This window comes from Amphiprion ocellaris, chromosome 8, assembly GCF_022539595.1.
Source record: "Amphiprion ocellaris isolate individual 3 ecotype Okinawa chromosome 8, ASM2253959v1, whole genome shotgun sequence".
Lineage (NCBI taxonomy): Eukaryota > Metazoa > Chordata > Actinopteri > Pomacentridae > Amphiprion > Amphiprion ocellaris.
The window spans coordinates 4,096,281-4,158,215 of NC_072773.1; the positions used below are offsets into that span (position 1 = coordinate 4,096,281).

At 39.4% G+C, this 61,935-nt stretch overlaps 1 protein-coding gene across 6 annotated transcripts; it reads left to right on the forward strand.

Moving 5' to 3' along the window:
* Positions 1-573: 573 nt before the first annotated feature.
* usp19 (ubiquitin specific peptidase 19) lies at positions 574-43,448 on the forward strand. Of its 6 annotated transcripts, none has more exons than XM_055013137.1 (27): positions 574-913; positions 3,563-3,957; positions 12,033-12,161; positions 13,336-13,472; positions 13,595-14,119; positions 19,089-19,467; positions 20,529-20,685; positions 20,782-20,853; positions 21,347-21,462; positions 22,387-22,619; positions 22,707-22,899; positions 23,524-23,657; positions 23,805-23,963; positions 25,473-25,583; positions 25,693-25,803; positions 26,774-26,875; positions 28,494-28,634; positions 28,715-28,833; positions 29,917-30,060; positions 32,899-33,290; positions 33,387-33,497; positions 34,602-34,818; positions 35,156-35,308; positions 35,455-35,621; positions 36,193-36,368; positions 37,906-38,498; positions 42,434-42,548. In XM_055013137.1, exons 2-26 carry the CDS (start codon positions 3,732-3,734, stop codon positions 38,182-38,184), a joined length of 4,683 nt encoding a protein of 1,560 aa, XP_054869112.1. In that variant the 5' UTR covers positions 574-913; positions 3,563-3,731; the 3' UTR covers positions 38,185-38,498; positions 42,434-42,548. The 6 variants fall into 6 exon arrangements, with proteins under 6 accessions (XP_054869112.1, XP_054869111.1, XP_054869110.1 ...); XM_055013136.1 differs by having other exon boundaries at positions 19,092-19,467; positions 22,381-22,619; positions 42,434-42,547; XM_055013135.1 differs by having other exon boundaries at positions 575-913; positions 22,381-22,619; positions 42,434-42,547.
* The last annotated feature ends 18,487 nt before the right edge of the window (positions 43,449-61,935 follow it).

Below are 61,935 nucleotides of genomic sequence, written 5' to 3' on the forward strand. Positions count from 1 at the left end.
TTCTTTAGTGCTGCTTATTATTATTATTATTTTTTAATTTCTACATTCTTTTGTTAATTTAGCTTTCTTTAGTGCTGTTTTTTAAATTTTTATTATTTTTGCCATCTGTTAAATGCACTTCCTTTCGTTTTATTTTTTGTACTTTTCTTCTGTTAAATTGCCTTTCTTTAGTGTTGTTTATTTGTTTATTAATATTTATTTCTCGTGTTCTGTTGAATTACCTTTCTTTAGTGTTGTTTATTTATATATTTATATTTTTGCAGCTTTTCTTATCTTCTGTTAAATTATTTTTCTTTGGTGTTCATTTATTAATTTTTTTTCTACTTTTCTTCTGTTAAATTACCATTCTTTCGTGTTGTTTATTTATTATTAGTTTTTTCTACTTTTCTTCTGTTAAATTGCCTTTGTTTAATGTTGTTTATTTATTAATATTTTTTCTGCTTATGTTCTGTTAAACTACCTTTGTTATTTATTAATTTATTTACGCATTTACTAATTTATCGTCCTTTGGAGACAAACGGAGGGGAAGCGGAAGGCGGGGCTTCAAGTCACGTGAACGGACCATCCAGGAAGTAGCCTATCGGCGGACTCATCCCGGGTTTGGCCGGGCAGCAGCAGCGTCGGAGCATTTTGTTCTAAACAAAGTAGGACTCTCCCCGCAGAGGCCGAATGACACTAATGGACTGAACGGCTCTTCGTTTTTGTGTGTTTTCTCTGGATTTCTAAAACATCTAGTGTAAAGCTCGCAGAAATGGCTCCTGGATAAAGGACGGAATATTCTAGAAACACCGTGGACTGCGGGGTTTCGAGTGCGGCCAGGAGCGCAGCGGCCCGCGGCCGTGGAGGAGCTTAGCAGCTGGGCGAAGCAGAAGGAATCACCCGCTATTGTGTGTTAAGACGGATTTACCGCCCCGTAAGTCTCCCGTTTTAATGTCACCGTGAGTTTGGCGGTTTAGCGACAGACAAGGGTGAGGTGTCGGGAGATGTCATATTGTTTGTGTAAAGCAGGTAGCCATATCAACCGATGGAGCTGCCGTTAGCATGTGGCTAATGACATTAGCGGCTCGAAGACCGTAGGTGCGTTTCATTACCTCACCTGCCCTGCGCTCTACGGGGAGACACGGAATTATGGACCAGGTGTAGCAGTTACACCGATAGTCTGATAATTGTGGCATCATTCACTAGTAATAGGGTTGATCAGCAAAGTCAGTGCAGCTGGTTTTGGTGATATATATATTTATTTATTTCGGAAGGTGAAATCCAGGTGAGCCGCCCAGGGATTGTGTTGTCCCACATTTCCCACGCTGTAAACCAGGTGTGTTGTAGTGGCATTTGACTGTTTATAGGTGAAGTTTGTTGTTAATTCTACAAAATGGAGTTTAAAAGGTAGAATCTCGGCACATTAGTGTTCCTCTTATCGACGGACACATGACAGCCGCAAACACATGTGGCTCATAATGAACGAACCTTTGCAGGCGGCTGGCTAACTCGCCAAGCTAACTAAATCTGCCGCTCCGTTAAGCTTGTTGTGAAGCCCGTCCAGGTTTTTAGTGATTGTGTTGTGTTCAAAACCAAGTAAAATGGCTGATTTAGCTGTTGTCCTTTGTTTGTCATTTGGCTGTACGAGCTAGCAGCCTGCTGTTGCTATGCTAAGGAAACGAGGCAAGGCGCAGCGTCCGTCTGCTTCGGCTCACCTTTGTATGCGGCCACATGATTTCTTTTGTCAGACTTACCGGTCAGTGGATCTCTTTCGGCTTTGTTTCCGTCATTTAAAATCCTAATTAATTTGTTTGTGTGTCTCATGTGTTCTTAAACTCGGGGCAGTCAGACTAGCACGATGCCTGAGTTGTTTGAACTGCACTGTTAGATCTTGCTACTAGCATGTAGCATCTATTAATGCACAAATAATTAGTGGGCATTAACCGTCTGAATTCGAAGCAGTTTCCAGGCATTTTTGCTCATTTTTCAGCGCAGTATAAAGTCCTGCACCTCCTATTACAACAGCACAACCATGTCCAGAAGTAGAAATGACATAGAATTTCTGACAACGTTTTAAAAGTACAGGCACAAATGTGCAAATATAAAGTCTAAACATCTCCTGGGGTAAAAATAAATAGTATGTGCAAGTGTATCTATACAAACTGGAATCGCTTATTCTTTTAAAGATAGCTTATAACTGTAAAAGCACCACATTTCTGAACATATACGAGAAAATGTGTCTTTAAGTTGTGCAAAAAGTGCATACAAAGTTCAGTTGTACGTACAAGTGAGAAAGAAATTTAAAAGTATCATGAGGAATAAAGTGAAGGAGGAGTGTCAGTGTTATTCCTGAGAGGTCACTGTCCTTGAATAGCTGTCAATCTGTTTTACTGCTTATTTGTGTCTAGTTTATATGACTTCTAAATTGTGTATGGCTGCCAGCTTGTAAAAGAGACCTTTAGTCTCAGTGGGACTTTCTGGTTAAATAAAGATACGCTATTGTTCAAAAGTTTGGGGTCACCCAGACAATTTCATGTTTTCCATGAAAACTCACACTTTTATCCATGTGCTAACATAATTGCACAAGGGTTTTCTAATCATCAATGAGCCTTTCAACACCATTAGCTAACACAATGTAGCATTAGAACACAGGAGTGATGGTTGCTGGAAATGTTCCTCTGTACCTCTATGGAGATATTCCATTAAAAATCAGCTGTTTCCAGTTAGAATAGTCATTTACCACATTAACAGTGTCTGTACTGTATTTCTGAGTCATTTAATGTTATCTTCATTGAAAAAACTGCTTTTCTTTAAAAAATAAGGACATTTCTAAGTGACCTCAAATTTTTGAATGATCGTGTATGCTGTGAATCTGCGCTATATAAATAAAACTGAATTGAATTGAACCAGGCTTAAACTTTTAAATAAAGTTCACACCTGACGTCTCGTGTTTTTGAGATTGTTTTTCTGTGCGTTAACAAATAAAACATGTAAAATCTGACCTCATCGTAACATTAATTTATGGGTTAAATATCCTTAAAGAAGGTGGGTCATGACAATTTTTGCATCGTTTTCTTTGCAGCAATCAGTGGATAAAAGCTTGAAGTGCCACAACTTGAGAAATAATGTAGCTGGAGTCTTGAAATTTTGCAGATTTATTGACATGGACATGTAGTCTTCACTAGCTTTGATAGACTAATACAAACCAGTTATATGGTGGTGCAAATTTGGTCCAAAAATTGTCCACATTTCTGTCTACTCTGATATTCCACCAATCATTAAACCTTTATTTTTCACCCTAAGAGGCTGAGGCTTTTTCCTGCGATTGACACCAGTATGAGCTTTCTGAACAGTAGAGTATGGTTCCAGTCAGCAGCTGGAAAAAAAAATGCTTTTCTTTCAAAAATAAGGACATTTCTAAGTGACCCCAGTTTTTTTGAATGGTGGTGTATAGTGGGTTAAATGAAACCTTGAGTCATTTTAGTAAGCAAATTACTTGAGGAATTGTTTCAGCCCTAGTTTTGAGGTTCACAGGGTTAATGGTACCTTCTCATCTTGATTATTGAATTTCTCTGTGTTTTAGGTCCCCATCCCTTACTTACTCGCCTTCCTGATTCTGTTCTGGGAGAGTTCAGACCAGTATCATCGCCAAGATAGCCGGGCCAGGCAGGAAGAGACACACCTCAGATCCAGACCCCAGCAGCGGTAGTGATTCCGGCGACGGGCGGCCTGTTAGTGCCAAGTGCCTGAAGATGGCCAGCAGTGGTGGAGGAGGTGGCGTGGCTGGTAGTGAGACTGTGGGCCGTCGCGGCGGGGCTCAGCAGAGGGGAGGCGGCGGCGGCAGGGAAAACGGCTCCGACCAGTCCTCCAGTAAGAAGAAGCAGAAGGACAGGGCCAATCAGGAGAGTCGAGAGGCCAAAAGGGCGGCAGCAGCAGCTGCTGCTGCTGTGGACGGAGTTATAGCAGAGGTCAAGAAAGGTAAGAAGTGTTGCAACTAACAAAACAGTCATTTTTAATCTGTAAACTGTTGAAAGCAATGAATTATACCTTATACACACACCTTACTACACTGCCAAGGAACACAGCAGAGTTATGTGACGATTGGCGTACGTTTGTCCGTCTGTCTGTCTGTTAGCAACATTACTCAAAAGCAGAGTAACGGATTTACATGAAATATTCTGGTAAGATCAGAAATGAGACAAGGAGCAAGTGATTAGATTTTGGCAGTGATGCAGCTTATAGTCTGGATCCACAGATTTCTGTTTAAGATTTCTCTATCATTGCGAGATAGTGGCACAGCATCACTGTAACTATGACAACAAGTGAACACTACGATCACATGATTGTGATCCTGCTACAAATCTACCGCTGAGGACTTATCAGGACTTATCTGTCGAAAATGATACAAGGAACAATTGATTAAATTGTGGGGGTGTTTCTAAGTCCCATTAATTCCCGCCACCCGCTACATATTTAGGTCACGCAATTTGGTATCTGTACATAACGTACACATGCATAACACATGCCTGTGCTCAGCGCAAGGTCATTTTGTTTGTGGGTACATCTATGTTAAATGGCCACATTCTGTGTTGTTGTGATTTCTGATCATTAATAACTAATAAACAAATGCAGCATTTCTAAAAAACAAATCCTGCATTTCTGACCATGCCATATGGAGGAATGAACAGACTTGGCGGAGTACTGTGCTCTCTGAGTGCTTTTCTAGTTTTCAATTTGCTAACTGTTGAAAATAAATGAAACACACCTTATTGTAAATTAGGTACATAGTATAAATGTTATGAATCAACCTATATGGGTTTTCCAGGGCTAATGTCGATTATTGGTGATCAAGAAAGGAAGATAACCAATATTTTGACCCAGTATGCACTGCATGTACAGCGCCTTGCAAAAGTATTCACCCCTCTTGGCATTTTTCATGTTTTGTTGCCTCACAACCTGGAATTAAAATGGATTGTTTGAAGGTTTGCATCATTTAATTTACAGAACATGCCTACAAATAAGAAGATGTGATCATTTTTTTATTGTGGAGCAAGCAAAAAAATAGGACAAAATTACAGAAAACAAAAAACTATTCAGCCCCCCTGAAGTCAATACTTTGTAGAGCCACCTTTTGCGGCAATCACAGTTGCAAGTCGCCTTTGATAAGTCTCTATGAGCTTGCCACATCTTGTCATTCCTCAAGGGAAAACTGCTCCAGCTCCTTCAGGTTTGATGGTTTGCGCTTGTGAACAGCAGTCTTTAAGTCTGATCACAGATTCTCAGTTGGATTGTGGTCTGGGCTTTGACTAGGCCATTCCAACACATTTATACGTTTCTTCTTAAGCCACTGAAGTGTTGCTTTAGCAGGATGCTTGGGGTCATTGTCCTGCTGGAAGGTGAACCTCCGTCCTAGTCTCAAGTCTCTAACAGACTGGGACAGGTTTTGCTCAAGAATATCCCTGTATTTAGCGCCATCCATCTTTCCCTCGACTCGGACCAGTTTCCCAGTCCCTGCTGCTGAAAAACATCCCCACAGCATGATGCTGCCACCACCATGCTTCACTGTGGAGATGGTGTTTTTGGGGTGATGAGATGTGTCGGGTGTGCGCCAGACATAGCGTTTTCCTTGATGACCAAAAAGTTCAATTTTAGTCTCATCTGACCAGAGCACCTTCCTCAATACTTTTTGGGAATCTCCCACATGCCTTTTTGCAAACTCAAAACGTGCTTTCTTATTTTTAGCTGAAAGTAATGGCTTTCTTCTGGCCACACTTCCATAAAGCCCATCTCTATGGAGTGTACGGCTTATTGTGGTCCTGTGGACAGATACTCCAGCCTCTGCTGTGGAACTCTACAGCTCCTCCAGGGTTACCTTTGGTCTTTGTGCTGCCTCTCTGGTTAATGCTGTACTCACTCGGTCTGTGAGTTTTGGTGGGCGGCCCTCTCTTGGCAGGTTTGTTGTGATGCCATGGTCTTTCCATTTGATTATAATGGATTTGATGGTGCTCCTGGGGATCATCAAAGATGTGGATATTTTTTTATAACCCAACCCTGACTTGTACTTCTCTACAACTTTGTCCCTGACTTGTTTGGAGAGTTCCTTGGTCTTCATGGTGGTGTTTGTTTAGTGTTGCCTCTTACTTCAGTGTTGCAGCCTCTGGGGCCTTTCAGAAAAGGTGTGTATATGCTGACAGATCATATGACACGCAGGTGGACTTCATTTCACTAATTAAGTGACTTCTGAAGGTAATTGGTTGCACCACAGCTTTTTAGGGACTTCATAACAAAGGGGGTGAATACATATGCACATACCAATGTTCAGTTTTTTATTTTTAAAAATTATTTTTTTATATGTAAATTTCTCATTTCACTTCAAAACCGACCATTTTGTGCAGATTCATCAAATAAAACTCAGATTTGTAAAAAAATATTTAAATTAGAGGTTGTAATGTGACAAAATAGATAAAAAGTCAACGGGGGGTGAATACTTTTGCAAGGCACTGTAGTGTTCTACCCGCGTGTGATATCAGAAAACCTGTCATTCATAAGTAGATTTCTTCATTAAAAAGGGTGACTGTAACTGAATATGTAAAATAGAAAAAGGAGTGGTTAAATTATCTCCTCTGTTTATGTGACTGAGATTAATGAATTTGTCTCCTGCTGTTCTTCTCTATTTTCTTAATATTTCTCTATTCTGTCACTTTTGTTGTCCACTAAGATCTTAAATCATTTTAAAATATTATTTTCCAGATTCTGTTTCAGTATAATCTGTTGCTCCTGTCTAACTTAACCGCTAGCCGTTAGCATAGCCTTAGTCACTGTGAGAGAGGCTAACTTTCTGGTTTGTGTCTCTTCTTCAGTTTTTGCTGTTTGAGAGGCTGCATCAGACCTGAAATAGTGCATTTAATTTAACATTAATCAGCTAATTAAAATGTAGAAAATCGAGAAACGCCAAGTGTCCACCACAGTAATCCGCTAGCCGTTAGCGTAGCCTTCGCCACCATGAAAGCAGCTGATTTCCTGGTTTGTGTTTCTTGTTCAGATATTTCTGAGACCACAGACAGACAGAGGAGGTTGATCAAACCTGAAGTAGAGCATTTTATTTATTAATAACTGGCCAATAAAGATAATGACACCGATAATTGTAAAAATGCCAAATATCGGCCACAATAATTTGTCATGCTGATAATTGGTCTATTCTTATTAAATATAGTAATGCACTTCTAAAAGTGTAACTTCTGGCCCTGCAGTTTTGCATCATTAACAGGCGAACACATCTAGATAAAGATCATTGTTGTGGGTGTGTTAAGGCTACAAAGGACCGACGTTATTGTGTTGGTCATTTTAACATTTATGGTCTGACTTTCTTGACATGTTGATACAGCAGCATCGGCACACTTTGATCTGTCAGAAGCACATTTTACATTTTACATTTCTGTTATTCATCATATTCATCTTCCCATCTAATAGCCATACAAACACATTTTTGTATTGAAAAAGACAAGAAGCCTCCTTTTGTTCTGTTTTTTTTCAGTACTACCTCTTTGCTGTTAATTGCATCGACCTAATTGCAATTCATGCTGCAGCTTGAATTCTTTTTGTTCGAGTGGATTCCTTTGTACATTCTGTTCTTTTCACTTATTGTGCAGTTAGTGTGTGTGTGGTTAATTGGAAGTATTTTTTCAGAGTTTTGCATGTGTGGCTGTGGATTACGGCTCTCCTTTAGATGCCTTTCGTTGAAGCGCTCGTGGTTGAATGGACGTTTCGGTCTAACAGGAGGAGGTTTCAGCGGTGGAGTTGTTTTTCTTTCGACGCCCGCACACCAGCGTTTGACAATAACAACATGTCAACTATTCCTAGATTCTACTTCTAGTGGTAGAGCTCAGAAAATCCTGCTTTGTGCATTTAAAAGTGCAGGAAATGTAGGACAAATCAGTTTAAAAAAATCTTGTATAAAAAGAAAGGAACTGTGGGCTGTCTTGTATGAAGACTGAAGGGTTTTGTATGGATATTATAGTTTTCTGCATAATCTCTCACACACACACACACACACACACACACACACACACACACACACACACACACACACACACACACACACACACGCAGAGAGAGAGACAACTCGCAAGTTGGATTTAAATTAAATTATTATAAATTATTATGAATTAAAGTAAGTTCTGTAAGGAGCTGTCCTTGTATTTCATCCCTGAATGCTTTGTGGATTTTTTAATTTGAAAAAAATCCATAGCCGGATCCTGTAGGTCACGTTTTACCGGTCCTACTTTTTAATCAGTTATAGGTGGATAAATAAACACTTTGTTGATGCACAAACTGCATGCAAGAATATAATAATTAAGAATAAAAACACAGCAGTGGAGTGATTCTGTATATCTACAACTGATTACAACAGGCAAAATTAGAACAAAAATATGATGGAAAAAATACAATCAGTGCAAGAAAAATGATTGCTATCGATAATATACAGGTTAAAATAAAGATAAATATATGCAGTATTCAGTAAATTTTGATTAATTTATGACCAGTTTTAGTCATTTTGATCAAATTTCATTTCATTTATGAGAAATATTTTGAATTATTTTGGTCAATTTTAGATATCTTGACCAGTCCTGAACAATTTTCAATTCATTTTGGACCAGTTTTAGTCATTTTTAGCAGTTTTTGATTGATTTACAACCAGTTTTACAACCAATTTTTGATTTATTTTGTACTAGTTTTAGTAATTTTCATCAAAGTTTGATTGACTTATGATCAGTTTTCCAATTTTTAGATTAATTTGTGACCAGTTTTAGTCATTTTGAACCATTTTTAATTCATTTATGACCAGTTTTATGATTTTTTTTAAACTTTTGATTTCTTTATGATCTTTTTTAGTCATTCTTAGGACATTTGGAGTCATTTTGGACAAATCTGAGCCAGCAACTCATCTGTGTATTCTAAACATTTACAATATAAACAGATACACAGACTGTACATGAGGCTAACGTCGCCAGTAACTGACAGTCCAACAGTTGTACATTTGCACAAGAATCATTGCAGTGTTGATAAAGCAACTTTATTGACCAAATCACCAGCAATTATTTATTTCAGTTTGATCCCTGTGGGTGTAAATATTGATGCAAGTCTTACCTTATTCTTGATAAACCTTTGATCAAACAGCCTAAAGTCTAAGTTCTTGTAAACCACACAAAACCACTTAAATAATTTATTTTCCTTACCACAAATGTAGTTAAATGTAGTTGATGACTGAAATAAGTCTAAGACAAGGGAAACAAGTGCATCTTTAATTAAATCCACCATTTTTGAACAGGTGTAATATAAAGAATGCACACAGAACCTTGATTTTTAGACACGACATGAGCCTCATCTCTTATAGTGAAGTGAAAGACTTACCACTTAAAAACAGGCAAACATCTCCAGCTAGATTTATTCATTTTGAGGTAATTTTAAGGATATCTATGGTGGCCGTCTGTACCATATGTGTCTTTACATGGACAAAATGGCTGGTTTTAACTTAAAGTTATATCATTACTGTTCATCTTGAAATGGCAAATCCACTGACACTTACTCTGGTTAGAGAGCAACACTCGGAGTCATATTCCTCCACACATGAAGAATGGAAGTGAATATAAGACGTCTATTACAATTACCAAGTAATCTGATAAGCAGGCTAAAAATACTGATTCTAACATCTCGTTGATATTGATTACTGTGCAAATTTGTAATAAAACAATTGAACTAGCAAGAAAATAAAGCCGTAGTGTTGGATCTTATGCAGATGTGGCCCTTAATTTACCAGTTATAACACAAAACAGGTTTATACTCCCATCCTGCTGGACTCTGTTTATCTGTGTCTGTTACCTGAATATCATCAAACTGGCTGGATTTTGATAATACATGAAATGTCAGTCATTGCACTTTACTTTTAGTTTTGTTTTGATGTTTTTGTTGTTTATCACCCACTGTTGCAGTAATTGTGCTCTTATGCTCTAATTCTAACAGAATTAGTGTCACGCCCTGATCTAGAATGGTTGGTTTTGACCGCATGAACTGTGTTTCTCAGTTTCTATCTTCTTCAACATGTGCCTGTGTTTACTGATGGTTCTCTTTCAATAGATATTATGGAAAAGATGATTAAAAACAGCATCAGAAATGGTTAAAGTAAATCTGACGTACGGTGATTATTGTTATTCAGAGCTACGCAGCTGTTGTGTTTTTAAATTTAGTTTGTGGTATGTGTTAATGTAATAGTAAAAATAGAAATCACTTGTACATTTTAGCTGTAAAAATGGTACTACAGCACTTGAAATGCTGCGTATTTATCGTGGTGCAGTGATATATACTGTTGTTATTCAGTGTTAGTTTTTTCTTTGATATAAAGCTGATGTGGGTTTTCTGGGGGAGATGGCGATTACTAGTAATCAGGAAAGACAGATGAATGATATTTGACTCCCCAAATGTTGTATTTTAATAGTATGTAATAGCAGGAAACCTGGAATTCATAACTATGCTTCAGTATTAATAAGGATTTTAATAGTTGAATATGTACACTACCATTCAGAAGTGTGGGTAACTTCTGGTTAAATGTCCTTATTTTTGAAAGAAAAGCAGTTTGTTTTCAAGGAAGATAACATTAAATGAATGAGAAATACAGTCCAGACATTGTTATTGTGGTAAATGACTATTCTAGCTGGAAATGGCTGGTACATGGTGTTGAAAGGCTAATTGATGATTATAAAACCCTTTTGTAATTATGTTATCACATGAATAAAAATGTGAGTTTCCATGGAAACATGAAATTGTCTGGGTGACCACAAACTTTCCAACAGTAGTGTATATGCTAGCAATAGGAGTGATGATGTCAGACAGTCGCCAGATATCGTGAGTGTAGCGTGACATCAACTGTTTTGTTAATCTTTCTTTGATATCTTTTCATTTTTTGGCCCAGTAATCTTAAAGCATCATTAGTTATTGATTTTCCAGAAGCTGTTTTCATGTTTCATATGAATTCATATGAAATATTTCATATTTCCGTCTATTGCTGTCTAACATAGACGTTCATTAATGTGCACTGTCCCTATCAAATAAATAAATTCAGTAAATAAATAAAATCCATGCATCAATAGCTAAAAGTACAGTTTTCAGTAGTGTGAGAATGCACAGGATTATGTACTTTTGGTGGCCGAGAAGATCTGCGTGTTTCTATGCTAAAACGTGTCCATGTCACGAATGCTAACGCGCCATTTAACACAGTCATGAGAGCTCGCTGTGACGTCGCTCCTCTGGGAATACGACTGCGACCAGCTGAAAGGGATTGAGTGTTGCCTCTGACCTTTCTGGGGTGATTAGGTTGGAGAGAGAGAGCGAGGCTGAGAGAAGAAGTCAGTGTGGGAAAGTAGAAGCTCTCCAGTTGCCGTTGAGGACCGCATGGTCGATCCATATGTGTTTTTTTTTTGTTTTTTTTTTTAACCGGCGGAGAATCCAGAACCTGCTGTTCTTGTTCTTGCAATGAGAGTTTCTCTTCAGTCGCTGCCACAACTCTGAGGTCACTATGAAAAATGGTACTTTTGTCTTTTTGCTTTCGTTCTTCATGTTGGGATATTTTCTCTTGTGTGTGTGTGTGGTAGCAAGGTTTCTGAAATTCTGCTTGCTTTTCATGCGATTGTTTACTTGGAATAGAGTCCGTGTGGCGCAGATAAATTTAGCCGTCCCGTCTGTGATTGCTGAGTTCACTGGTTCAGTCTGTCCGTGAGTTTTCTGGACTGACCCACTTGAGCGCAGCGATATATGAGTTTGTGTGCAGGTGTATTTCAGTATGTGTTTGCCTATAATCTCTCAGGTTGGTCGTACAGGTAGAGATTAAGCCTCTTCTGTTTTTGTGTGTTTCATTTTCCAGAGAAATTCTTTCTTTTTTTTTTTTTAATCTTTTAAACTTCAGCAGTCGCGCGGGGCTGTGACTAACAATGGAATGAGGAAGAGGTTTATTTTCAACTTCAGTCTCTGGTTTCACTTTAATGTTGCTTTGTTCTCCTCAGATCTGTTTGTGGATTGGAGGCAGAATGTCAATGAAGTGACGGTGAGGCTGCGCTGTGGGGAAGGAGTGCAGAGGATAGAGGACATCAACACCACCTTCACTGACACACACTGCAACGTGTCCTTCCCAGGTGAGTGAAAACTAGAAAATAGTTAGTAAAATGTATTTATATAGCACCTTTCACAGGCACAAGATCTCAAAGTGCTTTACAGCGACAAAAAAACCAGGATAAAACAAAAATGATTAAGGTCTTAAATTGTTAAAACAGAGGGGACCAGTTTAAATACAGTGCATCAAAAACAATAAATAAAATAAAGCAGCTACAGGTAAACGAAAAGCCTGTCTGAATAAAAACATTTTCAGCTGCCTCATTAAAGCTTCACAGGAGTCGACTGATCTCAGCTGTAGAGGAAGAGCATTCCACAGTTTTGGTGTGAGAGCTTGGAAAGCAGCCACCAGGGGTTTTGTACTTGGTTAGAAGGACAAGTCATTTTGTTGGCCTGACCTGAGAGCTCTATTTGGGCCGTCATTGTGAAGGAGGCTGACAATATACCGCAGTGTTTGGCCAGACAGAACCTTAAAAATTAGCACCAGTATTTTAAAATGAGCACGAGAATTGATTGGGAGCCAGTGAAGAGAGGATAAGATGTATCCTAAATAGGGTGAAAGCTTCAGTCTCAAGAGTTTAGATATTTACACTGTTTTGAAATCTTTGTCTGACTTGTACACTACAGGCCAAATGTTTGGAAAAAAGATCAAATTTGTGCGCTTTGAAACAAAATAGTGATTATTATATACAGAGTCGCTCATCAGAATACATTTTTACTGTAATTATCAGGTGTTTGTATCTGGACTCTTGTTTCTTTCTCTGGTAGTTATAGAGATATGGGTGCAGCTGAGATTTATCGGGATTTTTGTCTGTAAACTCTCCAAAACCAAAGAGCTAAAGTGAACAATGCAGACTGTGGTTTGTTTTTTTATTTTTACACTGAAGTGACTCTTGTAAATCTTCTCAACTATAAAACTAAAGCCTTCTTTTCTTTTGTTAACATTTATTCAGCAATTGTCTGGTAACTTCAGTGTACACCCAGAGGTAAATTGAGAAAAATGGTGCATATCATTGAAAACAAAGTCTGATCATGCAGTAAATACATCCCAGAATCTGTAGAATTCACACTGTTTTTTAAGAAGGGCAATGTGAACAGAAACTTGAAGTTGCTTCCAAACGTTTGGCCTGTATTGTATATCTTATCGTTGATGTTGAAGGCTAGTTCTGCTCTAAACGTGAGTTTTAATTCTCTCAGATGGACGGCAATGGAGCTGCCAGTTGCAGGAGGAAATTGAGGCCTCATGTAGTCGAGTCCAGTACAAGGAAAAGGGTGGATTCCTGCATCTCATCATGCACAAGAAGATTCCCTTTCACATCTGGCCTTCTCTTAAGGTGCATTTTTTTTTTACTTTAGTTTAATGATTTTATCTGCAGTAATAAATGCTTTTAGTAATGAGTGGGATTCAAACTGTAAACAGGTTTCTTAACTCAGTCTGACTTTGCTTCTGCTGCAGTCCAACAAGAAGGAGAAGGAGGCGGCACCCACAGAGACTAAAAACGACTCAAAGCCCATTGCCTTGGAATCATCTGAGAAACCCAAACTATCCTCACCTCAGCCTCCATCTTCACCTGCACACAGCACAGAGTCCAGACGCAGCGGTGGCAAAGCTGAGCGAGGCGTGAAGCGCTGCCTGAAGAACAAACCAGCGTCCGACAAGACCACTACGGACTCCGTCGGGGTGAAAACCGGAGCCGGAGACGCCTCAGCAGCCGCCACCAGCAAGCCTGTTAACGTCGCGGGAGGCGAGCAGCAGCAGCAGCCTCAGGAACCCAGCGCCAAGCGCCCCATCGTACGGCCGCCCAAGACCACCAAGGAGGCGGCATCACCAGCCGACAGGGATGCCGCCTCTGTCAAGTCTACAGCAACTAACGATAAAGCGCCCGCTGGTCGGAGCCCTCAGACGCAACGCAGGGATGGAGACAACCGAGCAGAAAAAGGTCCAGGAGTAGCTGCTGCAGGCAACACCAACAGAACACAGGTGAGACGAGCTGTGACCTCAAGGTTGCTACTTTAAATGCAATACCTAATTAGCTTTCATGTAGGATTTTAAAGTGTGTTTAGGTTTTGCTAAATTTCAGTTTATTTGTTGCAGACACTGAATTATAGTGACCAGTATAGACCAGACGAGACATGTACCAAAAAAAACCCTGAAATAATCAAATCTTCTTTAATCTGAATTGACATACTGGAGCTGATACCAAATAATTTCACCAGCTATAAAAAAAGACCACCGCTGCTGGTAAATTTACTCAGCTGTAATTGATTAATTTTAAAGACATACTGCACATTTCAGATAATATAAGCCTTTACTGATCCCCCAGTGGGGGAATTTCCAACATTATAGCAGTAGAGATGGTGCAAACATTAAAGGAATGTAGAACAAAAATTAAAATAAACCAAAATATACGTATGAAATAACAGCATTGCACACATCAGTGATATTTTATGCAAATTCTTTCAGGAGTGGAATAGAAATACTGAATTAATTCGTGAGGGGAAGATTCGGTTGTTACAGCAGAAAAGGTGAAGCTACCGCCGCCATTAATACAGATGAATAAGCAAAAATATGCAGCAAGAAAAGGAAACAAGAAGGAAAATGCAAAATGCACAATAAGTGTAATATACACTTCAAGTTAAAATGTCCTATGTGGCAGAAAAATGTACCAAAATATGAATATTACACATATTTTTTACACACATTTTCTGACCTGTGTGTGCCAAAGAATGCTGGTGTTAATATCTAAATTCCTTTCAAAATCTATGCCATCGACAAATTTAAATTATTTAAATGATTCTGAATTTTGGCCAATGCTAGCATCCATCTGGGACTTATTAATACCATGATATTTATATAAAAACTAGAACGCTAATGCTCTTTAATCAGAGGTTGGCCCTTGAGTTGAAATCTGTGATTTCATTTCCAGAGACGTGCTGATCAAGACTCATGATTTGAAGGAGTTTACGCCTATTTTCTGCTCACCATTTTATCAGATTTGGCACAGAGGCTCATGCTTGTGCTTTTGATGAGTGTAGAAACACAACTTGAATGCATTTTTAACATCAGACCCTTGAGCTTCAGACATTACTGCGGTTTAGACCAGTAGTTTGAAACCGCTCAGGAAGTCCACAATTCTCCACAGTAACGTCCACATTAGAGGATTCTGGAGGACAAAAGTCACAAAAAAGAGCCCTCATTGGCCTTGTGATTCTGTGCTGCTTTTATTTTTTTCTTCTGTCCAGCTTTACAAAACCTAGAGAAGCACAGCAGCACTTCATCATTCACTGTGTTTACATGTGCTTAAGTAACTGGGTTACAGTCATCTTGCTCCAGTGCCCTGATTTTCGTGTAAACAAGAAACCTGGTTACTGTAATCTGGGCTGGAGATAAGGAAAGCCTGGTTTGCCCTAGTAGATCTCTCCTGGAAGCCAAAATACACTGCCTGTCCAAAAAATAGTCAGAACCTGGATTTAACTAATCAAATAGGTAAGAGCCTCCATTGGATAATTACTGCAGTGATGGATTTCGTTTCAGCTGCAACAACTTATTTAACCGTAGCTGATGCAGTGAGGAGCTCCTCATTTCTTAAACAACCATGTTGGAAGACAGATCCTGTGGTCATGGAAAGGATGTTGATCTGTCTCAGAAGAGTCAAGTTACTGGCCTGCATCAAGCAAAGAAAACAACTAAGGAGATGAAACTACTAAAATCAGGTTAAGAACCGTCCAACGCATTATTAAAACCTGAAGGATAGTGGAGAACTTGTGCTGAACAAATGTGGTCAGAACAAACTCTTAGATGATCGTAAGAAATCAACAGTAGAACTCACAGCTATGTTTAATAGTGAAAGTAAGAACATTTCCACACACAATGTGAAGGGAACTCAAAGGATTGGGACTAAACAGCTGTAGCTCTAAGAAAACCACTGATCAGTGAGACTGATTACAAAAAAGGCTTCAGTTTGCTAGCTAGCATAAAGATTGGACTCATTAGAGCAATGAAAGAAGGTCATGTGGTCTGATGAGTCCAGATTTACCCTGTTCCAAAGTGATGGGGGCATCAGGGTAAGAAGAGAGGCAGATGAAGTGATGAACTCATCATGTCTAGTGTCTACCAGCCTGTGGGGGTTAGAGTTATGATCTGGGGTTGGTCAGGTTCAGCAACATTATGTTCCCAAAGAATGAGGTCAGCTGATACCTGAAGATACTGAATGACCAGGTCTTTCCATCAATGGAGTTTTTCTTCCCTGATGACATGGACATGTTCCAAGATGATGATGCCAGGATTCATGGGGCTCACATTGAGAATGCAGGCATGGCAATTTTCCGCCGTTCCGCGGAAATCCACCATTTTAATTTTCAAATTGATCATTTCTGTGAATCGTCCAAATCCGTTGAGAAAATTTTAGGGGGGGTGAGGTATGTTTTTGTTACTCTTGCTCCCGGTTTTTGAGAAGCGCTCGGCGTTTCTCCCGCAGCGTAACAGACAAAGAGAACCAGTCTAGCTCCTGCTGCATTGTAAAATGCCTTGCGATTGGTCAAAATTGGTTAGCTGCCAACAATTGGACCAATCAAATTGCTCGATGCATTCTTTTGTTACAATTCATGGCGGCATGTTCGTGTTGGAATTTTGAGCTATTGGGATCGTTTTCGGTGGAATCATGAGGTTTTTATCGAAAGATCAAGAGTCATCGGTGCTAGAAATAGATAAAAGTGACAAAAACAAGTTCCGATGGAATTGGCTTGAGAGAAAAGTCATTTGAGTCATTTAACAAAACACTGGGTATTTGACTCATGACTCAGGGCAAAATGAATCCCTGATAGCGTTTAAAGAATGTTCTGGAAATGTAAAGAAAACTGACACAGCTGACTCCATAGAGGAAACTGTGACATTGGAAGTGACTTTGTGACCAGTGTAGAACTCCAGTGTAAATAGTGTTAAAAGACCTATAGAACTGTAAAGATTGTAGGACTAAATGCAGTGAGACAACATTGAAGAAAAAGTAAGTTAACTTTTCATTAAATTAACTTATTCATTACAATCTAGTCTTCTGTAATTCTATGCATGTTTTTCATTCTAAATCACCTCTATTTTACTGAAAACCTCTCGGCTTCAGGGCGGCTGTGCCCCCCTGGACCCCCCCTGAAGATTGTATACCGAACATTTTCAGCTGAAATCAAAATTTGTCATTGCCATGCCTGAGAATGAGTGGATCAGGGAGCATGAGATGGATTAACCTCTACAGAGTCCAGACCTCAGCCCCACTGACAATCTTTGGGATGTTCTGGAGAAGACTTTGCCCGACTCTCCCATCATCAATATAAGATCTTGGCAGAAAATAAATGCAACTTTGGACAGAAATAAATGCTGTGACATTGCAGAAGCTTATCGAAACGATGCCACAGTTAATGTGTGTCGTTCTAAGAGCTAAAGACGGTCCAAGGAAATATTAGGGTGTGACTTTTTTTTTGGACGGGCAGTGCATAATCCCTTATTTGTTTGTGATAATTGTAATTGACTAAATTAGAATAATTTTAATTAAACCACAAATTTAACACCTTGCTACAAAATGCAGGCTTAATTTTTCTATTTGACAAACTAGAAATAGAAGTAAACTTTTCTAACTGAACTCTGAGAACATCCAAGAAGTCACTACAGTCACTGAATTTAATTTTTAAAAAACTATACTTGGATTATTTCCTTAAATCGCTCATCACTGTGATTTATTAAGATGACAGCCAGTAACACCATCTGGCATGTGTGGGCTCTGCCTTTTCAAGTTTCTCCAGAGCTTGGATGACATTTGTTATTTTATCAATTAATTTAATTTTTTAACTCACGGCAGACGCCCCACATAATTACAAGTCTCTGCAAACGAGCTCAATGTGTGTGTGTTGTCACCTAACTGTCACCGGTTTTACAGTTTGTTCACAAAACAGATTGAATAATGAAGAGGAGTGAGTCTTACAGGACATTACTGCCTGTTTGTAGCATACTGAGGTGTCTTCGGGGCATCTAGTGCGGGGATAGACTGATTATCGTGGCCGATATTTGGCTTTTTACCAATTATTGTTACATTTGCAGATTATCGATAAATTCTATGCTCTACTTCAGGTCTGATCAGCCTCCTCTCTTTGTCTGTCGTCACTCTGTGGGCTCAGAAATGTCTGAAAGAGAAACACAGACCAGGAAGTTAGCATCTAGCACAGTGGCTAATGCTATGCTAACAGCTAGTGGCTAAGTTGGAAGGCAGCCACAGATTAACCTGAAACAGAATCTGGGAAACAAGAATTAATTTAAGATCTGGCCCTTAGTGGGCAATAAAAAAAGAGTCAATCCAGATAAATAGAGGAGATAATTGAATGTCACCTGTTTCTATTTTACATATTCAGGTACAGTCACCCTTATGAGTAAAGAAGTCTAGTTATGAATGACAGGTTCTCTGATATCACATGCTGTTACAACATTATGTTTAACATTTATCGGTCCCAAATGTTAGTCATCTGCTTTTCTTGATCACCAATAATCAGCATCAGATTTCTAATCTAACGTCACAAAAGTCAGCTTTGCAGATACTTTAGCTCAGCGGTCTCCAACCTTTATTGCACCACGTACCAGTTTTAAGCCAGACTATTTTCTATGGTGCCCTAATAACCAATTGCTGCATTTCTAAAAAAAATAAAGTAATTCTGTATTTCTGATAATGCCATATGTTGGAATGGACAGCCTTGTTGAAGTACCAAGCTCTGAGTGCTTTTCTAGTTCTTTCTGTGTGGGTTTAGATGTCATTAAAGAAGTCACTAGTATTGGGCTCTACATGGTTTTGGTCAGAACTGAATCAAGCTTCTTGTTTTCTTCTTGAAAACTACTGTGTACTACTATTAGAGTTCCTCGATATTGTCTCCTCTTAAGGTTTTTAAGTAAAATTCCTTTTCTTTTTCTGATTCAGCAGGAAGAGAAGCGAGACCAGTGTGCGGACACATCTGGAGCTACAGTCAGCGATGCCCAGCCTGAAGCTCCCCTCAGCACCAGCGACTGCCTCAAACCCGTCGGCTTCAACAAGGAAGTGGACTCTGATTCTCCCCAGAAACCGGGGGACCGAACGGACTCTGAGCCAGAGAAGAAGCCTGTTGAGCAGGAATCGGAGCAGGATACTCTGATCCTCCAGCAGTCTGGATCACTGGAGGCGGCACCGGTACCGGCTGCCGGCGTGACTGAAAAACAAAACCAGTCAGCCAGTCTAACGCAGAACCAGAGCAGCTGCGACGAGGAGGAGAAACGGGACCAGTCGAAGGAAGAACCGTCGCTGGAGATGAAGCAGCAGGAAGGTCAGCTGAGAAGTTCTGAGAATGCAGAAGGCTTTGTTGGAGATAAATCTAAATTAATTTCACCTAACGTAGAAGAATGCTGTAAGGCAGGACCTGTAGTTGATTGTTTTGTGTTTGTTTTGGTTCGGTGAGTTCTGAAGCATAATTTTATTACAATTTTAAATAATGAAAACCAGAGAGTCAGTTCAACTTTCTCTTGACTCAACCCTCCAATAGGTTCGTTTCTCAGGAACAGCAATGACGTTCCTGAGTCTGTTTGACCTGGGCCTTGTTTAATTAGGCAAAAGAAACCCAAAAATCCCAATAAACGTTGTTTTCATCTCATTATTAACTCTATTACCAAACATTTCAATTTTTAGTGCAGTGGTGTTCTTTACCTCTCACAGATCGTGGTTCAGTAAGAATAATTTTTTAAAAAAAAATGCATTTTAAAACTGTTTTAAAGGTACATTTTAAAGAACTACAAATAAAATAGTTTTACTTGACATTGATTTTTTTTAAATTTTATTTTCCATTTTGACTTTCTTCTTTTTATCTATTGCTGTTGATAAATTAACACACATCTGTTCAGAGTGGGTTTGCAAATATGCAAAATGAACCTTTTTCATCTTATAAGTTGATTACACAATAAATCAAGCAGAAGAAGCTTTGTACAAAAAAAATACCTTTTTTTACTTTAAAATGGCTCAATTTGACCTGCAACATAACAGGAGGGTTAACAAAAATCTCACACTGCTATAAAATTCAGGAGTAAATATACCTGGTTTGGTGTTTTGTTTGTTTTAAAGTCTTGATGGTTGAATTTAAAATTGACTCTTTAACTTTTATTACGACTTTGAGAACTTTTCCTCTATCTTGGCCCTCGTTTTAATTCAAGAACAGATGCAAGTTAACACCACATTTCAGATTTTTGCTCTTCTTTTCATTTGTTTTCTGATTGTTGCACTTCCACACAAACACAAAATCCGTGCATATACAGTGGATGTAGATAAATATGTGGGTGTGTTGTGCTTAAAGCAGATAAATGTGAGTTCATTAATACCTGTATTAACTTCCTGCAGCCCCAGAGCCGATGGTGAACCTGCAGTTTGTCAAGAACGACTCGTACGAGAAGGGAACGGACCTGATGGTGGTCAATGTTTACATGAAGGGCATCTGCAGGGACACGGCCAGAGTCATCTTCAGGGAACAAGACTTCACCCTCATCTTTCAGACGAGGTAGTAAATTTGATTAAACTACTGGTACTACTCGGTGATTCCATTTTTAATCTCTTCAAACGACCACCACTGACTCCTGTGTTGTCCTTTTTACAGCGACGCGAACTTCCTGCGGCTCCATTCGGACTGTGGACCAAACACAGTCTTCAAGTGGCAAGTCAAACTCAGGTGAGGGTCGGAATCACAGTTTAGATTTAAAAACAACACGGCGTTTTAAAAAAGAGCAGCTGGAGAGGGGCAGCGTTAGCATGTTGTTCCTCTTCTGAAGCGTGGGCTCACTGCAGAAGTACACTGAATTGATTTGTTCCAGGAAACCCTGCCAGCTAATCGGAGCCGTTATTTGAGCCTCATGAGCCATGAATAAACAAAACAAGTGCCAAACGCTGGTGCTGCATCGGGTCAAACACATAAAACTAATAAAGTAGTAGTGTTCAGTGGACAAAAAACACTCTTCACCATGTGCCAGAGTTTTTTTTTTTCGCCAATACTTGGCCTAAAAGCAAGGACAGTGCAGGTATAAAGATGATTCTGCTTCTGAGAGTCGATGTTGTTTGTCTATAAACGTCTCCAAAACATCAGTTGTCAAATAGTGTCACACTCTATTGATGCTCATATGTTAACCCGTGTGTTATTTGTACATTTTTTTCCTGCTGTTCTTCAGGAACCTGATCCAGCCTGAACAGTGCAGCTACTCCTTCACCCCGTCCCGCCTGGACATCACCCTGAAGAAGAGGCACAGTCAGCGCTGGGGAGGTCTGGAGGCTCCGGCCACACAAGGTCTGCTGCCAGGCTTCTACTTGTCAACAATTTAACTTATCCAGCAGACTGTGGGTCGCAGTCTGAGCTTGTATGAGCATATAGATCATGGATATTGCATGAAAAAGGGGAAAATCACAGCTTATAGAAGGCTAAATGCTCTTTGTACATCAGTTTAATGTACAGCTCTTGTGTTTAGTGTAGTTTATCTGTCTCATTCAGGAAGATCTCAGGAACAGGAACTTGAACTGTGTAACTTGACTAGTAAGTTAATATGGGTGCTAATCTATATGTAACCCAGAGATGGTGTGACCCCTGAGGTGTGGTGCTCTTGGAAAATGGGACTGGAGATGTTTCGGGTTGAACAGGTTTAATTTATCAATTAACTGAAGCTACATCGGTAGCTTCAGTTAATTGGGCCGATGTGCTACGTAACGTTAGCAGGCCATCAGTATTTTGCGAATGTCTATTTAACTTGTAAAATCTATTATGAGTTATCTTAAGCTAATAAGTTTACCTTTTCTCTGGTAAGTCGCTGCCCTGTTTTCCAAGTCGACGCTCCTCTGACTCTCTGACCTGCTGCCTGGGTGCTTGACGTGACGTCGCTTTCAAGACCGCGCTCTCGCAAGTAATTAACGTTGTATTAACCCGACGTATGAAAGAGTAGATACTGAACAAGATAGTTATCAGTAGTTTACCTTGGTACTCGCGAGTACCCGACACAGTGCAGGACTCTGCTATGAAGGTGGAGACATGCGGCGGTGTTATATTTCCGACAAGAAAAAAATAAAAAAGAAATTTGAAGGAGCGATGGCTAGGATTTAGGAATGGCGGCCCGCCACTCCTAAATGAATGTAGAGGAAACACAGACAGTGTTCTCCACTCTGTCACGGTTGACCTTAGTCTTCTAACCACAAGCTCCATCCTCCTCTGTTTAAGGTGCAGTGGGTGGCGCCAAGGTTGCCGTGCCCTCCAGTCCTGCCTGCATGGAGAAAAGTCAGCCGGGCAGCAGCCAGCACAGCCTCCCGGCCAAAGAGGAGCCTCCGAGGGTTGGGGAGGAGAAACCCAAGGCCCCCAAGGCTTCACCCAGAGTGGAGGACGGGGGTCTGGACACCGTGGCTCCTCGTACCGTCTCCGAGCACGTCGCCATCACCAAGCCAGAGCCCGCTGTTACCGCGGTGAGTCTTGTTGTTTGTTTCCTGACAGCTACTTATTAAAGTTGTTGCACCAGAAGATCAATAAATGGTTGTGTGATGTCTCTCCAGCTGAAACCTACCTGCATGGTCCAGCCCATGACCCACGCACCTCCCGCCAGCAACGAGCGCCACGAGGAAGAGGAAGAGAAGAAGGTGTGCCTGCCTGGTTTTACAGGATTGGTCAACCTGGGCAACACCTGCTTCATGAACAGCGTCATCCAGTCCCTGTCCAACACCAGAGAACTCAGGGATTACTTTCACGGTAAATACTGATTTCCACCTCTTCCTCAGCTCCTAAACCTAATGAAACCATGTATATCCCACTACCACTCTGGTGAAAAGCTCATAAAGCCAACCAAAGGTGTAGTAAATGTTACTGTTTTAATACAGCAGCCATAAACAGCCGCCCATTTTGTTGCTAAGAAGTTTTTCATTACAGCTTGGCTACACAGATTTGGCCCATGGGGGGCTGGTTTAATTAGGACTCAGTAACTTCCACTGGATTTATCCGCATAAGCCAGAAATACTGTAGTTTCTGCAGTTTAAGCGTTTAAAAAACACCGAAATAATTGCTGGAAAATCTGGGTCACCTAGTTCTTTAAACACGATGGCCTAAGGTTGATAGAAAATTAATTTTGAGGGGGAATAGACAGTAGCTTAATCACACAAAAACACAAAAGGCTTAAGTGTGTATATATATATATATATATATATATATATATATATATATATATATATATATATATATATATATATATATATGGCCGTGACCAGCCACTAAAAGGACAATTACATTTATAGTGCTCACCTGTTTCAATCACATGAAGATCAGTTTGGTCAAGTTTTACTGCAGTGATTTGAGGGTGTTTCTGTTATCTCTGGCCAGATCGAGCATTTGAGGCAGAGATCAATTGCAATAATCCACTGGGAACAGGAGGTAGGCTCGCCATCGGCTTTGCTGTGTTGCTCAGGGCCCTTTGGAAGGGAACACATCATGCCTTCCAACCCTCCAAACTCAAGGTACACCAGCAGAACTCAGATATTTTTTTCTGTGTATTAAACATCTGCAAACGTTGTTCCTCTTCTGTAGCTGCATACTTCATATATTTATCACTTCATAATCTGTGTATTCATTTCCTCTTTCTCTCATTTCCTGTTTCTTTACAGGCGATCGTGGCCAGTAAAGCAAGTCAGTTTACAGGCTACGCCCAGCACGACGCCCAGGAGTTCATGGCGTTCCTGCTGGATGGACTCCACGAGGACTTGAACCGCATCCAGAATAAACCGTACACGGAGACGGTCGATTCCGACGGACGGCTCGATGAAGTAGGTGTTTTTGCTCACCTGCCGGGTGTCTAGAAATGGGACTATGAAGCGAGATGAGCAGGTTAGGGAGGTGTGCTGAGCCTATGCCGATGCTGTGGAGCTAGATCTCCATGGTTACTGATGCTGTGGAGCTAGATCTCCATGGTAACCGATGTCGTGGAGCTAGATCTCCATGGTAACTGATGCTGTGGAGCTACGTCTCCGTGGTAACTGATGCTGTGGAGCTAGATCTCTGTGGTAACCGATGCTGTGGAGCTAGATCTCCATGGTAACCGATGCTGTGGAGCTAGATCTCCATGGTAACCGATGTCGTGGAGCTAGATCTCCATGGTAACTGATGCTGTGGAGCTACGTCTCCGTGGTAACTGATGCTGTGGAGCTAGATCTCTGTGGTAACCGATGCTGTGGAGCTAGATCTCCATGGTAACCGATGTCGTGGAGCTAGATCTCCATGGTAACCGATGTCGTGGAGCTAGATCTCCATGGTAACTGATGCTGTGGAGCTAGATCTCTGTGGTAACTGATGCTGTGGAGCTAGATCTCTGTGGTAACCGATGCTGTGGAGCTAGATCTCCGTGGTAACCGATGTCGTGGAGCTAGATCTCCATGGTAACTGATGCTGTGGAGCTAGATCTCTGTGGTAACCGATGCTGTGGAGCTAGATCTCCATGGTAACTGATGCTGTGGAGCTAGATCTCCATGGTAACTGATGCTGTGGAGCTAGATCTCCATGGTAACCGATGTCGTGGAGCTAGATCTCCATAGTAACTGATGTTGTGGAGCTAGATCTCCATGGTAACTGATGCTGTGGAGCTAGATCTCCGTGGTAGCCGATGCTGTAGAGCTAGATCTCCGTGGTAACCGATGCTGTGGAGCTAGATCTCCATGGTAACCGATGCTGTAGAGCTAGATCTCCATGGTAACTGATGCTGTGGAGCTACATCTCTGTGGTAACTGATGCTGTGGAGCTAGATCTCCATGGTAACCGATGCTGTGGAGCTAGATCTCCATGGTAACCGATGCTGTGGAGCTAGATCTCCGTGGTAACCGATGCTGTGGAGCTAGATCTCCGTGGTAACTGATGCTGTGGAGCTATGTCTCCGTGGTAACCGATGCTGTGGAGCTAGATCTCTGTGGTACCTGATGATTCTGAGCAGGTTGTGTTCAGAGTCTGGGATTTAAATCGTCTAGAGAAACTTTAACCAAACCATTTCCTGATGATTCTTTATGAGTGATACAGATTTATAGCTGAGAGAAAATGTTTCATCTGCAAACCTATTGATCTGTAAAATCACTGAATGAAGCTGTGTGGTTACAGTATTGCGCACCGTATGTATCACGTAGCCATGGGAACCCAACATGTATTCAGCTGGTGATGCAGAAATCACATAAATGTGTTTTTCTGTTTACATGATGGTGCTGCAGCTGAGAGAACACAGATTAGAAGATGAGTTCCTTCTTGCTAGACTCTTCTCAAGCATTGTCCTGATGTTTTGTCTGTTGGTGCAGGTTGTGGCTGAGGAGGCCTGGCAGAGGCACAAGATGAGGAACGACTCCTTCATAGTGGACCTCTTCCAAGGCCAGTTTAAATCCAAGCTTGTTTGCCCCACATGCTCCAAGGTAACACTCAGAACTTCACAAAATGTTTTATTTGTCTGAAGTAAATGCTGTTGATTTCTTTTATAGTATGATGACAACACTATCCTAACTTCTCTGTCTTCGTTTTCAGGTGTCTATCACCTTTGACCCCTTCCTCTACCTGCCCGTCCCGTTGCCCCAGAAACAAAAGGTGCTCTCAGTTTTCTACTTTGCGAAGGAACCTCATAAAAAACCCATCAAGGTAAGATAATATAAGTGGTTTCTAGTCTTGTGGTAACAGTGGTAACCCTCTGAGCCCCAAAGCAATTTCAGGCTGTTTTTATTTGCTTCTTTCACATTTTCACACACTATGGGTTCATTTTTCTCTGCAATATAAACTTCTGCACCTCAGTGGAGACAGTTGTTAGAAATAGAAATAACACAAACATGTTTTTGTGCAGAATAAAAAAGTTATAATTCCATAAATCCTACAAGAATAAAAAAATTAACTGGAATTTCTTTGATGAATTATTTTACAAAAATGTCCTGATTCAGAATGAAAACAACTTCAAGCATTTTTCCAATTCCCTAAAGGTGTTATAAATACTGGCAAAATATGGCTCTACACGCTATACATAATTAGCTTTTTACTTTTTTAATTTGCATCCAAACCTTTCTCTGATCTCTGTTTAAAAACTGCCCGCAGTTCTGTCAAAAAGTCGCTGAATTTTTGTTAAATGTCTGTTGGTCACGGCTACTCAGTTGTGCCAAGAAGTGCAGAAATTTTTTTCTTTTACAGAATCTGGTGCAGCTGTTATATTTTTGGCTAATTTTTAATATCAATCAAAGTCATTTCAGTGAAAAATCATGATTTTAAGTTTGGATTTTGTATAGCTTTCTGATGGAACAGCATGTCACAGGAAAGTAGTTCAGAAAGGAAAGTCTTTAAAGTTTCTGGCTCTAACAGATTGATTTTAAATGGTGTTTTGGATTTTAATTTTAAGATAACATGCCTCTCATGCCTTTTGTTTTTGAAGGTTTTTGTAATTCGGGGAGTTAATTCCCAATATAGTGCAAAAATTTTACTGTGATTGTGAAAGTGTGAAGTTTTTTATTTATATATATATATATATATATATATATATATATATATATATATATATATATATATATATATATATATATATTTTGACTGCTTCTCTGATGTGCATTTGTTTGCATGTGTGTCTCAGTTTTTGGTGAGCGTGAGCAAGGAGAACTCCAGCACCACTGAAGTCCTCGAATCCATCTCCAGGAGTGTGAGGGTCAAACCAGAGAACCTCAGACTGGCAGAGGTCAGATATTTTTTTTTTTTTAGTTAGTTAGTTTCTTTTTATTTCATTCAATAACAAAATAAAAAAAAATCAATTCAATACAGAAGCAAATTTCTCACTTCTAAATGAAAGGGAGGAGAAAGAAAAATAAACTTACACTACCATTGAAAAGTTTGGGGTCACCCAGACAATTTCCTGTTTTCCATGAAAACTCCCACTTTTATCCATGTGCTAACATAACTACACAAGGGTTTTCTAGTCATCAATGAGCCTTTCAACACCATTAGCTAACACAATGTAGCATTAGAACACAGGAGTGATGGTTGCTGGAAATGTTCCTCTGTACCTCTATGGAGATATTCCATTAAAAATCAGCTGTTTCCAGCTACAATAGTCATTTACCACATTAACAATGTCTAGGCTGGATTTATCATTCATCTAATGTTATCTTCATTGAAAAAAACAGCAAGGACAACAAGGACATTTCTAAGTGACCCCAAACAGTTGAAGGATAGTGTATGTAATCTGCCGCTTTATATCAAACAATCAGTTTACAATTAGCATTAAATCGTATCATATGACCTTAATATGTAGCGGATGACGGGATGTGATGGGACTCGGGAACACCCCCACCGTTTAATCAGTTGTTTTTTGTATCATTTGCGATGGATAAGTCCCGATAAGTTCGCAGCGTTGGATTTGTAGCAGGATCACAATCAGCTGATCGTCAGCAGGCAGCTGATGTAGTGTTCACTTGTTGTCATAGTTACAGTGACGCCGTGCTGCTATCTGGCAATGATACAGAAATCTTGAACAAATCTATGGATCCAGACTATAAGCCGCATCACTGCCAAAATCTAATCACTTGGTCCTTGTATCATTTCTGACCTTCCCTGAAAATTTCATCCAGGTCTGTTTGTCAGTTTTTGTGTAATGTTGCTAACAGACAGATGGACAGACAGACAAACCAACACCAATCATCGCATAACGCCACCGTATTCCTTGGCAGAGTTATGACAATAAAGTCTGAGAGTCCTGCACAGCCACTCTCACTCCTATCAGAGTTTTCTCTCATAACAAACACTATGAAACTCTTACTTCATTTCTTAGTGTTTTAGTAATATTCTGGTTTGAATTCCGTTTTTAAATCTTGCGTGTGATTTAAATTCTTTTGATTCCTCTTCTAGATTGTTCCATAAAGTGACCCCTTTCGCAGAAATGCAACGTTCCATTAATTTGGTCCTAAATCTTGTTTTTATGAAGATCTCTGTTCCTTTTAAGTTCTGCTTACTTTCTCTTTTTGCAAATCTGTTCTGGACATTGACTGATAAAGTTTCTTGGTGAGCTTTATACACAATTTGCAGATTACTACAATTTAATATGTCGTGAAATTTCAACAACTTTAAGTGAAGGAATAATGGGTTTGTTGGATCTCAATAGGTTTTTTCAACTGATTATTCTTATGGCTCAAAATAATCTATGATTCACTACATGTTTGACTCTTTACGATACAAACCAGTGTTAGTAACTGGATTCTGTTAGCTTTCATACAACAGAAATGAAAGTCATTAGTAGTGACTTGCCAAAGGACACCAGAGGACAAAACCTGACTTGTTTTTTTAATTATTTCTTTCCTCAGGTGGGAAAGAACCGCTTCCAGCGTATGTTCCTGCCGTCCCATTCTCTGGACACAGTGTCCTCCTCTGACATGTTGTTCTGCTTTGAGGTGCTTTCCAAAGACCTGGCCAAAGAGAGAGTGGTCTTACTCAGAGTGCAGCAGGTAAAAAACATCCTAATTTTATATTTCTGAAACATGTTAAATACACCAGATATTAAATGACCCCCCCGTTTGCTTTTCAGAAACTCCAGGTTCCCAACATCCCCATCTCAAAATGTGCCGCCTGCCTGAAGCCTCCAGTGTCTGAGGAGGACAAGCTGAAGAGGTGCACTCGGTGCTATCGCGTGGGCTACTGCAATCAGTGAGTTTTCTACACTTTCATGTAGCTTCTATCCAAAGCGACGTACATCTGAGAGTAGATACAACACCAGCAAGGAACTAGCCAGGAGAAAACAACCTGGATAAGAGCCATAAAACATACTTCCTTCAACATGTTGGTTTAACCCTACAGAGCCCAGCGTAGTGTGGGCGCTATGACTGCATTTTCATTTTTGATTGGTGGTAGATTTGAAACCAGATAAGACAGATTGATCATTCTTTTTGCATATAAAATCTGGGGAGTTAGACTAACATTTCACACATTCACCAGGTCTCAGAGAGCTTTTTCTTTGCAGTGATGGGTTTGTAAAAATATACAATAAAATGCACATGACAAAAATCTTTATAAACGAGACTAAGGGATATTGTGGAACTTTTTTATAAATTTGAGGGATACAGTTATGCTATTTCTGTGTTTTCAAATATAAGTAAAAAACAAAAACAATTTTCATTTTTTTTAGGTTTATTGCAAATAAAAATACTCCAAAAAATTGCCCTGCAGTATGTGCAAATGTAAGAATATGTCCTGGTAGACTTGTACAATGGTAGGTCTTAAAGGGCTGGTAATGCCATAGAGGGATATATAGGAGCAAATCCAGTAAACTTTGATTTTTTTATTTTAAATTTTTTATTATAGAAGTTATTTAACCTTTTTTTTTTACCAGGTAAGTTAGTTGAGAACTGATTCTCATTTTCGACATCGACCTGGTTAAGAGGTGGCATACAACAAGATCGTAGTTCGTTAGTAGGTGCAGCTGCAAAATCTTTTGAATCCAGGCCAACATACTGTTAGTTTGAAGCTAAGATGCCACCAAATTGAAGGTAACATGCTGCTGGTTTTTGGCTAAACTGATGTTGATTGGAAGCAAACATGTTACCGGTTTGATGGTAGGTTGCCAGAGGTTTGAGGTTTATATTCTTCTAGTTTGGAACTAAGATAACATGCTGCTGGTTTGAGGCTAAATGCTGCCAGTTTGAAGCTAACATGTCACTGGTTAGGACCATCAAACTAATCTTGATTTCTAATATAAACTGATTTTTTATTCATTTGCTTTGCTCTCCCCAGAGTGTGTCAGAGGAACCACTGGCCCAATCATAAAGGTCTTTGTCGACCCAACACAGAGAACGTTGGTTTGCCTTTCCTGGTCAGCGTACCAGAGTCTCGACTCTCCTACTCCCGCCTCAGCCAGCTACTAGAGGGATACTCCAGGTGATTAGTCTTTGCTTTCAATTGTAGCTTAGCTCACACATTAGTTAGCATTTTGGCTGTACCTTGTCTGAATATTGACTGTCTTAGACATGCACATGTTCCAGCTGATTTAAATGTTTGAGTCATGACAGCAATATTGTTCAGATGGACTTTGCAAAAAAAAAAAAAGGCCTATTGTGGGACCCTGATTGGTTTGGATTTAAGACGCAAATCATCATTTGACATTTGCATCTAACTAGGGATCTCTGTTGCAATACATTTCCATTTTTTCCCTTTTTCCCTCCGTTTCCTCACTTTGTAGAGATTTCAAAACACCACATTGAAAGGAAAGATTAAGTAAAACAGTAGCTGTTGTTGTGGGAAGTCTGTTTGTAGCTTGTTTCCACTGTCTTGAATTCTGTACGGTGTGCATTTTGACCATGTTTCTGTCATTTAGATTCAACTTTATTGAGCAAAAGCAGTTTAACATCTAACCAGACATGCAAAAGCAGCAGTAAAGTGCATTATTTACAGCATGTTACAGTAATGGTGTTTATACTGTAAGTAACACACTAATATATGCATGTATAGAGAAAAACAATATAAAATAGATAATTTATATCAGTTTTAGATAGATATATGTGCATTTAGGACACATTAGGAAGATTTCTTCAACAACAGACAGCCACTAGTCTTTAGTTGGGGTCCCAATGTTTTCTTCTGGCCTTCTTACTTATTTTAAACATTATTTTATTTGTACAAAACGTACACATGCATAACACACGCCTGTGCTCAGCGTAAGGTCATTTTGTTTGTGGGTGCATCTATATTACATGGACACATTCTGTGTTGCCGTGATTTCTGATCATCAATAACCAATAAACAAATGCTCCATTTCTCAAAAAAAATGCTGAATTTCTCACAATGCCATATGGGGGAATTTATTTATGTTATTGAACTTTTATTTTACCAGGTAAATTAACTGAGAACTAGAAAGTAATGTTTCAAATAAGTAAGAAGGCCGTTAGAAGACATTGGGACTCCAACAAAAGACTAATGGCTGCCAGTTGTTAAAGAAATCGTCCTAATGTGTCCTAAATGCACATATATCTATCTAAAACTGATATAGGTTATCTACTTTATATTGGTTTTCCTTTATACATTCATATATTAGTGTGTTACTTACAGTATCTTACAGTATAGACAGCATTACTGTAACATGCAGTAAATAATGCACTTTACTGCTGCTGCTTTTGCATATCTGGTTAGATGTTAAACTGCTTTTCCTCGTTGAGAACTAATTTTCTTTTTCGGAATGAGCAGCCTTGGTGGAGTTCTGCACTCTATTTGGAGTTTTATTGGTGTAAAACAACAACGAGAGCCAAAACCAAATGTAAACAGTAAAGTTGTGCAGTAAATCAGCTAGACATTGAGCTAAAACTCACTATGAAACTCCATAAAGCTGAGAAGACAACAGTTGGGCAATAGTTATTTGTTGTTGCTTCTTTTCAAGTAAACTTTCATCACCTAACTTGTACAACTGCATTAATAATCAGACCAGTACTCTCTGTATTTAGGGTTTTTTCATCCATGCCAGCAGCACAGATGGATGAATGAGACTCCAGAAAAATGTTAGTGATTAAATCAGAGCCTAATGCCTCATTTTTATATGTTTGTTAGACATAAAACCGTAAGCAGACTTTACTATCTCATGGCATTAAATGATTAAACTGATGAGAAGTGACGGTGAGCAGCACTTATGCTCACTGCTGCTGTTATTTAAAGCTTCAAATCCATCACTGATGCCACCTGTAAGAACAGAAAACACCCTCCTCCTTCATATTATTACTTCTGACACCACTCCATCTCGCATTGGTGCCAAATATTATGCAAGCGTTGTTTCTCTTTCCAGAACGTGCTTTAATAAAGCCATGAGAACATGCACAAAAATAAAACACTACACAAATACACACCGGGTTATTTGTTCTTGTTGTGTTTGCTTTAAATCTCAAATGGGGCCGGACCAGTAATATCATAGCATCATAATCTATAAATAACTCCAAATTTTCCCTTTGTTTTAATGCAAAAAAAGTACAATTCTGAAAATGTTAACATTAAATTAACTATATTTACAAAACATTATGAACAAACTGAAATTTCTTAAGAAACTTAAGTTCAGTTTCAACAACATTATGCCTCAGTTTATCATTTACACATTACAACTTCCAGATCAGAGTGTCTACAAAGGAACAAAACATTTAGTCACAGGTATCTGGAACTGAATGATATAGTATTTTACTTTATGATCAAAACGACAAAAGTCAGACAAAAAAACAACAAAAATAAGACACAATATTACAAAAATGAGACACAAAATGACAAAAAAGAGACAAAAAATTACACAAAAGTTACAAAGTGACAAAAAATGACAATACAAGAAAATGACAAAAAAAATAGACAAAATTCATCAAAACAACTTCTCAAGATCTAGAAATAATTTTAGATTTACATTCATTTCCACATCTGCTGTAGTAGTCCTGACCACCACATTATACAAACTAAAGTAGGAACTATTATGAAGAAGGTTAAGTTGTCTCCCTGCCTTGTAAATTTATTAAATTTATACATTAAAAAATACATAGAAATTGTGGCAAATTTTACAATAGCAGTTACTTTTATTGAAAAATTACAGTTAATGTCGTCTACACTCTACAAAGTTGTCCCGCGGGCCGGATTGGACCCTATGGCGGGTCGGTTTTGGCCCCCTGTGCCGTATGTTTGACACCCCTGCAAGAAAATGACCAAACCAAACTCACCGTTACACCCCTAATGATCTCTCTTATGCTTTTCTCTGTACAGGTTTTCCGTCAACGTGTTCCAGCCTCCTTTCCAGTCAGGCAGGACGTCCCCTGAAACCCCCCAGTCCAGGGTCGACCTCCCTCCGATGCCGGCAGGTTCTCCAGAGGGTCCCGGGTCGGGCGATGAGGCCGTGGGCGGCAGCAGTACCGCAGGGGGAAGCGATCCGGAGCTTGAGAGCCCCTCTCAGCCGGCCGAATCCAAGGCAGAGTACGCTCAGGCCTCGGCAGTCCACTCTGGAGAGCCGGACTCACTCTCCTCCTCCCAGGCGTCCATCTCCACCACCCGGACTTCTGACTCAGGATTCTCTGAGCCCATCTCCTCCACTTCCTGCTGCTCTCTGGACCCTCATGCTGAAAAGGAGACTTCCTGTGAGAAGGCAGTGCGACCTGAAGGTAACAACACAACACACAGATGCTCCAGCATTGATGCAGTTGTTGTTTTTTTTGCAGAAGCATCCTCTTATTTCTGCCCCTTGTCTCATTTTGCAGCTGCAGTAACGGGGTACCAACACCCCAGTGAGTCAGCGTCAGGCCACGCCAGCCAGTTCTACATCGCTCTGCTGGACTCCAACAACAAGGAGCAACGGCTGGATGAGAAGGGTACAAACAGGATTTTCTTCAGCACTGCATTTAGTGGGATTGCTTGTCATACTATTGTCCAGTTTATTTGGGGGCTGCACAGTGGCTCAGTGGTTAGCACTGTCACCTCACAGCTAGAAGATCCCCGGTTTGTGTCATGGCCTGGGGTCTTTCTGCATGTTCTCCCTGTGCATGCATGGGTTTTGTCCAGGTTCTCAAGCTTCTTCCCACAGTCCAAAAACATGCTGAAGTTAATTGAGAACTCTAAATTGTCCATAGGTGTGAATGTGAGTGTGATTGTTAGTCTCTATTACCTCTTTTCCAGCAAGCTGGTTCCAGTGCTAGGTCAGAGCCAGAGCCTGACTTAGCACCAGTTCTTTGTGTTTCCACCACCTAAACCCCGACTCCAGGTTCCAAAACGTGGTGCTTAGCAAGCACCAACTCTTTGCTGGGCCAGACCTAAGAACCGAGTATGTCAGGGGCTGGGGGCGGGGTTATGATGACCAACAATCACCGATGGAAATGCAGAACTGCCATTTTTAAAACAACAGCGTGTAGTCGTAGTGTTTAGTGTTAGTGTTTAGAAAAGCTAAAATATGGATTGCAAATGCAAGCTGCAGTGGTTGGACGAGGAGACCCAGTGCTTCCTGCCACTGTGGTCTTCATCTGAAATAAACGGCAAGTTAGAGGGACGTTTTACCAGCGTTTTACGGTGATGCAATAACATAGCTCTAACTCGACTCCTTGCCAATGGAAAACCAAACCGGTTCTTAGGAGGTGTGAGGTTTGAACCAACTAAGCACCAGCACTGAACAAACACCTGGTTCTTCTTGGTGGAAAAGGGGTATATGTGTAGCCCTGTGATAGACCGTTACCTGTCCAGGTGTCCCCTGACTTCACCGTAAGTCAGCTGGGATAGACTCCAGCCCTCCAAGACCCTAATGAGGATTCACTGGTGTGTAGATAATGGATGGATGGATGGATGTTGTTAAAACTAAACTTGGTGATGTTTTAGTGTCTTATATTGCAGCGTATAGCTTTATTTGCTGTGTCTAAACCTGACAGAGGAGATAAAGTTCAGCACACAAACGTTGTTTTTTCCCTCCCCTACCAACCGCCCTGCAGAGGATGCTCTGGCTGACCTCCCCGAAGACGCAACGCTGGAGCTGGTCTGGAAAAACAACGAGCGTCTGAAGGAATATGTTCTGGTGAGCTCCAAGGAGCTGGAGTACGAGGAGGATCCCGGATCTCTGAGTGAGACCGCCAGGGCCGGACACTTCACCCTGGAGCAGTGCCTCAACCTCTTCACCAAGCCAGAGGTCCTGGCACCAGAGGAGGCCTGGTAGGAACCTTTATTTGTTTTTTATTGTTTGTTTATTGTGTAACTGCAGCATAGCAAACCACCCTTCAAGGCACAAATAATAAAGTTGAAGTTTATTTGTGATTGGATTCTCTAAAATTATACAAAATTGTTCATATTTCCTACTGTCCAAAATTGCTAAAGTCTTGTAAAGTGGAGATGAAAAGGTTTTTTTCCTTCTTTTTAATTTCAAAGATTCAAAATAAGAAACTGTGAACCTGACATGTAGTTACAGGTCTGATTAGATGTGTTATTGGTCCCCCTTCTTGTCTGGAGAACAGATCACTGTAGATCTAAATCCGTGTTTTGTTTTGTTCAGGTACTGTCCAAAGTGCCAGCAGCACCGCGAAGCCTCCAAGCAACTGTTGCTGTGGCGTTTACCAAACGTTTTGATCATCCAGCTGAAACGCTTCTCCTTCAGGAGCTTCATCTGGAGGGACAAGATCAACGACATGGTCGACTTCCCCGTCAGGTAAACGCAAGCGGCCTTTCACGACACTTTTGTGCTTGTATTTGAAGTTGATCGTAAAAAAAGGTGTGAAATTTTCCAGTCACAACGTGCTGTAGATGATTGAAATGTCCAACGTCGATTGACCTGGTTATTTGTTGTCCTTTCAGGAATCTGGATCTGAGTAAGTTCTGTATCGGCCAGAAGGACGAGATGCAGCAGCCTCCGATCTATGACCTGTACGCGGTCATCAACCATTATGGGGGGATGATCGGAGGCCACTACACCGCCTACGCTCGCCTGCCGAGTGACAAGAACAGCCAGCGCAGTGACGTCGGTGAGTACGGCCCGATGATCATCGGATTCCACGCTTGGCTGCACATTACAGCATCAAATCAGGAAGTGAGCGCGCTGTGCAACAGAAAAAAACGTCCTGATGGAACACGGGCGGAACATCTGCGGTGTAGTGTACATATATAGTACAGGTGTATTGTACATATATAGTATAATACAGGGGTATTGTACATATATAGTATAGTACAGGTATATTGTACATATATAGTATAGTACAGGTGTATTGTACATATATAGTATAGTACAGGTGTATTGTACATATATAGAATAGTATAGGTGTATTGTACATATATAGTATAGTATAGGTGTATTGTACATATATATAGTGTAGCACAGGGGTATTGTACATACATAGTATAATACAGGGGTACTGTCCATATATAGTATAGTACAGGGGTATTCAACTAAAACAATGCCGTTTTTGCCAAATCTACAGTCTCTGAGGTTTAGTTCTTTATTCATCTGGTAGTTCTGACAAAGTGTTTGATTCTTATATTTATCTCCTCTCTTCTACCACCCCGTTGCTGTCCATCTCTTCTTCTACTGTCTCTCAGGCTGGCGTCTGTTTGATGACAGCACGGTGACGATGGTGGAGGAGAGTCAGGTGGTTACCCGCTACGCCTATGTCTTGTTCTACCGCCGCCGAAACTCCCCGGTGGAGCGGCCGCCACGCTTCCTCCGACCGGTCGGAGCCGAGTCGCCCACCGCTGCAGGAGCTACTGCCAGCCAGGTGAGGAGAACACAGTAAAAAGAACCTTTGAAAGGGATTTTTATCCTGTGGTTGTAGAGGTTTAGACTTCAATTTCCCTCTGCAGACTCATATTGTATGGTATCTTTTTTTTTTTTTTTTTTTTAACACTGGAAGTTGAGCATAGTTTGAAGGATTTCCCACCATCAGAATCCAATTTAACAGGCCGATTAAATTGGTTAATAGCATACCAAGTCTTTAAACGTACCACCGTTAAATATTGCAGCAATGTCGTACCATACAATGAACGTGTTCCTCACTGGTGATAATTTACTTCAAATGAGAGAATCTATTTGTAGTAGCATCGCATTTCAGTGACAGTGAAATCAATTATGTTTATCCCACCTGATCTAGAATAGTTTTCCTGCTGCTTTGAGACCTGATTTCATTATTCCTTCTTCGTAAGTTGTTAACATGTGTTCCACCGTTCATCGGATTTGGGGAAATCGATAACGTGTCAGCCGCTAATGAGGAATTAACATCATTTGCTGGGTCTTTAGAGAGAATCCTGTGTGTGTTAAATGCCTCTGAGAACAGAGAACTCTTCTATTAGTCTTGACAGCAGCTTTTGCTCTGAGGTTCCTAACAACATTCAGCCCAGTGGGTTCATAATGGGAAGATCCATCACAGAGACGGTCCGTTAATCTAAACTCAGCAAAGCTCAGCTGTCAGGAAGGATTAGCATCTTGTTATGCTCAGTTTCCTCTCGTTTTAATAGCATGTATCTCTGGTATTTTCTATTTAAAAAAAAAAATCAGGGTAATATAAACAATTTGAACTTGTTTTCTAACGGAAAAGCTCGTGTGTCCTGAGTTACTGCTTTTAGTCAAAGTTGGAGCTTGATTGTTGGTGTCTCTACTCTCTGATGTTATTTTTAACAAACCAATGTCATGTTTGTATTCAGTGTTTCTCAGCAAATCAGATTGTGTGTAACCATCAGGGTCTAGCAAGCGTGTTGGACTATATTCCCTCTTGATAAACATTTGGAAACTCATTTTTTTAAAAAGAAAATCTGCATTGTTTGACAGCTTTCTGTCTCAGTCATGTCTTTTGCTGGTGCATTACAGCCTCATGTTGATCAGTGTAATAGTGTTCAGACAAAACAAAGGCAAAAACAAAAGGAAAATAGTACCACAGGATGTTAAATGGGGTACCTTTTATTTGTTTTTAATAACAAGATCTGTCAGATGTGATGTGAAAAGTGTTTTTTCTCAGCCTTACTTTCCATTCATTTAAAAACATCAATTTTCTGATGATTGTGGTTCGTTCAGTATGAAACTTTTCCTTTTATACGGCACTTTTAGACCGGCTGGTGCTTTTATTTCCTCACCTGTGTTTAGTTCTAAATTGACCTCACCTGTCTGTCTGGTTTTGTCCCAGTGTTTTTATATGAACTATCGATGGTAAATGTTATTGGCTGCTTATGAATCAGCAGGTAGACGTGTTTGAAGTTTCTGATGTAATGTTTGTTAGACCACGCCTTTTCCCAGAAGCTGACACCGGTTTCCGCCAATCGCAGGCCTCTCTAATATGGCGGGAACTGGAGGAGGAAGAGGAGGGTCCGGACAGAGGGCCCCGCGGACTGTTTCGCTCTGCGCTGCGAAGGCGACAGACGAACAGGGACGAGGAAGACGAAGACAGAGCCGAAGGGCCGGTGCGACTGCACCGCGGGCAGAGGATGTCGGACTATCCCGACGACGACTGCGTTCGATATTTTGTCCTGGGGACTCTGACCGCCGTGCTCGCTCTCTTCGTCAATCTGGTCTACCCTCTGCTTTACAAAGCCAGCTGGACCTGAGCTGGTTGGTTGGTGACTCGCTGAGCTCAGACATCAATAAGTAATGAATGTTAGGCTGTTTGAGGAAGAAGATGTTGGATGTAAACCAGAGACGAGGCACGAGGGTGCTAAACCTGGAAACAAGGGGCGAAACTTCCATTTTGTAGCAGCTATAAAGCCTCACACTGTCCACAAAAACTCAAATGTTGGAAGCAATCAAAGAAAAAAATAGAGGAAAACTTGGAGCTGATGTGTTGTTGCTTCTGTCCACAGCATCAGGTGACGGAAGCAGCCCAATGAGGCTTTAAGCTGTTAAGACATGAACCTTATTCATGGTAAGATTCATGAAGGGATCAACCAATGTGGGTTTTCTGGGGCTGATACCAATGTCGATTATTAATTAACAAGAAAGGCCAATAGTTTATATCGTTGAGCCGATATAAACTACCGTTCAAAAATTTGGGGTCACCGAGGCATTTTCATGTTCTCCATGAAAACTCACGCTTTTGTTCATGCTAACAGAACTTCACAAGGGTTTTCTAATCATCAATTAGCATTTTATCAGTTTCTCTCCTGATATTCTTCTCTATTTTCTTAATAATTCACTGTTTTATATCTTTTATTTCCCATTAAGGTCAGAATCTTAAATTAATTATTGTTTTCCAGACTCTGTTTCAGGTTAATCTCCATTCTAACTTGGCTGCTAGCCGTTAGCATAGCATTAGCCGCTGTGAAAGAAGCGAACTTTCTGGGTTCTTGTTGAGACATTTCTGAGACCACAGTGACGACAGACCAAGAAAGGAGGCTGATCAGACCTGAAGTATTTAATTGAACAATAATCAGCCATTAAAAATAACACTGTTAACCAGAAAAATGCTAAATACTGGCCACAATAATCCATCAGGCCGATAATTGGTCTGTCCCTACTGGCATCAACACACCAGCTTTAAGCTTTCCTCTCCTCTTTCTTCAGCTGTTTGCAAAATCATTCAAACATTCCCTCCTCCTAACGATGAACTACTATCTAGTCAACTATGTAGGAAGCTCCTCTGCAGATTTTAATCTCGGCAACATTAATTACTTTACGGCTGTCGCTTAGTTAAAACATATCAGATCGATGGCGAAGTGATCGACATTTTTGTGATAAATTCTTATACTAAGCTTATTTTCCAAATTTAATGAGTGAAAATAACTTTACCTTCCTTGTTTGCGTCGTGATACGTCGCTCTGCGTCCATTAAACATATCAATGCTGATTATTATTTTTAATTTGAATATTTTTGCACCATAACTGTTGTTGTGATTTTAACAATGCACACATATAAAAAAGAAAAGCATTCGGAGAGCGCAGTACTCCGCCAAGGCTGCTCAGTCGTATCATTTTTGAAATCTTGAAAAAATTTGTGGCAGAAATCACAGCATCATAGAATGTGTCCATTTAATATAGATGTATCCACAAACAAAATGACCTTGCACTGAGTATGTGTTCTGCATGTGTACGTTATGTACGGATACCGACTCACATGACCTAAATATGTAGCGGGTGGCGGGAATTGATGGGATTCAGAAACACCCCCACAATTTAATCAGTTGTTCCTTGTATCATTTCTGATGGATAAGTCCTGATAAGTCCTCAGCGGTAGATTTTTAGTAGGATCACAATCTTGATTGTCAGCAGGCAGCTGACGTAGTGTTCAGTTATTGTTACATGTATACCGTGCCGCTATCTCGCAGTCAGTCAGTCAAAATTTATTTCTATAGCCCTTTACAACAGCCCAAAGGGTGACCAAAGTGCTTCACAGTAAAAAATGAGAATAACTTAAAAACAACACAGTAACTTTAAACAGGACAAACAATCACTCTCACATTCACACCTACGGGCAAATTTATAATAATCAATTAACCTCAGCACATTTTTGGACTGTGGGAGGAAACCGGAGTACCCAGAGGAAACCCACACATGCACAGGGAGAACATGCAAACTCCATGCAGAAAGATCCCGGAAAGGCCGTGATGCGAACCAGGGATCTTCTAGCTGCAAGGCGAGAAGTGCTAACCACTACGCCACTGTGCAGCCTGTAAAATATACAATAAAACAATAAAATAAACAGCTCTAAAACAGCACTAAAATATACATCTAAAAACAATAAAATGTCACCATGCTGCTAGGTATTGAAAGCCATTTCAAACAGGAAGGTTTTGAGATTTGATTTAAAAAGACCCAGAAAATGATCCCAATGATACAGAAATCTTTAACAAATCCGTGGATCCAGACTATAAGCTGCATCGCTGCCAAAATCTAATCACTTGGTCCTTGTGTCATTTCTGACCTTCCCTGAAGATTTCATCCAAATCCATAAATCTTTTTTTTTTAGTAATGTTGCTGACAGACAGACAAACCAACACTAATCGTCACATAACTCTACAAAGATATTTTTCACAGAAAGCACGTCTAAACACTACAAAATACGTCACTAATCTGTGGAGTTGACACCAATCCTCAAGTTGTCAGTTCTTCAACACAATGCATGATGGGACATAATGTTGGTTAGTGACCATCGGCTGGACATTACTTGATTACAGTGCATTGTGGGATACTCTGAGTGACTATATAGGGTTTAACTATTGTAAGTTAGCATTCAAACAGCACTGCAAACTGACAAACACACTATGTAGTGCAGCTGTAGATTGTTTTGAACATTCAAATTTTTCTGGACACTGAAATAAAGCTTCATAGTTCACATTTATGCTCCTTGTTTCTGGGTGAAAACTGCACAAAGCACCTTCGTATTTACGTTTTCGTTAGTTGTTGGTCTCCAGCTCCTCCCGCACAGCACCACGACTACTAAAAGTGTGTAACTTTACAAGGCTGAACCCTTTAAAATGCATTTAATTTATCCACTACATTTTCCATGTGCTGTTTTACCTCTGGCTTCCCGTTTATGTCCACATTTGAACAAATTTGTGATATTTCTTGTAATAATTCAGTTGAATCACTGACACTGAACACATGCAAAAACCTGAAAGCTCATTCTTGACCTGCAAGCAGCTGTTTAATTAAACGAAGAAGCCGGAGATGTGGTTGAAAGCTCGGGACAGAGGTCATAATTGAGGCCTTTTATTGGAGGTTTTTGTGCAGTAATCTACAAAATGGTTATAAGCTGAAAATTACGATAAAATAACTTTAATTGCCAAAAAAAAGCTTTTATTTTCGGTGCTGTGCGCTCTAAAGACGATGAGGATTCCTGCAAATTAAGATCAATTCAGCTTGATTTGTTTTAAATATTGAGAAAAATTGCTGTTTTTTATTTCGGCCTTAACTTTGCTGTTTCTGTCCAGCCACCATTTTACTTCTTAAATGTTAATCTGTGCTGTATTTCACTGTAATTAGTTCTTATTTCCTGTAATGTTTCCTCATTGTTTTCACTGATAACGTTTTTTTTTTTTTAGCTGTTTTTATTTAACATCTCTAAAGCCATATTCAAAGTGAGGATTTTAGATTCTCAGGATTAATTGTTTTTTTTTGTTTTTTTTTTTAAAAGCTAAGAAATTACCATCCGCTTCTGAATGTGACACTTTTGAAGCTCTTAAATGTTCAGTTTAAACCGTGTTTTCATGCTGAAACCCTAAAGATGATTAATTCCACTCCAACGGCTTAAGAATCTGGATGTTTTCATTCTTCTGAGAGTCTTTCACACTTGATTTGACTGAAACTGTCCACAGATTGTCTCATTTCTCCGCAGTCGTGTATTTATGTGATTGTATTTTCGACTCTCAGGGATTCCCGACGTTTGCCTTAAAGACTGTGTATGCTTGATTCAGATATATGCAATCGAGTTTAAAATCCTCTACAGCTCAACGTACACGACTGTGGTGTTGAATGTTGACTTTAAATGAACACGAGCTGTTTTTAAACCTCTAAAATTTGATGTTTTCTGTGTTGATTTGATTGAATTTTAAAGGATAGTCTGTAGTCTGCTATATGATGTTAACTGAAAGAGTAATCATGTATTTTGTGAGTTTGTACATACTGATTTATTGAAATTACTGTATTTAAAAAGAAAATCATAACCCATTTTACTTTTCCTCTGCAATAATGCCTCTAGATACCTCCATGTAAATGCTGCTTTCTGCTACATAAAGCATCGTTCTGCTTCTGGGGATTCAAATTCCGTCTTTTTTTTGTTGTTGTTGTCTTTGCTCGCTGTTTGAATCGTTTGCCAGCATCCTAAACCAGCGTGATTGACGGTTAACACTGGTTTATTTTACAGGCCTCTAGCCAGTCGCTCTTCGGCGCCGACCTGGACCCTGAAGGACCCCCAACGCTGACCCCCGAGGTGCCCTCCGACCTCTTCGCCCACTCCGGGGAGTGTGTGGCTCCATCCTACAGCAACATGGAGGAGGTGGACTAGCGGGGAAGGGAACGCCGAGATTCATCCATCAGTTGGCACAAAAAAAAAAAAAACAAGAAAGTGCAACGCTTGAAGATCTGGAGGTGATCTGCGAGGATCTTTCACCTGTGAAAGACCTTCAGATATACTCTCATTAACCCCCATAACAAGCTGCATACTTGTAGTTTTATCCACCCACACAGATGCTAACACACACATCGTATAATCTTCGGCCTCCTAACGGCTCGGTGGCGCCCCCCGCTGGGCGACCCCGCACCGACGCACCTTGTGGTTCGGTTTTCAAGCCGAGAACCTCCAACCGACCAGACCTGTTAATCTAAAGCTACGTCGACTTATTAGAGTCTCAACGTGTGTAAATCTTTTTGTTTATTTTTATTTTCAAGGTTGATTTGTTTGTGGCAGCATTTTCAGTAACTTGGATTGGAAATGTAGCAAAAAAAAAAAAAAAAAGACAGATTGTGACCGGTGCTGACCTGCTACTTTATTTTGTTTTTAATACAGAGGGCACACACTTCGTATTTTCCCCGTCTTGTCGCTTTATAAACTTCATTTGGCTTCCGTTTCTTCAGTTTTTTTTCTCTTTTTTTATATAAATATATATATACTTGTTTAGATTTTCAATCCTGTGGATGCAATCGTGGAAAGGCTTCAGTATAAACTGAAATGTGCATGACTGCATGTTCATACAGGGTGTAACCGCGGCTCCGCCCCTGTCGCTTCATCTCTATTATTTCTCGTTTTTTTTTGCGTGAGTTTATTCGGTCTCGCCCCTCCTCTGTAATGAACTACGTATGTAAAGTGGGGGATCATTAAGAATGCTGCTGTGGATACATATAAATGGTTAATATAAATAAAAACAATTTTGAGAATTGCTGACGGTTGTGTCCGCAGTTCATTTCTTCTTCTGTCTCCTAATTTTTATTGAATTTACCTACAAGTTCTAAAAACATCTAAATCTAATGCTCAAAGTTTGTTTTAAGGACTTTCTCATTTCAAAAAATGTTCCTATGAGGTTTAAAAGGGAATTAAAGCATAATGTTTTTATTGCAACTTTCAAGAAATTACATATTTGAATTAAACGGTATCTTGATTTATGTTTACTTGGTGGAAGAACAGCCCAAATGTATTTCTAACTAAATAAACTACCCGTCCAAAAAAAACAGTCACCACTTGGATGTAAGCAAATAGTTATGAGCCTTCCATTGGATAATTACTGCAGTGATGAATATGTTTCAGCTGCAACAACTTATTTAACCCGAGCTGATGCAGTGAGGAGCTTCTCATTTCTTAAACAACCATGTTGGAAGACAGATCCTGTTGTCATGGAAAGGATATTAATCTGTCTCAGAAGGGTCAAAGCAAAGAAAACAACTAAGCGGATTGGTGAAACTACTAAAATCAGGTTAAGAACCGTCCAATGCATCATTAAAACCTGAAGGATAGTGGAGAATATGGAAGCAAATCAGACTCATCAGATTCTGAATTTTAAAAGCTGCTGAATTTCTTACTTTGAATTTTTTTGCATCAAAATTACGTATGTGAATTTTTTATGCCTGAATTTAGCTCATCAAAATTCTAAAAAACAGTTAAAAATTCAATGTCTTCAAAATTCACCATCAAAAAATTCAATGTTCAAAATTCGCTGTCAAAAAATTCGCTGTTCACATCTGGGGGACTCAGGCGTAAACAATCGATCCTGGCCAAAATCGAACCAACGCCCAGCCAATCACGTGACGCTCCTCCGGTCATGTGACGTAGACGGTTCACCTCACAACACCGGGGTCAACCACGGCTACCAGCATGAACGACGGCGCTTCAGTGAGTGTATTAATCCTTTTTGTCCTGTATGTGGTTTGTTTTTGTGAGAGTCAGTAAGCTGTAATGCATGCCGTTAGCTGCGCTAGCACAGCGTTAGCTGCGCTAATACAGCGCTAGCCACGCTAATACAGCGTTAGCCGCGCTAGCCGCGCTAATACAGCGCTAGCCGCGCTAATACAGCGCTAGCCGCGCTAATACAGCGCTAGCCACGCTAATACAGCGCTAGCCGTAGGGGTCACACTGACAGCACGTTCTGCTGCTGGGTAGTTGAGTAACAATTTTATAAACGCACAAATGGGTGGAAGTGTGATTTATGCGCCCGAAAATGCAGTTAAATTACAGAGCAGTGTAAAGAAACTGGTCACCTAGCAACCTGAATTAGTCTAGGTAACACTTTCTTTATTATGTGTGTTTTCTGCTCAAGTTAATGTCCTGGTTTGATTCATTTTAAATTACTCCTGATCTTGAAAGGTTTTAAACTGTGCAGTTAAAGTAGTTACAACTGTGAGCGAATAGCTTGAAATGAACTGCCCTAGACTGCTCTGTTCATAGCCCACATTGTTTCACAGCTATATCAAGAGTTATTGTGCAATGATAGTGATAAATGCAGCCCATTTTTTCAACTGTTTCCTGTTTAGTATGCGTACCCTAGATTGTTTTTGATCATTTGTTGTAGCCATTTATTTAATCAATTTTAATCCACTCCATAGAACCACCGTCTGAACTGACCAGTCTGGTGAAATTCTGGACTGGATGGGAGACTCTACCAAGAACTCTCTCCTCAGAAGTAGTGAATGGCAGATACCTGACAGCCTCCACCTGCTATGAGACCTTACATTCCCAGGACATTACAAGGACCACACATCATTTAAGACTGACATCCTGGCCTGTATTTGCACTTGCCAGTCAAGATGTGTTAGGTGTTGTTCTCTAGTTAGTTTTACTTGACTGACAAAACTAAGTGCACTGTTGGATTCCCTCCCCTACCTGTTCTCCCAACTCACCTGACAGGTTATCTGGCTCAAGTATGCGTGTTTCTGCCATACATTTAAAGTAGCTGAAGTTAAGAATATTTCTGGTAAACAATACATGGAATCACAGCATTAAAGCAGGAGTTAAAAATGAACTGGACTGTACTGACTTTATTTTCTCACTGGTGAATGGGATGGAAATCCATTGCAATATTACAAAACAGCAGCCTATATAATATATATATATATATATATATACATATATATATATATATATGTGTGTGTGTGTGTATATATATATATATGTGTATATATATACACACACACATATATATATATATATGTGTGTGTGTGTGTGTATATATATGTGTATATATATATATATATATATATATATATATATATATATATGTAGTATGCCAAATACTGTCAGAGCAAAAAATATTTTTAAATTGGCTGTCACCTTCAACCTACTTCGACAGGCATTTTTTTGCACATTGAAATTTGAGATTGTTTGAATGACACTATCTCAGAACAATGATGAAGAATCTATAATACTGAACAAGTAGATCAATAATCTCAGATTATGGGTGAGTTGAAATATGAAAAAAATGAAGTGGTCTATGAAAAGTCCAGTCTTTGAAACCTGACATGTTGTTTTGTGTAATTTCTTTGTAAATTAGCCCTGCATCCAGTCATTACCATGACATTGGCATAATGGAACCATGACCAAATATATCCTTCTGGAGATAGTGGCATTTTTCTAATGGCAAATTTTCATGCTTTGACAGATACAGCAGTGGAAAAAAGTTTTCAGGCACCTTGAAAATTTTCCACAATCTCAAATATTATCGTGAAATATTTGTTGGAAAGTCTTTTGTGTTTCAGAAGGTGTGACTGCATTAGACAGACACAAATGATGCTTTTTTTTGTTTATTGTTTACATGACTAACAAAACTAAATTCTACCAAAATGACCCAATTATTAAAAATTTCTTATTTTTAAGGAACCAATGAATTTCAAGTTTTTATTGACTTTTTTAGGATTTGTTTCGTATTATGGCTGTGACTGAACTAATAGAAATTGCATTTGAAGACCTCAGAGGGATTCTTAATGCAATATTTCACAAATGTATGAGGTGTCCAAAAACTTTTTTCCACCGCTGTATTTAATCGCAGTCGGATATGCTTATGTTAGCAAGACAAATAAATGAAAATTTCAGCCTTTTATCTTGAATTATTCTTGAGATATTATATATAATATATATAGCCTCAAATTTGAATGTGAGAAAAAAAACTACTGAAACTAGGTCTACGGTCCACTTAAAAAAAATCTAAAAGTATTTGACATACTCAGCTAATATTTCACAGATACCATTATCTATAAATGGGACAGACATATTAAGTTCCAGTAAGTTGTACAGGTGCTCTGGGGATGTGACCATTCTTTGTCGCCCAGCTGCTCCTCTCTCTGAGTGCACAGTTGCAATGTACTGATTCCTGTTTTCTTTTTCTGAGCTGATAAGATGGTGTAGCTGTGTCAGTGCATTTAAAATAGCTGGGCAAACTTCTACTTGGTTGGATAAAGCATTTAAAAACACAAGTTCTTGTGTGCAAGTGAACTCTAAGAAGTCCAGTTCCAGAGGCATGCGTCCGAGAATATGCTCCAAACGAGAACAAAGTCTCACATAAAGATGATTTAACAATAGTTCCTAGAACAGAGAAAAACAAAGTTATATAATGCAAAATACCAATGGGATAAATGACTTAACCTGACTGAAAGACGAGACTGCCTCATTAGACATTTCTTTTAGAACAAATTAAGAGGAGGGTACACATACTAAACAGGAAACGGTTGAAAAATGGGCTGCATTTATCTATCATTGCACAATAACTTGTTGCGTCCCGTATTGATTCAATACGGGACGCAAGTTGTTCCATATTTTCGTAAATGCCCTGTACACGTCTGTCACACACTCATCAAAACTGCATAATGAATAAAATAAAACACAGGAAATATTAAGGGCAGCCATTTTCCTCTTCGTAGGACCTTTGTAGCGAGGACCCGATGCCAGGTCCAGTGGACAGACTTCAGACGTCTCTGTGTGTCCCGTCCTGTCCGGTCCTGTCTCTGGTTGCCAGGTTACAGAAGCTGCTGCACCCGCTCGTTTAAAAATGTCTACACCTGAAACTCCACCACGTCTAAAGAAGCAAAAACGTTTGCAAATGTACAGACTGGAGTGGGAGGAGTGGAACCCCTGGCGGTGGGTACAAGGCAAACTGTGTTTTCTGTTGCTCATGGACTGGCTGAAGTAAGGCAGCATCAGGAGACAAACATGGAGGAAATATGAGAACAGAGAGAACCCAACCAGTAGGTCACAGTTTATCATCATCTAATCATCTCCTGAAGTCCATATGGTGAGAGACATCATGATGAGATCAGCTAGATTTCCTACAGTATATGGCTGTGAATTTACCAGAGGATGCTTATAATAATGCTGATGTGGCCGTAGACTCTACACTATTTTAGTGACTCAGTAAATGCCTAAGTTGGTTATTATTTTTTAATGCTTTTTAGTTTTTAATAAACATTTATTTAATAGCCTATATGTAATCAAACATGGCCTTTGCCTAAAAAGAATAATATTTCATTGCACAAGTAAAAGTATAGTAATTTTTGAAACTGTTCAAATTATTATATGTTGCTAAAAAACTAAAAAAAACACAAAAAACACATCATAGTAATATGTCAATTAAAAAAGCCTATAGTATAGCATGTTCCCAACAAACATCATAGTATAGCCTTTGGTCCAGAAAATGTCCATAGTTTAGCATGTCATTCAGAAAACATCATAGTATAGCATGTCACTCTAAAAACGTCATAGAAAAACCTTTAGTCCACAAAACGTTGTTGTGTCCCGGCTGTCTGAAGTAGGTGAGGAGCAACACAAAAACAGTCCAAACGCTGGTTTCCAGAGGGTTTGACGAGTATTTATTTGAAAGAGTAAGTTTACAACAACACAACATGTGAGGGAGTTAAAAACAAATGGATGTTAGTAAAATAAAAATAAATAAACAGAACTAAAAGTGAACTTCATGTTGACATTGATGGGCATTCCAACCAGGAACAAAGTAAAAGATAATCAATAGGAAAAAAACCTCTTCCTGTTCACCTCTTAAAACCCCAAAACACACCGCAGTAGCAGCCTAAACTAAAACTACCAATGGGTTCCCTGTTTTCCTTTGTGAACAATTCAAAGGTCCCTCTCTATCTCCCCACACATCCACCAACCACTGGAACACATCTCCAAAGTTCTGCCGGGCCAGCTCAGCTTCCCCTCAGAAGAAGTGCTGCCACCTGCCAGATGAAGGAGCCTTTTGAGAGGCAGCTGGCATCGTGATTGGACTGTACTTTGGTCTGTTCCAATCCAGCTTCAGCTCCAGAGACGGCAGGCGGGACGAGTCAACGGAGGCCTGGTGGACGAAGACATGCAGCTGAGTACAATCCAGAAAACAACAGAGGAGGAGTGCAGCAGCCCAGAGCCAGAACAACCACAGTAGCATCATATGTCTCTTAGAAAACATCATAGTAGAGCCTTTGGTATGAAAAAACACCATCATATACATCGTATATTGTACAAATAACAAGTCAAAGGAAAGAGACATACATTGTAGAATTGTAGTAATTGTGGGCTGACTGATTTACTGATTATCAGTATTTTATTTTTTACTGATTTACGGTAATAAATACATTTTAAAATGGTGCTACTTTGGCTCTGAACCTTTATCTACCTGTGGTCGCTCTGTCTTCTGGAGTGATTTGATTGGTTATACGTCACGAATAAAACTCTTTTAACTTAACATCTGTAAACAAAACAAAAACATATCAACAAAGTTTTCTGTTAGAGTTTGTGTTCTTCTAAGTTTAACTCAAGATTTTAAATACTTTCATTTACTGCAAATGAATATCTACTCCAAATGTCTCACTAATAATCATTATCAGCCTTAAAAACCCACAAAACACCCCTCTATACTCGACCACACTTAGTACAGTCCGGTTCCCCCTTCTATAAATCTGCTTGGAATCTTCCACTTCCTGTTTGTCAAAGTGGCCTTCTACCTGGACAGGTTTTGTTGGAGCTCATGCAACAAACATTTTGGGTAACTGCACTTTAATATGGATGGATGACACTGAATTAGAGTCTGTTTTAATGAGACTGAGTTAAGATGTGTAGCTCTGTCATTAAATAGGAAATTATTTCTCAGAATTCACAGAGAAAAGTCTGAAATGTTTGCTAGGTTAGCGTCCCACATGTTCTTTGGCTCAGCTAAAGCTAACTCTCTCCAACTTCTGGATCTCTTGAGTTGCTTGTTGTTAAAATATCTTGCTAGAGGTGCTGAAGCTCAGAAAGTCTGAGATGTTTGTTCAAAATAAGCTCATTCTCAAGTCTGATCTGAACTGTCCTCTTTTGTTTGAACTTTCCCTAAACTTAGGAGTTAATGACAGAGCAGCACATCCAGACTCAGTCTCATTTATGTAGAGATTAAACTTCAGTGTCATTCATTGATGTTAAAGTGCAGTTTTTCAAATGTTTGTTGCACATGCTCCCGACCAAACCAGTCCAGGTGGAAGACGATGTGAAGAGAAAGCTCCAGAGGATGAATATCACACATTTACGTTGGAAATAAATGTCCTTTAATTAGACATTGTCATGCAAAAGTTGGATTTCCCTTTAATGATGTTCAAATCTTTGTTGAGTGTTTTGTTGATGTTGGTTTCTAAATGTTTTTTGACACTCGGCCCCAAAGATTAAAACCTTTTACAGCTCACAAGCTGCAAAAATTCACACATTATCAACTATGTTTCTGACTAAACTAAGATAAAAAGTGAAAAACTGCCTGATTCCTGCATCATGAATGTAAATCTTTTTGGTTTTTATGACAGTAAACTGAATATATTTGGGTTTGACATTTTATAAACCAAAACAAGAAATGAATTAGTGGAGAAAACAATCAACAGATTAATGGACAAAGAAAATGTGTTTTCCAACATATATGGCTGAATTACTCCAACATTACAAGATACATACAAATTTAATTCAATTTTATTTATATAACACCAATTACAGGTCAAATTGTCTCCAGACGCTTTATTTTTCCATTTTCTGTCACATTTAAAATATGACAAAGTAAGAAATTTAAACCTCTTGACTTATCCAATTTATTATTTAGGTTTTAAGAGACTAATCGACAATTAAAATAACTTTCTCCACTAAAACTAATAAACATGAGGTCAAACAGAAGGAAGTTTTAAATTCTGCAGTCCCACGATGACAAGAATAAAGTTTGTCAACAAAAACAAAATCTGCTGGTGGATTCCATTAAAGTCCTAATAAATGATAATAAAGTGTGATACTAAAGGTTTGTGGTGCTAAAAATGTCAAAGTAAAGATATCAAGTTGAACATCTGGATGGAGGTTGATAAAAAATTGACCTCCCTTCATTTCTCTAGAGCGACTCCATGGATTTTATGGATGGTGGTTAAAGACCTGCTCTTCTAGTGGTCTTCCTTCTAGTCAATGTAAAAAGTCAGTCCATCCTGGCCGACTTCAACACCTCTTCATGACAACTTGTTCTGCCTCCGACCTGGTGGAAACTCCAGAAACTCGGGAAAACCTGTGGAGACTCGAAGAACTCGTGGAGACTCGAAGAACTCGTCAGGTGGGGGAAGGTGTGGTGGGGAGGTGGGGGAGTAGAGGGGTGAGGCCGCCACCCACCTCCCCGCCTACTCTCCGCCCTGACTCCACCCAGGCTCCGCCTCAGCTCCACCCATGTGGTCACTTGGAAACTACGATGCCAAAGGGACGACGAATTTATTTCTTTTTATCTGGTCTGTAGCTCAGTGAGTTAAGGATTTGCCTATGGAGCTGCAGGTCGCCGGTTCAAGACCAGACACTTCTTAAATTTTCTCAAAATTCTGACAAAGACAAACAAAGAAAAATGCCGGTGGTGGGTCTTGAACCTGCGACCCTCCGCTTGGTAGTTCTCTTCTTATCCCCCTGAGCTACTCGCTCAGATACTAATTCTTCTTTTTTTTGCGCATTTGTCATCTATTTTTTGTTGTTTTCGAGTTTTTTTTTTAACTCGAGTCTCGACTCGACCGTTTTTCTCAGGAGGTTGGACTTCAGCCTTTGTGCTGGAGGGTGGAACCCTCAGTTCCAAGACTTTCCAAAGCCTCCAGACCTCCCGAGTCCTCAGGACCTGAGCTTTCACACAGTCCGAAGGCTGAAATTTTCTAAGTCCCACAGTAGTTCTCTGTTAGATTTAACTTTCAGACAGTCCAAGGACTGATATCTTCTAAGTTCCTGAGTAGTTCTCTGTTAGTTTGAACCTTCAGACAGTCTGAGGACTGAAATCTTGAAAGTTTCTCAGTACTTCTCTGTTAGTTTGAACTTTATGGTTAACAGAAGCCTTAAAACTTGTGACCATGAGTCTTGATTTCACATTTAGATCATCCATCTGAGTTCTTCTCAGACCTTCACCTGTGGGTTTTTTAGAAATCCTCAACAAACTTTGATTCTCTTCACTGAAGAGTAAAGTTTGTGGAGATCAGAAGGTAACATTAGTTTGATCGATGCCTTCAACTACTAGTAGACTTTATCTGGAAAGCAGTTTTCTGAAATGAGTTCTTAGTAAATCTGTCCACAATCAAACCAAGAACATAGAAAGAGGAAATGTTTGAAGAAACAACTTGATGTTTTCATTTCAGACTAGAAAACGCTTTCAGACCTTTATCTGTTTTTGCTCTTTTGATCATTTTATTGTTTCTTCTGTTTAATTTGATCTTCTAAAGTTTAACTGGTGTCTTTTCAAATGTTTTGTCTTTAGTTTGATTCTTCTTAAATGTTTAGTTTTGCTCTTTTCTCACCTTTTATTCTTTTCTAATGTCTGATTTGATTTCCAAATGTTTTGTCTTTTTAATGTTTAATTGTTTTTTCAAATGTTTTATCGGCTTGTTTGAAAAATTTCCTTTTCTTTCCCCGTGTTTAATTTTTCGATTAAATCTTTAAGGTTTTTCTTTTTAAATGTTTTACCACCTTTTAATGTTTAATTTTCTTTTTAAATGCTTCATTGTATTTTCTGTTTAATTCCTATTTAAAGTTTTATTGTCTTTAAGATTTAATTTTCCAATTAAACATTTAATTTTTAATTCAATGTTTTGTATTTTTAAAGGTTTAATAATCTATTAATGTTTTGTATTTTTAAAAATGTGTAATATTCTTGTTTAATTTTATTTTTTAAATGTTTAATTATCTAAAATATTTAATCTTCAATGTTTCATATTTTTGTTTAATAAATTTTGTTTAATTTCATAATTACGTTTTGTATCTTCTGTTTATTTAATTATTTTGTCTGTTTAATATAATTTAATTGTATTTAATGTTTAATTTTCTTTTTAAAAGTTTTGTTGTATTAAATGTTTTTTTCCTTTGATTTAATTGCTTTTTTAAAATGTAGTTTATTTCTTTAATCTTTTTTTTCTGTCAAGATTTTAACCTCAACCTTAGAAATGAAACAAACCCTTAAATCACAATGAAAATACTTCTGTTGTCACAATCATGAGTTAGTCAATTATTCAGTTTATCAATTGAGCTTTATTTGTTCAGCACCTTTTACACAGATGACAAAACTGTGAAAAAAGAGAAAAAACTATGCTAAAACTATGACTAAAACAAAAAACATATTTAAAAAAAAGATTTAACATGGTAATAAAATATGTTGTGTCCAGGGGATGGAGGGAGTTTATTGAAGTCTTCTTGGGCTCACATGGGAAATCATTTAAAATATAAACTTGATATTCAGTCTAAGGAAACTGGAAACTGCAGAGCGACAGAAGAACCAACAATATCTCCTGTTTTCTCCTTTAATGAGTCGACTCTTCTTGTGCTTTCAGACCAAAGAACTACAGACTCTTCACAACCTGCTCAAACTCTTGGTACAGGACCTCACCACACGGGTCAAGAAGGTTTCTGTCTCATTTCTACTCTGAAGCTCACCTTCTCCTGCTCAAACTGCTGACAAATGTTTCTGCTGCTCTAAAGTCTGGTCTCCAGAACTTCCTAAAAACTCTCAAAGTCTCTTCTGCTGCAGGTTGCTTTGTAGAACTGTTGCCAGAAAACCTCACTAAACCACATGGAGGGGCCTCAAGATAGTCGTCCAAATGAAACCGTACAAAAACCAAACTAGCACAACCCAAACGCTAAAGTCTCCTGCAGCCTACCAGAGAACCTCTGAGAACAGAGAATCAGGACAGGAACTCTTACCTTCTGGACAACCAACGTTGGTTCACAAACAAGAATACAGAATGTGTCTGACCAAAAACCTCTAAAGACTCACTACAGCCAAGATAAAGACACAACTCAGCTGCACCAAATCCACTAATCACTGCACACATTAGCACCATGTGCTAACTGTGGCTAAAGAACCACATTTACCAAGACAACTATCCAGTACAAAGCCCTAAAACACACCAAGAAACACATTAAAGATGATTTTACTGCTGGAAGCTGCAAGCCAACGCCTAAAGAACAAACTAAAGCAATGGAGCCAAACCCAGGTTCAGTGCTGAAGAGAAGCAGAGGAAATGTTTGTCTGCAGCTAAATAAAGCAGGAAGACTAGTGAGCTGCTCAGGTGTTCCTGATAACACCAAGCAGCCACCTGGACAGCCAATAGGAACACAGCTTACTGGAAGTCCAGAGGGCTGGGTTAGTGAAGGAAATTTAGTTTAAAGTTGAGGCAGAAAGTTAACAAAGAAAGTTGAAAACCACCTTCTGATACCTGAAATCTCTGAGTTTTCACACAAAGAACACCTGAACATGTCAAACTGGTTCCATAGTAGAACCATCATTGTAAAAACGTCATAGTATGGTGTGTTGCTCAAAAAACATTACGACCCGGCTGTCTAGGGTCGCCGAGGAGCAACACAAAAACAGGTGGTATATTCCACCCAACATCCTTGAACATAAACTTAAAAAGTTCATTCAAAGGAATATTCCACCCTAAAATCCTTCAATGTAGACCAAAAAATCTTGGTGTAAAGGAGTATTCCACCTTAAATGTAGAGCCTAAAGGATGGTTTGGAGTAATATTCTACTCTAAAATCTTCCAATGTAGACCTAAAAGGTTTATCTGATGGTATATTCTACCCAACATCTGGAACATTTACCTAAAAGGTTGGTTTAATGGTATATTCCCAGAGAACCCTTGAACATTGGGCTTAATGGTATATTCCACCCAAAATACTTGTACATACATACCAAGAAGTCAGTGTAAAGGAAATGTAGACCGAAAAGGATTGTTTAAAGGAATATTTAAATGATTACTTTCATTATTTAATAATCTGTTATCAGTCAGAGCCCTGGCAAACTTATTTTCATCAGTTTTTTTAGTGGAAGTCACAAATAAAGGAGCTCTTGGTTTTTCCCGGCGTTACTGAGTCCAAAGCTGCTGTTTCAACACAGACACGTTCACATGCATCCACAAACCTCTCAGCACTCAAACACCCACAGACAGGAGGCCGGCTGGACCGAGGCTCGGCGGCGTCCTCAGACCCACGAGTCGGGGAGTCGCTGAACTTGTTGGTCCAGTTTGAAGGCCTCCATGTGGTCCAGTAGAAGTCCATGTAGTCGGTGTTGGCTTTGAACCGCAGCGACTGGCCACCATCAGGTGGACCGGCTCGTCCTCGTAGGGCTCCTCCTGTAGCCTTGAGGGAACCACAGGAACATTCAGTAGCTGTTGGAGTTCTTCCTGTCAGGCTCGTGGTAGAACGGCTCTGAAGAATCTTGTACTTGTCTTATCTGGAACAATCTAACAGCCTAAACTGTTAACAGCGGTGTAAAGAAGCAAACACACAAGCATTGATTAGGACTCAAACTAGATTTATTTTAGAAAACAAATCAGCTTAGAGGCATTTGTTCACACATGTGGCTGAATAGGAGGCCGTCCAATCAGATTTGAGGTCTTCACTCTGTAGGTTGTTTGTTTGGTGAGACTCTTGGACCTCCATCAGCTGACGTGGATGTTTGATGGTCTTCCTCTCTAGTGCCAGATGATTCATCCATGAATTCAGCAGCTACAGACTGAAATGAAGCTCATGCTGCCGTTATTGAATTCCTGTTCCAGATCAAATGTTCAGAGCTCACCTTGAATGCATGCAGTCTGCTGTCTGATAGTTTTTCTCATTGTAGTCTTCAATAAAGTCTTTTTCCTCATGTCAGGATGTGGTGAGACTCTTTCTCAGTCACTGCAGACGTCCCTATTGTGCATCTCCAGAGAAGAAACAGAAAAACTGGTCACTGCTTCAGCATCACAAACACTCTCCAGCACTGTTCCCTCTAAGCTGCAGCGCATGCGCAATTGCGCACTGCTGACACGGTCTCCGCGCACAGAAAATCTGCGCTGCGCACAAAAAAAAAAATCCAACCTAAATTGTAAATAAAATAAACACGTAACAATTCATTCTGTGCTATTTTTCAGTGTGAGTCAGTGAGTGACCGGTGACTGGCTGCTGCAGCCAATGATGTCGATTCACATACGTATTTACCATAGACTGTATATAATGGTATTTACGCAGCTAATCAACGTCAGGCGTCCTTATGTGCAGCCACCGTTGTTTTCATAGATATGAATGAGTAGATAGGATACTGCCCCTTTCGAGCTGCGTGCTACTGCGAGGCTAAGCTAGTGGGAGGCAAAGTTTCAGTGCATTCTCGTTGATGTAGACAGGCGTGAAAACGGAAACGAGTATGCCGGCTCACTGTGCTGCATACAGTTACACACTGCGTCGTACGATTGAGACAGTCTGAGGACTGAAATCTCTAAGTTCCTGAGTAGTTCTCTCTTTTAGTTTGAACCTTCAGGTCTGAGGACTGAAAACCTAAAAGTCTTCAGTAGTTCTGTTAGTTTGAACCTTAGATTGTTTTATTGTCTCTTCTGTTTAATTTGATCTTCTAAAGTCTAACTGGTGTCTTTTGAAATGTTTCGTCTTTAGTTTGATTCTTCTTAAACGTTTAGTTTTGCTCTTTTCTCACCTTTTATTCTTTTCTAATGTCTGATTTGATTTCCAAATGTTTTTGTCTTTTTAATGTTTGTTTTTTTAAATGCTTTATCGGCTTGTTTGAGTTTCTTTTTCTTTCCCAATATTTAATGTTTCGATTAAATCTTTAAGGTTTTTCTTTTTAAATGTTTTACCACCTTTTAATGTTTAGTTTTCTTTTTAAATGCTTCATTGTATTTTCTGTTTAATTCCTATTTGAAGTTTTATTGTCTTTAAGATGTAATTTTCTAATTAAACATTTAATTTTGTAATTAAATGTTTTGTCTTTTTAAAGGTTTAATAATCTAATTAAATGTTTTGTCTTTTTAAAGGTTTAATGATCCAATTAAATGTTTTGAATTTTTTAAAATGTTTAACATTCTTCTTGTTTAATTGTATTTTTTAAATGTTTAATTCTGGAAAATATTTTATCTGTAATTTTGAATATTTGTATTTTAAAACAAACATTTAAGAAACATGAGAACAGAGAGAATCCAACCAGTAGGTCACAGTTTATCATCCCCCAGTCATCTCCTGAAGTCCATATGGTGAGAGACATCAGTATCTGGTTGTTCATTTACCAGAGGATGCTTATAATCATGCTGATGTGGTCTGTACTCTACAATATTTTAGTGACTCAATAAATGCCTAAGTCAATCCGCCCGGCCAGCAGGCAGATGGGTCCCCCCACATTAGAGCCGGGTTCTGCTCGAGGTTTTTTTCCCTGTTAAAAGGGTGTTTTCCTTGCCACTGTCGCCTTTTGGCTTGCTCTGGGGGTCAGGCATATTGGTTCTGTAAAGCGTCTCAAGACAATTTGACTGTAATTGGTGCTATATAAATAAAATTGAATTGAATTGTTTTTTTAAAATGCTTGTTTTTAGTTTTTATAAACATTTAAGCAGCCTATATGTAAATCAATAAATGGCCTTTGCCTATCTTAAGAAAAACTCACTCAGAAACTGTGATATGTTAACAGTACTAAATAAATCAATAAATACATGCATACACACAAAAATAAGTTAATACATTAATACTGTGTTAAGATAAGATTAAGATTTTTTAAAAAGTTGTTTATGTTTTTGACAGAATCCAGTATTGCTCACTGGTTGGTCATTACATTTTGTTAGTTTGATTTCACTGTTTAAAATGATGCCACCTCTTTTCAGACAGAACCTGTGATAATAAAACAATACAAAATTATTAGTTCCGTGTTAATAAAGCACTTAAAAAGCTTTAAGTATGGCTAAATGCTTTTTTCAAAATTAAATATATCACTCCTTAGGTGGTAGTGGCCCCAAGTTCAGGTAAAGTTGGAAAGATATTCACAGATTCACGGACTTCCAGCATCAATAACTCATTAGAATATAGGTTGTCAAAACATAAACTGGTGCCTCTTTCCCATTGTTGCAAGGCAGACATGTGCTACAAGCCCAGTTTTATCAAAAGTAGCTGTCTTTCAAGCTACAGGAATAACATTGGTGTCTATGGAGTGAACAGGGTCCGTCTGCAATTTGCAAAACCGCTGCAACAGTAAAGAGAGACAAATATTCAATAACTTCACTCTTATACATTGTAGTGTCCTCACTAAAATCACTGCAGCCTTCAACTGGCTCCTGTTGACAAAGTGTTTTAACAGAAATGTAAAATGCTGTAATTTGATTCTTTTAATGAACCATGTAACTTGAATGGATGTGATGCTGGTGTGACCACAGTGCACACGTCTGATGTTGCTCACAGTGGTCCAAGGGACGCTCAGGGAGTTTGTGTGTTTGCTCAGACTCAGGAAAAATTACAGGGAACATTGCTCTCCAGCACTGAGAGTGTTTTAGGAATTCATTCATTGTGTTGTGAACTTTGAAGCAGCAGAAACGTTACAGCTGCCAAAGATATGAGCTCCAATTCTGGATGGTTTAGGAAATGAAGTTCATCAAATGAACACTTGATTATTGCCTGATAACTCTCATTAAATTATCTGAAGAAATCCAACATAAAAACCTGTAACCTCTCAGGCAGCTTTTGTTAAAGTTTGTCTATAACTTCTATCATCATGTTCTGGAACCCAGGGACTCTGCAGAAGTTCCTTCAATACAGATACTAGTGTGTTTCTATTTAAGGCCTCAGGTTTGACATACAGCAGAGGAAGTAGAAAGGGAGTGATTTTAATATTTAAATCATCGTCCCACCAGTAAATGTTTGGAGTAAAAATGATTAAAATTTTGATTTAGATAGATTTGTGTCAAAGAATATTGTAGAGTCTCACTTAAATATATCCAAATGAGTTCAGTGTATTTACATTTTATAGAATATTTGATTTCTTAATCTTAATACTGTAGATTCTGACCCTAAATATTATAATAATGATGTAAATCTAAATAATAAATAATATTGTAGTGCAGAGACATTAAATTTAATCAGTTAAACTTACATAATAAATATCACTGTACAATCTTAACCTGAACATTCATATTATTGAGGTAAATTTACATATATCATGATATTCTAGTCTTAACTGGAATATGTCTAACATTAATCTTTTTGTATTGTGCTGATAAAAAACAATAACCCGACTTTCAGATAATATTTATTCATTGTGTATTGGCTAGTACAGAAATATTAGTACAGAATAATATCTCTTGTTTTATGTGTGATAATTGGCAGTAAACATTCTAAGAAGTGGAAATTGACAGGGTTGTAATAGTGCTGTTCTTGCACAATATTTGTCACTTAATTGCCCTCAGGATGCTGTCGTTGAGCTACCAGTTTTACAGAACAGGCAGATGTTGCAGCTAATGATGTTGTAATTCACATAAACAAGGAAACAAGTCCATCATAATTTGAATAACATCCAAAATGAAAAGGTCATATACAGCTTTCCTATTGGGTTAAAGAGCCAAAAAAAAAAAAAAACATGAAAAAAAACTTTGTAAAAGCGAGAGGTCGGTAGCAGCTTTAAAACTTACAACCCCCCCCAAAATATCTGTTGTACCCCCCGTGCCCCCCGCCCCCCACTAAAATTAATCTGGATCCGCCCGTCTGACATGAAAGCTGGGATCGTTCTGCAGTTACTGTCCTCAACAAGCAGCAGGTGGCGCTGTGAGCTCCTCCCTTCCCAAAGCACAGGAGGTCAGTCTAGTGACCTGCAGCATCCCACTGTCTAATTAGAGGAGACCCACATCACTCCATGTCCAGACGGCAGATGAATCAAAGTCTCTGCAGATACCATCCTGCTTACAGAGCGGGATGGAAATGAAAATGTTTCTTCACCGTCACACTAAAATAAATCACTGCATTTAGCCTCTAGTTCAGAAACATATTTTGGGTATTTTAAACTCACTTTTTCTCTCCCACAATGTTGATTACAATTACATGCAAACGGGAAATTATGCAAATTAGGCGATGACATCATTTAGCGACTTCTAGTGACTTTTAGGACAGCCAATAGCTACTTTCCTTACTGAGGAGTTGGCAACACTGGTCAAAACATAAACGATGCCTCTTTCCCATCGTTGTAAGGTAGACAATGTGCTACAAGCCCAGTTTTATCAACAGTAGCTGTCTTTGAAGCTGCACGAATACCACTGATGTCTATGGAGTGAACAGGGACCGTGTGCAAATTGCAAAACTGCTGCAACAGCAAAGAGAGACACAAATATTCAATAGCTTCTCTCTGATACACTGTCGTGTCACCAAAATCACTGCAGCCTTCAACTGGTTCCTGTTGACACCAATGTTATTTCTGCAGCTTGAAAGACAGCTACTGTTAATAAAACTAGGATTGTAGCACATTGTCTACCTTACAGCGATGGAAAAGAGGCATCGTTTATAATGAGTTATTGATAGTGGAATTCTGAATCTGTGAATATCTTTCCGATTTTACTGAACTGTGGCCCCAAGGAGCCGTGGTGGGCGTCCTTTATTTTCATTTCTGAAAGGTGGCAACCCTACTGCTCTGTGACTTAACTGCATTTTTGGGCGCATAAATCACACTTCCACCCATTTGTGCGTTTATAAAATTTTTACTCAACTACCCAGCTGCAGAACGTGCTGTCTGTATGACCTCATTACTGTGCTAGCGCGGCTAACACTGTATTAGCGCGGCTAGCGCGGCTAACGCTGTGATAGCGCTGAGCTAGCGTTGTATTAGCGCGGCTAACGCTGTGATAGCGCTGTGCTAGCGCTGTGCTAGCGTTATATTAGCGCGGCTAACGCTGTGCTTGCGCTCTATTAGCGCGGCTAACGTTGTGCTAGCGCAGCTAACGGCATGCATTACAGCTAACTGACTCTCACAAAAACAAACCATATACAGGACAAAAAGGATTAATACACTCACTGAAGCGCCGTCGTTCATGCTGGTAGCCGTGGTTGACCCCGGTGTTGTGAGGTGAACCGTCTACGTCACATGACCGGAGGAGCGCCACGTGATTGGCTGGGCGTTGGTTCGATTTTGGCCAGGATCGATTGTTTACGCCTGAGTCCCCCAGATGTGAACAGCGAATTTTTTGACAGCGAATTTTTTAACATTGAATTTTTTGATGGCGAATTTTGAACACTGAATTTTTTGATGGCGAATTTTGAACATTTAATTTTTTGATGGTGAATTTTGAACACATCGAATTTTTTTGATGGCGAATTTTGAAGACATTGAATTTTTAACTGGTTTTTAGAATTTTGATGAGCTAAATTCAGGCATAAAAAAATTCACATACGAAATTTTGATGCAAAAAAATTCAAAGTAAGAAATTCAGCAGCTTTTAAAATTCAGAATCTGATGAGTCTGATTTGCTTCCATACATAGAGAGTTAGGGAGGCGATACAGCAGTATCAAGCCGAAGACAAGAGGATACAAACTAGACGACGTACGAGGGTAAGCTAATGCTAGTTCGCTACAGTTAACGTATATCAGTCCTGTGTACAACCCTGTAGTGGCTGCAATTTACTGCTATTAGGTACCAAAATATGTATGCTGTGTATGTGTTTCAGATGGCTCTCTTGTTGCGAAATTATCGCTGCAAACCGTCGGTCTGGGCATTCAACAAGCCTCCCTGTGGTGGGATTTCATTGTTCCTGCCTTCACGAACGTGCAGTGGGTGCAGAACTTCAGGATGTTTGAAGAAACGTTGGACTTCCTGTGCATCAAATTGCGTCCAGTTATGGAGCGACAAAACACCACTTTCCGAGACTGTGTGCCCCTAAAGAAGAGAGCGGCTATTGCACTGTGGAAGCTTGCTACTGCCTCAGGGTACAGGAGTATTGGCCATCTCTTTGGAGTCGGCATCACAACTGTATACAGGTGTGTGCAGGAGTTTTGTGCTGCAGCAGAAACATTGCTGTGCCAGAACTAATCCGGTTTCCTGACGAAGAGAGGTTCAGAGAAATGGCTGTCCATATTGAGAACAGAGGTGGGGACTCCCACACTGTGTGGGTGCTATTGATGGCTCTCACATACATCAGCACCAAAAACTACCATACTATTTCAA

What these genes read in the sequence shown, in the direction of transcription:
- usp19 (XM_055013135.1), top strand. Translation starts at nt 3,732, where the DNA reads ATGGCCAGCAGTGGTGGAGGAGGTGGCGTGGCTGGTAGTGAGACTGTG. An exon ending in TCTTACTCAGAGTGCAGCAG is followed by an intron (nt 28,635 to 28,714) that starts GTAAAAAACATC and finishes TTTGCTTTTCAG; the next exon opens with AAACTCCAGGTTCCCAACAT. An exon ending in CGCGTGGGCTACTGCAATCA is followed by an intron (nt 28,834 to 29,916) that starts GTGAGTTTTCTA and finishes TGCTCTCCCCAG; the next exon opens with AGTGTGTCAGAGGAACCACT.